Source organism: Arachis hypogaea, chromosome 20 (assembly GCF_003086295.3).
Source record: "Arachis hypogaea cultivar Tifrunner chromosome 20, arahy.Tifrunner.gnm2.J5K5, whole genome shotgun sequence".
Lineage (NCBI taxonomy): Eukaryota > Viridiplantae > Streptophyta > Magnoliopsida > Fabales > Fabaceae > Arachis > Arachis hypogaea.
This window is the reverse complement of record NC_092055.1, coordinates 132,754,840-132,826,928: the sequence shown is the minus strand read 5'-3', so window position 1 is coordinate 132,826,928 and position 72,089 is coordinate 132,754,840. Positions and strand designations below refer to the sequence as shown.

The window sequence follows — 72,089 nt, the reverse complement described above, 5'->3', positions numbered from 1 at the left end:
AATAATAATAATAATAATAATAATAATAATAATAATAATAATAATAATAATAATAATAATAATAATAATAATAATAATAATACTGTTTATTCATTGGTGTTTTTTTTTTAAGTTAACTTTAGTTTTTTCTAGATAACATTAGTTGAAAAAACTTTTTTAAATATGAATATTATAAAGAATCGATTTCGTAATCGTATGAGAGATGAATTTTTAAATGATTATTTAACGACATATATAAAAAGAAAGACATTTGATTGTATTGACAATGAAAAAATTATTTAATTTTTTTTTAAATATAAAACTAAAAAAAATAAAATTTTAATTTATATATTATTATTATTTAAAATATTATTTTAGTATTTTAATTTATTGATTAGATAATTTAAAAACTAATTATATTTTATAATAACAAAGTATAATTATAAAAATTATTATCATATTATGTATATTTTGCCTCCACTCGCAAAATTTTCTAGTTCCGTCACTGGTTGCTGATATAGAAGAATAGTAAAAATATACTTACTCCCACTGAACTAATATAAGTCATCAACCACATTTATCTCAAAAGGCCATATAAGATAATAATAATTTGATGAAATATAAGTTACTATTAACAGAAACTCTCTTTTTTTATATAATTCCAAAAAAAATCTATTTAAAAATAGACTAATATTGACATATATAACTTTAAAATAAAATAATATATTCACACAACTTACATATCATATGAATAAAATTCATATAATGGTGGGTCTATCACAAATATCCAGCACAACATTACTATTTAATCTTTAGACAGAAATATTAATTTGTAAGCGGTATTTTAATACAGTAATCAAACATTGATAATAAATATTATCAAACAATAAGTCTATATTTGGACATAAACTTATTGTTCACATAGAGCCAAATAAGTATCACATGTTTTGATGGTTTCAGTGGCTAAGAGAAGGGAGGTTGAATCTTAGCCCCCTTTTTGCTTAGTAACACTTGCTGGCCTTAGAGATAACTTCAGGAGACTTTTTTATTTTTGTCTCGTCCCTAGCCACGAGACTTTAATTTTTATCTCGTCACTTGGCACGAGACTTTTCTTTTTGTCTCGTCACTTGGCACGAGATATTTTTTCAGTTTGAGTTCCTGTGCAATAGAAACAGAATTGGAGTAGAGAAGAGAGAAAATTACACCCAGATATATCTTGGTTCAGCTGCTAAGTGCAGTGCAACCTACATCCAGTCTCCATCACAACCATGATGGAATTTTACTATAATCTTCTTGATTACAGACTGTAAAGTGCTAACTCAACTTACAAGGGGATTCCCACAGAATCATGAAACACAACATAGATAAACAAAGAAACTCTAAGGACATCTATGGCTTTTTCTTTTAATTTTGCACTCTCTGCCTTTTTTCGCTCTATGACTTTTTCATACAAACCTCACTGTTTGTCTTTTTTCATGAGACTCAAGACATGACAAAATTAAACAGAAAAATACTAAACAGAATACATTGAAGGAGAAGAAAATCTGTAAGCTTAGGTAGCTCTGAGAATCCTGTGCCTTGCACTCTCACTGCTTACTTCTAACTCCTTGCTCCAAACCGTGACTGTTCACTCTTTTTATAGAAGAGAGAAGCCTCCACACTTGAAGCCAAAACCCAAGCCAACTTCTTCTTCCTTCAAGAAATAGATCCGGTTCGGCCATACAGAGAGAGAAGAGATAACCATGCAATAACCAACATGCAATTACCTCTAGTCCTTCCTTGGTCATCACTCTTCATCAATCCGAGCTCTCCATCCTTGGCTTGCTTTCCAAGATGGATTTCTGGCCCTTGATGCTTCATGATGATGATGACTTCATCTGCTTCAATCTCTGCCTCTACCATCACTTCGCCACTCTATCTACTTCCTGTGGTGGTTGAGCAGAATCAAAGACAAGTCACGCCTCCAGGAGTCTCTTCCTTCTTGGCCGAATCTTCTTCCTTCTTTTTGAGCATGAAGAGCTCGAGATTACCTCACCAAATCTAACCATATTTGGTGAAAATCTCAGCCACAGCACACTTTTATTTTGTTATGTTTTCTTGCCATCATTGTGATGGTCTTGTAGAGTGTTCTTCCTTCACTTCGGTAGCTCCATTTTGCTTTCATGGTTTCTTGGACAATAACCGAAGCAGAGAAAGAAATGAGAGAGAAGAAAGTATGAAGAAAAGCAATCAAGTGTATATGAGTAAATTAATTAAAGTGAACTGCTTTTACTTCCCTTAGGTGGAGTAGCGTGTAGCAATACTAATCCTCATCATGTCAACTTGTCAAATTCTCTCTCATAGTTCTCATACAATAAATGGCAATTGAATGAATTTTGGAATCCATCACATGTTTGAATTCTTGGATCTGATGGAAGCAATTTTGCTTTCTTTCTTCTTTGGTTTCAGATCATGCATGAGGAACTTTCATCAAATATAAAATTGGGCTTGGTTGCAACAACATTTAATCTGGCCCAATAATAACATTTGCTTTCCTAATAAAACTTTTTCGGATCATGCATTGAGCAAATAGGAAAGCATGTTTAACTTGGACTTGTAACCATAATGGATTACTTTGACCCAAGTAACATAATGATTAATTCAGCCATATTCATCATATATTTTTGTATCAAACCAAAGGCTGAATATTTTTTATGTAATTGGGCTTGCATCAGAATTTTATTTTCGGCCCAATATTAAAAACCTGCAACAAAATTATTAATCAATATATATTAAATGAGAATCAAATTAATAATTTTGTAATTAATTTCTTTTAATAATGTTTATTCATCACAAATATTAATTTAGAGTTTTCCAAACTCATCAATCTCCCCCTTGATGACAAACATTATTAAAAAAATTGAACAGGAAAGAAATTTATAGATTGAGTAAAAAATACTCCCTTTGAATTTGAATTTCTCCCCCTTTCAAATTGTCACATGGCTCCCCCTTAATATATGCCATTTTTACCAAGGGAAGCACTAACCTGCAACAGTTTAATCAAGCTTCAAGTAACAATGTTATTTAGTATTTTTATTACATGATGCTAAATGCTTGATTTATGAGCAGATTTGAATGATATACAAAACTCATTTGTTATCAATAATTTGATTGTCTGCTCAAACTTTTTACACATATCAATCAACAAGAAAGTTTATTCAAATATTTTTCCTAGACAAGATATCAGAGCAAAATTATTATGGTAAGAAAAATATTTGAAGCACACATGGTCAAAACATGGCAGTTTTAATATTTTTCATAGTTTAAAGGAACTGCCAAAAATATCAAGCATATTAACCAGGATGAAACAGAGTAATATAGTCATGCACATTCATCAAGGTGAATTAACAACCAGTCATCCATGTAATCAAAACAAATGCATTGCTAAATCATTATAAAACAATAGCAGCAAACACAATGAAGCAAATGCAGTTTCAATATTATCAACATGCTATCATCAAGCATCAAAATATAACAAGGGTGATCATGAATTTTCAACAGAAAATTTCATCCCCTGTTTTCTCCCCTGTTTTTTCATATTTCAATTTTTAGCTTTTCTCCTCCTTTTGTCATCAAAGGGGTACCTGCAAGAAATGGTTATCATGGAAAACAGAGTATGCAAAATATATCCGAAAACATAAACAACTAGTGTCATCAGAATATCACATAGTTATGCTACTGTTAGTCTCCAACCTAACAAAACAAAGTAACTAATTGAGCCAAAGTGTGCCAATATCAAACAGTAAACAGAAACTTAATCATCAGAGAGATTAAAGTCCGATCCCTCAGCCCTTGCTTCACTACCAGCTTCATCATCAAGGCTCTCCAGCATTAGACCGACCCTTTCTTGGCATTTCTTCCAGGCTGACTCATTTTCATATGCAAGTTTGCGAGGAGACTTGTGAAATTGAACCATGAGATCAGACATGTTAGAGAATTCTGTGAGAATGTCTCTTAGAGAATCGGTCGCCTTTGAGGATTCTGGCCGGCTCTCAAAGTCATCATCAGAAGCCATTGATTTCTTTCCCTTTTTAGTAGCGCCGCCTCCTTTAATCATAGAAACCTTGTTCTCTACATCCTCATTTGTTAAATCTACCTTAAAGTACTCAAAAATGCATGTGAGGAACATTCCATAAGGTAAATAGCCTTTTTTGTACTCTTTACAGACTCCCACATATGTCTAAGCATGAGGTAACTAAATGAAATGGAAGATGATGTAACAAGAGCAAATATTATGAGACAGTCAGATACAGTTACCCTGTTATGAGAACCATTTTGTGGGGTGAGGATATGGGTAATGATGCGGTGCAGCAGGGAGTTGGTTGGACCCAAAGCCTTGTGAGTAGGAACAGTTCCATCTAGTCCAGACAGATTTTCACAGATTTGATGAAGAACTTGCTTGTATGTAACCCCAACATGTGAGTCCCATTTGTCACTCATGTAAACCTTTGGCCCTTCATCAATGTAGCCAAGGGCAGAAGCAATGGTTTCAGTATTCAGAGTAATGTGCATCCTTTTCACGTAGGAGTGAAGGCTGCCATCAATATATCTCAGATTGGCATAAAAATGTCTCACCAATCCTGGATAAACCATTTTATGGATAAGGAGCAAGGGTGACCATTTGATACCATCAAACAAGGGTTGTAGGTTGATTCTTTTAGAGGCCAGAGACTCGAGATTAACCAGATATGAGGGGCACAGATGCCGCTTTTCCAAAACCTCTTTGTGGAATTCATAGAAAGCACATGTTGAAAACCTTGAAGGATCAAAATGGGAGTGTGGTTTGTGATATTTATTCTTGAACTCCATTGAACCAAGGTTCGTGGGTTCTCTGGTTTCATGAAGCACGAAACCTTTGGCCTTTTGAGAGCTCTTTCCGGATGCATGGGGAGTGGATCTCTTCGGTGGTGAAGGTGGTGGAGACGGAATAAGTGATGTGTGAGACTCTTCTTCTTCTTCCACGGGACCTTTTCCTTTCTTCTTTCTTGAAGAGGCTTTCGTGGCAATGACCTTCCTTCTCATGGTGTCGGTTTGCTTTGAGGGAGGTGAGGGTGATGATGATGATGTAGAGTGAATATGAATGTGAGTATGAGATTGTGGAGTGGACGATTTTTGAGAGAATAGGATCCTTTCACTTTTCCTGGGGGCAGTTTTCTTTTTCATGGTTGGGAGAGTGGAGAAGTTTGAATATGAAAGGGTGAGGAAGGCCGAAAGATGTGAGGGAGAAAGGAGGTTAGTGGTGCAATAAATGTGGAGTGGAGAGATATAGTGGAGGGAGTTATTAACCATTAATGGCACGGTTATGAACCAGAGAAGTTTTTCAAAAACTGAAAAAGGGAGTTTCCTTGAATCAAGGGATTAGTTGGAAGGAAATATTTGATTTGACAACATGCTTCTTCCAACAAGATTTGATAAGACAACTAAGGAATTTTGTGATTTTATTTTTAAAAAAATGAGGAACTAACAAAACTATCATGGTGGGGTCAAAAGATATTTGGTGGGGCCCATGAAACTTAAATTCTGCGTTGCCTCCCCCTTAATTATAGCTCTTCCATCATGCCCTCTTTTTTATCTCGTCCAAACCTACGAGACAAAACTGAACAGAGTCAAATATTCACAAGTTATCAATAGAGCTTAAATCAAACATTCCCAAACTTTTTCTCAATGAACAGAATCTGTCTTCACAGAGGGATTTTGTAAAAATATCAGCAATTTGGTCTTCAGATTTTACAAATTGAATATCAATAGTACCCTTTTGCACATGTTCTCTAATAAAATGATATTTTATCTCAATGTGCTTAGTTCTTGAGTGCAGAATAGGATTTTTTGATATGTTTATAGCACTCATATTATCACAAAATAAGGGTATACTATTGATTTTTAATTTGTAATCTTCTAATTGTGTTTTTAACCAAATTAATTGAGAGCAACAAGCAGATGCGGAAATGTATTCTGCTTCAGCTGTGGATAAAGCCACTGTGGCTTGCTTCTTGCTTGACCACATGTTGAGTGAGCTTCCAAAGAAGCAACACATGCCGGAAGTGCTTCGTCTATCCACTCTATCTCCCGCATAATCTGCATCACAAAATCCTACTACACAAAAATTATCAGATTTAGGATACCATAACCCATAATTACAAGTTCCCTTAATGTATCTAATGATGCGTTTAACAGCCGTAAGATGGGATTCTTTCGGGTGAGATTGAAATCTTTAGCAAACACCCACACTTTAAACAATATCCGGTCTAGAGGAGGTAAGGTACATGAGTGAACCTATCATTCCTCTATACCTTGTTTCATCCACATCTTGGCCATCATCATCCTTTTCAAGTTTTGCATTAGGATGCATTGGTATACCCATTGATTTGGAATTTTCTAGGCCAAACTTTTTGATAAGTTCTTTTACATACTTTCCTTGGTGAATAAAAGTACCACTAGGAGTTTGTTTGATTTGGAGGCCAAGAAAGAAGGTTAGTTCTCCCATTAAACTCATTTCAAACTCACTAGTCATAAGTTTTCCAAACTCTTCACACAAGGATACATTGGCCGATCCAAATACAATGTCATCAACATAAACTTGAACAAGGAGTATATCATCATTAGATGCTTTAATAAACAAAGTAGTGTCGGTGGTACCCCTTTGAAAATGATTTTCCAACAAGAAGGCACTAAGCCTTTTATACCAAGCTCTTGGAGCTTGTCTAAGACCATAAAGAGCCTTAGTTAATTTGAAAACATGATTTGGAAACTTTTTATCCTCAAAACCAGGGGGTTGTGCCACATACACTTCTCTATCAATAAAGCCATTAAGGAAATCACATTTAACATCCATTTGAAACATTTTGAAACCCTTATGGGCAGCATAGGCAAGAAGCAACCTAATTGCTTCCATTCTAGCTACCGGAGCAAAATACTCATCAAAATCTATTCCCTCTTCTTGATCGTAACCTTGGGCCACTAATCTAGCCTTGTTACGAACAACTTGTCCATCCTCACCAAGTTTATTTTTAAACACCCACTTAGTACCCGTAACTTTCTTACCATCCGGATGAGGTACTAGTGTCCAAACCTCATTCTTGTCGAATTGAGCAAGCTATTCTTGCATTACCTTGACCCAAGATGGATCTTCAAGAGCTTGTTTGACATTGTTGGGGCTCCACTTGAGACAAGAAGGCAAAGTTGCTTGGTTCGGATTGCCTTTTAGTGGAGGATCTTGTTGTTACTCCTTGAGAGGGATCACCAATTATGAAGTCATGAGGATAACCCCTCATAGACTTCCATTCTCTAGGCTTCCAAAGTGGTGTTGAGCTTTGATGAGTTTCTGGTGGTATCACTGTTTCAGTTTCTCGTGTCTGCTCAGGAGATAAAACGGAAATATCTCCTTCAATCTGACGAGACAAAACTAAACTAGCAGATTCTTCGTTTTGAACAGATTTGGGATTTTCTTTATTTGTTCGAGCCTCTTCACCATTTGAATCATTATCTATCACAGCACTGGGAATTAAGTTAGAATCACAAAAAGTATCATGTATGGATTCCTCTATAGTTCTATGTTCATTGAGATAAACTCTATAGGCCTTGCTTGTGGTGGAATATCCAACAAACATTCCTTCATAAGATTTTGGATCAAATTTTCCAAGGTTTTCTTTATTATTAAGTACAAAGTATTTGCATCCAAAAACATGAAAGTACTTGAGATTTGGCGGGGTTCCTTTCCATAGCTCATAAGGGGTTTTCTTCAACCCTTTTCTAATGATTGTCCTATTCAAAATGTAACAAGCCGTATTCACAGCTTCAGCCCATAAAAATTTAGGAATCTCATTCTCACAAAGCATAGCCCTAGTCATCTCTTGAAGGCTCCTATTCTTTCTTTCAACCACCCCATTTTGTTGGGGGGTTCTAGGGCATGAAAAGTTATGAGAAATTTCTAAGTCATCACAGAATTTTTCAAAGTCTTGATTTTCAAATTCTCTTCCGTGATCACTTCTCAAATGAGCAATTTTTAAATCTTTTTCATTTTGAATTTTCTTGTAAAGAGTTGAGAAAGCATGAAATGCATCATTTTTATGATCAAGGAAAAGTACCCAACCAAATCTAGAGTAATCATCTACTACCACAAGACCATAGTGTTTACCTCCTAAACTTTGAGTTCTTGTTGGTCCAAAAAGATCAATATGTAACATCTCTAATGACCTTTTGGTTGAGATTCCATCTTTAGGTTTAAAAGAGGATTTTACTTGTTTGCCCAATTGGCAAGCATCACAAGTAAGATCCTTATCAAATTTGATGTTTGGAATTCCTCTAACCAGATTTTTCTTAACTAGCTTAGAAATTTGGTACATGCTTGCATGACCCAACTTTCTATGCCATAGCCATTTTTCAGATTCAAGGGATGTAAAGCATGTTACATTTTGTTCTTTTAGGTCCTCAAGAGTCAATCCATACACATTATAGCATCTTTTAGCTTCAAATAAAATATCCCCAGTTTTCTCACAAACAACTAAACAAACAAACTTCCTAAAAATAACCTCAAAGCCTAAATCACACAGTTGACTAACACTAAGTAAATTATGTTTCAAGTCATTCACAGGAAGAACATCATTTATACAAGAAGAAAAGTTTTTACCAACTTTCCCAACAGCCACTATTTTTCCTTTCGCATCATCACCAAAGGTGACAAGTCCTCCATCATATTCATCAAGCTTTATGAAGAAGGTTGTCTTTCCGGTCATATGCCTAGAGCATCCGCTGTCCATATACCACATGTTTTCTTTTCGTTTGGATGCTAGGCACACCTACAAAATAAGCTCAAGTGACCTTAGGTATCCAAATTTTCTTGGATCCTTTCACGTTAAACCATCTCTTATGCCCTAAGCCATTATAATCAAAGACAACTTTACAAACTTTATCACCAATCATTCTTTCACCAAAAAAATATTGAATCGAAAAGTGTCCATTTCGATTGCATAGTCTACAAAATCTTTGAGTTGCTGTTTTGTTAAAGTAGGTGGGATCTTGAAATCTTGTATCATTAGAAGATGAAGCAATGTTTTCAAAATGATCTTTTTCTGCAGATTTATAAAACCCCAACCCAGCTTTATCGTAAAGAGGTTTTTGACTAGCCAAGATTTGATTAAGATTTTCAGAACTTTGAGTGAACTTGGCCAAGTCTTCCTTAAGTCTTTTAATCTCTTTAAGCAACTCTTCATTTCTTTTAAAACAATCTACATATGCAAGAACGGAATGATTACTTTCACAGCTCTTAATTTGGGCTCTTAACTGCTTATTTTCTTCAACAAGATCACAAGCAGTTTCGGCCTCTCTCACTTTCTCTTTAAGAAAACTGTTTTCAGCTTTAAGAATAGTGATTTGTTGTTCAAGATCTTGATTTTTCAACAGAAAGCATCTTATTTTTTCAGAAAGGTGGTCTATCATAAGATGAAGATCTTCAGTGTTAGGGTTGTGAAAGACTACCTGATCTATGTGATCTGCCATGAGACATGGTTGTGACTTGGTCTCGGTTTCTTCATCATCATCATCTGAGTCATTTTCCAAGTCTTCCCATGAAGCCATCAGTCCCTTCTTCTTTCCTCTTTTCGGCTTCTCCTCCTTCTTTAACTTGGGACAATCAAATTTGAAATGTCCCATTTCCTTGCAGTTGTAACAGGTTACTTTGCTAAGGTCTTTCTTCACTTTTCTTGAGTTGCTGCCTTTGCCTTTGAGCTTCATCATTTTCCTGAATTTTTTGGCAAATAACACAAATTCATGTTCAGAGAAGTTATCACTGGATTCATCATCCAGAGGGTTAGTCATAAAAGAAAAAGCAATTCCTTTCTTTTTTGAATCTTTTTTCAAATAGGTGTTTTCAAAAGCAAGAAGATTTCCTCTCAAATCATCACAAGTCATGGAGTCTAAGCTACTGCTCTCAGAAATAATTAAAGCTTTTGTTTCCCACTCTTTTGTGAGACATCTCAGCACTCTCCTCACAAGCACAGAATCAGGATATGTAATTTTCAGAGCATCTAAGCCAACAATGATGATGTTGAATCGTTCAAACAGCTCATCCATAGACTCTCCTTCCTTCATTGCAAACATTTCATACTCTCTGTTCAACATATCTGTCCGAGTCTTCTTTACAATGGTGGTTCCATCATGAGTGATTTACAATTTATCCCAGATTTCCTTTGCCGTTGTGCATCGTGATACCCGTCGGTACTCCTCGAAGCTGATAGCACAGTTGAGCAGGTTTATTGCCTTGGCATTTAACTCCACCTTCTTCCTATCTTCCTCGGTCCAGCTTGCTTCTGGTTTGAGAGAGACTATTCCTTCAGCACTTGTGTTAGTTGGAAATTTAGGGCCTTCCAAGATGATTTTCCAAAGTCTGTAGTCTACTGCCTACACAAATATCTTCATTCTCTCTTTCCAATAGGTATAGTTTTTCCCATTGAAAAGAGACGGTCTGTTGCTTGACTGCCCTTCTGTAAGATTGTAGGACACCAGATTAGAGCCACTGCTTTCTACCATTTGGATCTTTTCTCCAAGCTGCAAAGCTTGATCTCTTTGAGACTAAGCTCTGATACCAATTGATGGTTTCAGTGGCTAAGAGAAGGGGGGTTGAATCTTAGCCCCCTTTTTGCTTAGTAACACTTGCTGGCCTTAGAGATAACTTCAGGAGACTTTTTTATTTTTGTCTCGTCCCTAGCCACGAGACTTTTATTTTTATTTCGTCACTTGGCACGAGACTTTTCTTTTTGTCTCGTCACTTGGCATGAGATATTTTTTCAGTTTGAGTTCCTGTGCAATAGAAACAAAATTGGAGTAGAGAAGAGAGAAAATTACACCCAGATATATCCTGGTTCAGCTGCTAAGTGCAGTGCAGCCTACATCCAGTCTCCATCAAAACCATGATGAAATTTCACTATAATCTTCTTGATTACAGACTGTAAAGTGCTAACCCAACTTACAAGGGGATTCCCACAGAATCATGAAATACAACATAGATGAACAAAGGAACTCTAAGGACATCTATGGCTTTTTCTTTTAATTTTTCACTCTCTGCCTTTTTCTGCTCTATGGCTTTTTCATACAAACCTCACTGTTTGCATTTTTCCATGAGACTCAAGACATGACAAAATTAAACAGAAAAATACTAAACAGAATACATTAAAGGAGAAGAAAATCTGTAAGCTTAGGTAGCTCTGAGAATCCTGTGCCTTGCACTCTCACTGCTTACTTCTAACTCCTTGCTCCAAACCGTGGCTGTTCACTCTTTTTATAGAAGAGAGAAGCCTCCACACTTGAAGCCAAAACCCAAGCCAACTTCTTCTTCCTTCAAGAAACAGATCCGGTTCGGCCATACAGAGAGAGAAGAGATAACTATGCAATAACCAACATGCAATTACCTCTAGTCCTTCCTTGGTCATCACTCTTCATCAATCCGAGCTCTCCATCCTTGGCTTGCTCTCCAAGATGGATTTCTGGCCCTTGATGCTTCATGATGATGATGACTTCATCTGCTTCAATCTCTGCCTCTACCATCACTTCGCCACTCTATCTACTTCCTGTGGTGGTTGAGCAGAATCAAAGACAAGTCACGCCTCCAGGAGTCTCTTCCTTCTTGGCCGAATCTTCTTCCTTCTTTTTGAGCATGAAGAGCTCGAGATTACCTCACCAAATCTAACTATATTTGGTGAAAATCTCATCCACAACACACTTTTATTTTGTTATGTTTTCTTGCCATCATTGTGATGGTCTTGTAGAGTGTTCTTCCTTCACTTCGGTAGCTCCATTTTGCTTTCATAGTTTCTTGGACAATAACCGAAGCAGAGAAAGAAATGAGAGAAAAGAAAGTATGAAGAAAAGCAATCAAATGTATCTGAGTAAATTAATTAAAGTGAATTACTTTTACTTCCCTTAGGTGGAGTAGCGTGTAGCAATGCTAATCCCCATCATGTCAACTTGTCAAATTCTCTCTCATAGTTCCCATGCAATAAATGGAAATTGAATGAATTTTGGAATCCATCACATGTTTGAATTCTTGGATCTGATGGAAGCAATTTTGCTTTCTTTCTTCTTTAGTTTCGGATCATGCATGAGGAACTTTCATCAAATATAAAATTGGGGTTGGTTGCAACAATATTTAATCTGGCCCAATAATAACATTTGCTTTCCTGATAAAACTTTTTCGGATCATGCATTGAGCAAATAGGAAAGCATGTTTAACTTGGACTTGTAACCATAATGGATTACTTTGACCCAAGTAACATAATGATTAATTCAGCCATATTCATCATATATTTTTGTATCAAACCAAAGGCTGAATATTTTTTATGTAATTGGGCTTGCATCAGAATTTTTATTTTCGGCCCAATATTAAAAACCTGCAACAAAATTATTAATCAATATATATTAAATGAGAATCAAATTAATAATTTTGTAATTAATTTCTTTTAATAATGTTTATTCATCACAAATATTAATTTAGAGTTTTCCAAACTCATCATGTTTATTACCACAAATACGCATATAATTTGGCCAAGTACAGAACTTCCTTGGAACTGATCCGTACTCGTATAAACTACGTACACATAAATTTAACTTATTTAGTGCGACTTACCAAATATTCTCAACAAATATCTTTGGATCGACTCATTGTTCACATAAAAACTTAAAAAATGTACCTATTTATTACTGTATATATTTTCTACTAATTGACCAAACACTAACCTTTTTTTTTAGTCGATTAATAGTTGCATAATTAAATAAAAAATCTTAGTTTTATTTCTTGAATTGAGCTAACCCGAGAAGTTCCTTTAATTTATTTTCATTCCTTCTAAAAAATTAATAATTATAGACCACCAAACTGAATATTGAGAATATAAACATGAGTGATACAACTGAATTTTGAATCTATGTTTTGAATTAATTTGACTTTTGTTTTTCCAAAAATGAAAAAACTGATTGAATTATATTGGATATGGGTTGGATGTAAAACGTATCTAGTTCAATTTTTTTTATTTCTTACGGTATCTCTCAACCCGACAAGTCAAGAACTAATTTGTCGTGATCTGAACTTTATTTAAAAATTTACTACTAGCCAATAGGTTGCTGCATGCACAAGGCGGAATTCAAACTCCCAACACTTAGTTAAGCAGACTAGTGAACTAACAACTACTAAATAGGATTATATTTATTTTTACATTTATAACATATTTACAATCTTTTTAAGTTTTAATGAAAGAAAGAAATGGAGGTAGCGGTGTGGTAATGGTGACGATAATAAAAAAGAAAGATGAGAAAAAAAAAGAGACGGAAGAGAATAAGTAGCAGCATCAGGATGGGATGAGGAGTAAGAAAAAGAAGAAAAATGCTTGATGTGAAAAACGGATATAATAACTTAGTTGAAATTGGATAAGTATTTTGCTTGGTTGTAGAGTTTTACTCTTTTAATATATATAATATATAATAAAACTCTACAACCAAGCAAAATAGCTAACCGAGTACTGCACGTGTTTTTCTTTTTCTTCTTCTTCTCATTTTATTCTTTCGTTATTATCATCGTGGTCGTCACCACTGTAACACCCTACCATCTCTATTTTCATGACTCGTTTAGGAATAACCAATTCGTGGGGCGGTTGCAATATCACAGGAGGTACTACGCCGAATTCGAGTATTTGGAGTTATGAAGGTGTGGCTGGGGCACATATTGTGTTTTCGGGCTTGTGTTTTTTGGCTGCTATCTGGCATTGGGTCTATTGGGATCTAGAAATCTTTTGTGATGAACGTAAAGGCAAACTCTCTTTGGATTTGCCAAAATAAGCGTAAAACTCTGTGTGGTAGGGTGTTACAACCACCACCTCCTCCTCTTCCTCCCCATTCTTCTTCTCCTTCTTCTTTTTTCATTTGATTTTTTTTTGTTCCTTTTCTTCTTCTTCCTCCATCACCATCATCAACATTTTCATCATCGTTATCGCTATTGCTATCCTTATCGTTATCGTCGTCTTCTTCTTCTACGTAAATAACACTGTTCATTTTTCTTTGAATGTTTACACTTGTTCTACTTAATTTTGCTACGTTATCTACTCATTTTTTCACTTATTTTTTTTTCTATCAAAATTTGTAAATCTGCAACTCAAGTCTTCATGAAATAAATTTTTAGTTCCATCACAGCATTTAGTTGAAAAATTCGGTATTAGAGTGAAGACATTTCGATGTTATTCTTTATAAATTTGTGTTGTTTTATATATCTGATATGTCATTTTCTTCTTATACATAAATGTCACTGTTCATTCTCTTTTGAATTTTTGCACTTGTTATACTTAAGTTCGCTGCATTATCTATAGATTTTTTCACTTATTCTCTTTTCTATAAAAATTTGTGAATCTGCAACTCAAGTCTTCATAAAATAATTTCTTAGTTCTATCACATTATTTAGTTGAAAATTTTGATACTAGAGTGAAAATATTTCTATGCTATTTTTTAGATTTTTATATGTTATTTTATATATGAGATAAACATTCAATCCATTGAATGTGTAATATCTTTTAAAAAAGATTTAATATTTTTTGTGTCGTGTTACTGAATTTCTGGTGTTAATTTTAAGTAATTTCGGTGCTATCTTGTTTCATTTAATAGACTCAATGTGATATTTTAGTATGCAATTTATTTTTGGGAGCCACTTAGATAAAGACGCTTAAAACGTCTTTTTTTAAAGATGTTTTTAAATTTTAAGTAATTAAAATTCAATACATATAATTAATTAAACTACGTTATTTTTAGGATAAGTATTGTTTTGGTCCCTAACGTTGAAGGTCAAAATCAAAACCGTCCCCAACGTAATTTTTTATTTAGAATCATCCTTAACGTTTTTTTCGTATTAAAATCGTCCTTTTTAATAAAATTTTTTATTTTATTACTAAATTACTCCTATCTTTAAAAAATTATAAAATTAAAAAAAAAAAAAGACTCGAGGGAGAGGGGAGAAAGGAAAGGGGAAAGGGCGCGCGGGGGGAGGGAGGGGAGGAAAAGGGGAAAGGGAGGGGGAAGGGGGAAGGGGAAGGGAGGAGCGCCAGGGAGGGGAGGAGGTTGCTGCCATAGTCGCCGCCAGAACCGCGAACAGAGGAATACGTCGCCGCCGTTCATGCATGCTTTTGCCACCGTGGAGTGCGTCACCGGGAAGGGGAGCCCGACCCGAGGAGGGCGGCGCGCAAAGGAGAGAGAAAGGGATCTGAGGCTGAGCTAGGTTCCTACCACCGCCGATCTGCCCAGCCGCCGTCGCTCCGTCGCCCACGAGCTGCCGGTGGTTCTGCTTCGGCTTCTGTATCTGCTTCTTCTTTTGCTTTGGCTTCTGCATCTGCATCTACATTTGCATCCGCTTCTTCTTCTGCATTTGTATTTTCTTTTGCATCTGTATCTGCATCTACTTCTTCTGCTTTGGCTTCTACATCTGCATCTGCATCTGCTTCTTCTTCTGCATCTGCTTTGATTCTGCTTTTGATTCTGCTTCTGATTCTGATTTTGTGTGTTGATTTTGTTGTTGAATTTGATATTGTTGATTCTGAATTTGATTTTGTTGAATTGGGTACTCGTTGAATTTGATGTTGTTTCTGCTTCTGAATTTGATTCTGATTTTGATTATTAGTATTTGATGGGAGTAAGGGAGGTGGTGGTGGTGGAGTAAGGGAGGTGCTGATAGTGATAAAGGGTATTTTTGTTCGTAAAAAGTTAAAAGGACGATTTTAATACGGAAAAAAAATGTTAAGGATGATTCAAAATAAAAAATTACATTGGGAACGGTTTTGATTTTGACCCTCAACGTTAGGGACCAAAACAATACTTTTGACCAAAAAATCGATAAACTATACCTTGAACCGGTCTAAATTAATATTTTTTATAAAAAATAATTACAATATTTCTATTATAAAAAATGACTAATATATATATATATATATATATATATATATATATATATATATATATATATTAAGAACTCTAAATTCTAACCTTTTTCTTTTCTTTATGTCGTTATAGAGTTAGAATTTAAGATTTTTAAAATAAAAAAATATATAATAAAAATATTTTAGTCATTTTTTATAATAAGGTTATTGTAGTCATTTTTTATAAAAAAAAAAAATATTAATTTAAATCGGTTCAAGGTTTGGTTTATCGATTTTTTTACCAAATCAATTTGTCTGATCTAATTTTAACAAAAATAATATAGTTTAATCAATTATATGTATTAAATTTTAGTTAATAACAAACATCTTTACAAAAAGACGTTTTAAGCATATTTATCGGAGTGTCTCCCTTTATTTTTACATTATGTATCATTGTATTTAAATTTCGGTGTCACTTTAAATAAATTCCGGTGCTATTTTTATTTTTGGCAAGAATTCAATCTAATTAGTGTGAACCTATATTCATTCAACTAAATATAATTACAATACATTATAGATATGTTCATTCAAATCTAGTATGAGAAGCAATACTCTTAAAAAAGAGTAAGAACAACAAAAAAGAAAGAAGAATAATAAGAAGTAAAAAAATACGGTATTATGAAAAAAAATTGTGTTTTCAGTGTCAAAATTAAAAATTTTGTATTATTATTAAGAATTTTTTATACTATTTTTTTAATAAATTTTATACAATTTAAACTTCTATGTCTTCTTTCTCATCTTTTATTTCTTCTTTTTTTCATTTTTTATTTTATTTTTTATATAATTATTTTTGTTTATTTTTTAAAGAAGAATAAAATTAAGGAAAAAAAAACTATAATAACACATGAGGATGAAGAAATAAAAATAAAATGTAGTACTAATAGAAGAAAAAGGAGAAAATAAAAATAATGCACGAAAAAAGTAAAAACATGAAGGAAAAAAGTGTAATTTTATGCTTACGTTGTGTGAGTAATTTTGTTAGATTTAGACTAATTTAATTAAATTTAATTATTAAAAAAAATAAATTATAACAAGACTAAAAAATTTAGATGTGTGATAGGACGCTATGATATATATCAGTGATATAATAAAAGAAAAGGTTTAGTTTTATACCTCTTTTAATTTGGATAAAACGGTAAGAGTAACACGTACATTAATCAAAATAAAATTGACTAAATATAGTTGATGAAAAGGAATAGAAAAAACATGGTTTAGATAAGCTCTTTGGACTACATATTACTTCTTTTTAATATAAATAAAAGTTTAGATGTTCAGCTAGTGTTAAATGCAGTAACAATAACAGAAAAAAACATTAAACTCACAATCTTTTACGATATACTCTGAGTCTTTATTATTATTATTTTGTATTTATGGAGCTCAACTTAAATATGCTCACAATAATAAAATGATACTAAAATACAAGGCCTACCATTAACTTGTATTCTTATTGAAATTGTTATTAAACAATTGATTGTGAACACAACCCATACAGCACTCCCAAAGCGTACAAGTGTTTCTGTCTTTCTGATAATAGGTAACCCCGTACAGTTATTTATTTATTTCTAAACCAAAAATGAAATGGAACTTCGAAATTATTTGTAATTTATAATTGGTAAATAAAATGGACACCAAGCTTAAGAAGCCACTTTCTACACGCACATGAGATTGTTTTGAAATTCATAAATAATATATACACTAATAATCAGTCACCAAATCAATCATCATATATTTATATTTTTTTTATGTATATATAACATAATTGTTTAAAATTATAACATCATTTTAATCTTATAGCAACAAATAATTACGACCGGAATATTTATCATTAAATTCGGTAACTAATTCCTTGTTAGTTTGTAGGCATCTTGACAACATTTAGTTAAAGGAGGACAAACCTCTTCCCTTCAGCCACACTCTAGCGTTTTTATAGCAACAAAGATGAAACAAATTCAGAACTCTCTGACTTCGGTTGGCAAAAGAGGCTAAAATAAGTTCATCCTCTAGTTGCCATGTAATTATCGCTCCCCTTGTTTTTAACTACAAAAGAACAAAAAACATAGTAAGGCCAAAAACAAATGTGCCTACATAAGAATGCATACCCTACTCACACACACACACACCCCAAGTGAAGTTGCAATTGAGAAGGAAAAGGTAAAGGCTCAGAAAATAACAAAAGAAATGGAAATGATGACAAAGAAAGAAGAGAACATGAAGAGGAGTTGGATGTCAATGCCACAAAGTGAGTTCCAAGTAGCAGCAAGGGGTAACAAGAGGAGAAGGAGAGAGCTTACTGCAGTTGCACTAACAAATGAAGAAAACCAAAGTAAGGAACAAACATTGCAGCCACACCAACAGCAACAGAAGGTTGATCAAAATTCCACTACCAACACTACAAAGAGAAGTTCAAGATTCAGGGGTGTCAGCAGGTCCTAAATACTGAACTTATCCCCTGTTCTATATGCTAATATTTAGTTCCAACTTCCAAGTCATGTTAAGGACCAACTTGACTTGTTCTTTTTCCTCCCTCTCTTTGGCTAATCCATTTTGTACCTATGAATTAAAACAGACATAGATGGACAGGTCGATACGAGGCTCACTTATGGGACAAGCTCTCTTGGAACATAACACAAAGGAAGAAAGGGAAGCAAGGTATTGGCAGCTTCTTATTTTTTTTTTCCGGTTTATTGTCAATTGTTTTGTTAGTTAGGAAAGAATTTGTTTATTCTTCTGACATAATTTTTCCTTTCACAATCCTCAAACATTGTCTTTGGAACTTGGATTGGGATTGACTATTTTGACTACAGTTTACCTTGGTAAGTAGCTTAGTACACAAGCCAAGATTTTACTTTGGTAACTGTTATTCAATAATGAAAAGGCAAATAATCTTCCATATTATCACAGGGGCATATGATGAAGAAGAATCTGCTGCTAGAGCATATGATTTAGCTGCACTTAAGTACTGGGGAACATCAACTTTCACCAATTTTCCGGTATGGTGATAGATATTCCCTATTAAGTGATAGACTATTTTAGCTTAAGCTTAAATGCAAATTATTTATGACCTAATGATCCTCATACTTCTTCCTACAGATATCAGATTATGAGAAAGAGATTGAGATAATGCAAACTATGACAAAAGAAGAGTACTTGGCTACTCTAAGGAGGTAAGATAGATAGAATTCACAAGATCGGTTTAGAAGAATTACCAAGATCACTTCACTCATATTTTCACTCTCTTTTTAACTTGCAGAAAGAGCAGTGGCTTTTCAAGAGGTGTATCAAAGTATAGGGGTGTTGCAAGGTGATACTCCAAATGAAAATATGAACATCATGAGTTCTGGATTGCAATAGATGAATGTGAATCACTAATACTTGGTTAGTATATTGCAGGCACCACCACAATGGTAGATGGGAAGCACGGATCGGAAGAGTTTTTGGAAACAAATATCTCTACCTAGGCACATACAGTAAGTTAAACTGCTAGACCCCATAAGAGCTCTACAAAACTAGACTGAAACTCTTCGTGCACACACACACAAGCAGTAGTTAACCCAACTTAACTTGGATTAGTTGAAATTTAGTGGATTTTAGATACTGATAATTGTGTTAAAACAAAATTGCATATCTATTGACTTTCATTCACAACTTCTCTAGACATGTCGTTGACCAAAATCTATGAATCTTCCACTGTCCTGCAACAGGCACCCAAGAAGAAGCTGCTCGTGCTTATGACATAGCAGCCATCGAGTATAGAGGGATCCATGCTGTAACCAACTTTGATTTGAGTTCTTACATACGGTGGTTAAAGCCTTCAGGGGGGAACATCTCAGAATTAAAACAGGAATCAGAGGTAACGCCAGAGTCTCAGACAGTGGTATCTCAAACTCATTCACCAATAGAGGGGTCTAAATCCTTGGCCGTTCATACATTTAGTCCAGATTATCTCGATTTACCTCAAAATCATGAAATCTTTGAAAACAAAACATTCCAATTCTCCAGCAATAAGTCATCTTCTCCAACCGCACTCAGCCTCCTCCTCCGATCATCGATATTTAGAGAATTGGTTGAAAAGAATTTGAACATGTGTGGAGATGAAACTGATGGGGAAGACAAAAAGGATCAACGCCCACAGATAACTAGTGATGATGAGTTGGGTGGGATCTTTTACGATGGAATTAGCAATCTCCCTTATCTGTGATCTCACCAAAGAAAGAAATGAAAGAAAATGAGAGACATCCAATCCATTTCTTTGAACATGGAGAGATTCCAAAAGAAGAGTCATCCCTTGAAGGCAGAGTGCACAACTGCTAGAGACTAAAGGTTACTACTACAAATCAGAAGCATATCTGAGTTGCGATTGAATTTGAATTTCTGCAAATGTGTAAATGTGAATTATTTACAGATTTGGACTAGACAATAATGTTAACCATAGTTGTTAAAATAAGCAGCTTGATTGCCCCAGACTATGCACATGGAAGCCATAGTTGACACGGTCTAGCTTGACCACAAAGCACCTGGTGCTCATCCAAATAGCTTAGTCATATTATTTAGAGCAAATAAGTTAAGAATTCATGTATTAAATATATGAAACTTGTAACACATACAATGCTAATTATTTTGTTTTAAAATTTATTGCTGTGGTACTTTGCTAATCATTCTACATTCACAGGCATATTTACAAGAAGATAGTTTGTTGTAACTCCTACTGTCAAATGTTTGAACAACCAGCCACTTTTTATAATAAAAAAGGGGAAGGGGGGAGATAGAGTATGTTGTTTATAATGAGGAATAAAATCATATTCAAAGTTTCAAATGTTCAAAAGTGGGAAAAAAAGTTGCTTCTTATTCTTAAGCAACTGCAAGTCAAACTTGACCTTAACTAATGCATAAATAACGAGATAAGTTCCTGTTTAGTTAATGAAAAACAACTGCCTAAACCTGCAGGCTGCAGTAGCTGAACATGGATGGTGTGTCCAAGGGGTTGATTAGATAATGAAAAACCATGACATAGACAATCATATGCTTACTTTGTCTCTGTTGGTCACTTTTCATTCAACTTTCTTTTGACAACTAAATATTAGGTATATCCCTAAGGTTACAGTTTTTTTTATTTCACATAAAAAATTGAAGGAGTTGCTAAGTTGTTTGGGCGATCTTCATTGGTCCAAAATGACAGGTTCAACAGGAAAGGCAGAAGGGCACACTAACCAGGATTCTTTAGAAACTAGAGATCAATTCTCTATAATGGTTTTAATTGCAACTACCCATTCAATAGATAACAGAGAAAAAGGCCACTATTTCTAACCTACATCATTAAAACAATGGTAACATCCTACAGTATTTTATATGATATAAAGTAATGATGAGCTAATGTCATAATTCTAGAAAGGTAAACCCAAAAAAACAAACTGATCACAGAGAATGAGCAGACTGATGAAAACACCAGTTTATCCGGAGTAAAAAAATTCAAGCAAAATCTAAGAGTGAAAAGTAACTGGCATCCCTAAAATTGGGAGAATAAATTGAGAAAACAAATTGCAAGATATATAACCTTTTGTATGGATCGGAAGAGTTCAAGTTACTTTGGACATTATATATATATCCTATGACTTGGGACTTACTCTCTGCACTTTAAAAATTGAAGTGGTTAATAAGTCATTGGGAAAGCAAGGCAGAAGGCACCCCCGGATACAATTTGTTCTTATCTAAAATTCAACTCAGTATAAGGGTTATAAGGATTTTAATGGATGTTACATGGAATACTTCTTCATGCTTTATTAATAACATAAGCAAATGCCAGCCCTCTTTGACTATCTTCTAGATATTTTTCTTTATACTTTTCAATCCCAATTTTAGTATTGCTCTTAAGCACTGCAGATTCAATTCTAGGATTTCTAACCTACATCAGTAAAACAGTCATAACATCCTACAATCGAATAACTTTGGTTATATTGATGTGCCATATAGTAATGATGAGATAATACTACAATGCTGAAAAGGTAAGATATACCCCAGAAAACAGACGGATAACAGAGAATGAACAAAGTGATGAAAACACAGGTTGATCTGAAGTCAATACTTTAAGCAAAATCTAAATGCTAAATCCATCAGCATACCTCTTCTACAATGATACATCTGTTGGGTTTTGTTAAAATCTTACAGACTTTCTGTCCTCATGTGATGGCATCAAAATTTAAAATTGCTTTCTTTTGTTTCTGAAAAGCTTATCTCGTTTCGCATAAACATAAGAGAGGAAAAGGAAAGCCACTGCCGAGAATGAAACTGAAGCCCAGGGAAATGAAGGGTCCTTAAAGCACACAAGGGATGCCTCAATCTCCTGAGAAGCATGATAAACAATTGAGTGAATGGCATACAGATCATGATCGGAAGACCTCGAGTAGTACAAAGCCATCTCGAAATCCAAATGCGACAGCGCAGACACAGCCTTGTTCAGCTTGTGCTTGAAAAGGTTCCACCTCTGAACAAACTCAACATGTTGCTTCCCCTTGAGCAGATTCCTGTCTCCCCCATGTGTTTCAATGGACTGAAGGACATCTATAGCGCTTGATATGCTGTAATTCATTGTCGTCAACAGAATATTCCTCCGCGCTGCATCTTTCTGCACAAAGGACAGAGACGACAGCTCAGAGAATGGCCCAAACGGTGTCTGCCCTATGCTCCAAGTATAATCCACCAGGGTACTGTTGTGCCTTGGGCTCCAAGAAAGATGTGTTGGTGAAACTCCCCACATGCTCTGCAGGATCGATCCAACCAGCGGCCTCACGAGCTCTCTCGTTTGTGTAAACACATGCCGACCATTACAGCTATAATCACTCACAGTCTGCGTATTCCTGGTCCGAACCGCAATTACCATATCCTTAAAAGCAACACTCTGATGATACCTATCCAACAACAGAAGCGAATTGTAGTCCAAATCAAACACATACACCGGCACAATCCTACCAAAATCCTCCTCCGGCATGCCGGCAGACTTCCTAATCTCGTCAGCTGAATCAGATAGAATCTGATGCAGCCTCTTAGAGTCCAAGTACTCACTCACAATCAATGTATAATTATCAAACAAGAACCTAGAAGTATACGAATTCATCGACCGCGAAATTGCAAACGAACAAACAGCACACTCAGTGTACTTAACCTCATACGACTTAAAGGTCAATGACTGAGAACCCAACAAAAGCCCATTCTCACCAACCTCATCCTTGAAAACCTTCTCAATCGCGCTCCATTCCAATCCACGAGGGTCCTTCTCCCCTGAATAAATATGCACAAACTGCACAACCAGCGAATTCTCGAAGGGAACCGGAATCCTCAGCGAAGGCACCATAAAAACCTGATATGCACTCCACACCAACGAGGCAAGGTCGGCGGCAAATGCCTTCTGGGACTTGGGGCGGCCATGGGCGGCAGCGAGCGGGTGAAACTCGCCACGGGGGATGACACCGTCGCCGGATATTGCAGGGCCGTAATCGAAGGGGCCGGCACCTAAGTCGATCCAGACATAACGCTCCTTAGCAGTCCAAACGCTGCCGAGGCATTTAGTGACAGCCGGGGACGAGTCACCGGAGCCTTCGTTGAAGCTATAAGCATAGGGTTTGGGGCGAGACAAATTGATGAGGTAGATGTAGACGCCTTGGACGGGCTTGAGGGAGTGGTAATCGCGCTTGATGATTTCATCGATGGGGGAGTAAGGGATTGGGGTGAGGGAGGAGCGGAGAGGGGAGGGGGTGGAGTTAATGAGGGAGGAGAGGGCTTGGGAGAGGGATTGGGAGAGAGAGGAGGGAGAGTGGGAGAGGTGGAGGTGGAGAGAGTGGGAGAGGGAGAGAGGGTGGGGTTGGGAGGGGAAGGGGGAGATGAGGTGGAAGTGGTGGGAGGGGGAGGAGGCGGCGGAGAGGAAGGAGGAGAGGAGGGAGGGGGTGTCGGAGGGGAAGTCGCCGACCAGGCGGAGGGAGAGGGAGAGAGGGAGGGGGAGAGACAGGAGGGAGGAGATTAGGGTTGGGATGTGGGGGTTTGGGTGAGAGTGGGAGAGGGATGATTTGATCGTGGATGGGAGGATGAGGAAGGTGTCGTTCGTGGCTTCTCGGTCGATGCGGTATTGCTGGGATAGGAATGAGTCTAGCCCTATGATTGGGGCGCCGCCGCTGCTCGTGGTGGTTGTTAGGAGGACGACGAGGAAGAGGAGAGTGGACATTGTGACTTATGAGTGATGATGCGGCGGCGGAGTGGGCTTATGGGTCTCAGCTCCGAACCATTTGGCAAGTTGTAGTGCCTGAGTGAACTCATCAGTCAACTATGCTTGAAATGAAAATCCATTGGTAGGGACTGAAAATCAACTACCGTTAAATTTTTACTTTTTTTTTTTTAACGAAATAACAATTAAATTAGTTCTACATTTTTTAAATGAAAATCCATAATTTGACGGTGCACTTAGCTGGCAAAGGAATTTTGAAACAAAACATGTTTTTTAAATTTTTTTAATAATTACTAAATAATTTTTATCTAATTTTAATTACAAATTAATTTTATATATTTTATTAAATCATAAAAATTATTTTTTATTTTATAAATTATTATTTTATCATTAATCTATTATGTTTATTAACAATTAAAAACAAAAATAATAACGAATTAGATCTTTCATTGATCGTAATAAATTTTTTGACAATCCCAATCGATTAAAAGATTATATTTGATCCGTGACGTTCGTTCAGGACTGTGAAATCGTGTTTCTTTGAAAATCAATCGATTGGATTATCAAAACAATCGATTGAATTTCAGGTTTTCCATAACTCAATCGAACAGGTTGTTATCACAAAACAATCGATTGAAAATTGTAAGGACATGGTTTTCGCAAAAATTAATCGATTGGTCATATTACCCAATCGATTGAACGATGACTAAAATGTGGGTTTTTAATAATTCAATCGATTGCTTATACTACCCAATCGATTGAATGCTTCAAAACAACCTGAAGTCTCACAATTCAATCGATTGGTTGTGCTACCCAATTGATTGAAGTGTGTACCACGCTTATTTCAATTTTGTTATCGTTTTTATAAATTATTATCTTATTATTCATCTATCTTATCTTTAAAATTCTATCTTCAATTTTTAAGGTTTTATTTTGATTTAAATACTCTAATCTTTTTTTTTTTTTAAATGAATGTGAAAAAGTAGCACTCCGGTCTCTATAACCATTCTATGTATGAAAAGAGGAGATTAATACTAGCCTCAATTTTTTTCCATTAATATCAAGTTCCAACTAGTTATCAAAGCACTGCAATACTCCACAGTTTAGGAACAAAATGTGTATCAGCATAGCTATTAATCTCCTCTTTTCATACATAGAACGGTTATAGAGACCAGAGTACTACTCTTTCACATTCATTTGAAGAAAAGATAAGATTAGAGTATCTAAATCAAAATAAAACCTTAAAAATTGAAGATAGAATTTTAAAGATAAGATAGATGAATAATAAGATAATAATTTATAAAAACGATAACAAAATTGAAATAGGCGTAGTACACACTTCAATCGATTGGGTAGCACAACCAATCGATTGAATTCGGCAAATTCATATTGTTTTGATGAATTCAATTAATTGGGTAACAAAATTGTGAGATCTCAAGTTGTTTTGAAGCATTCAATCGATTGGGTAGTATAAACAATCGATTGAATTATAAAAACTCACATTTTAGTCATCGTTCAATCGATTGGGCAATATGACCAATCGATTGATTTTTGCGAAAACCATGCTGCCTTACAATTTTTAATCGATTGTTTTGCGATAATAACCTGTAGTCCAATCGATTAAGTTATGGAAAACTTGAAATTCAATCGATTGTTTTGATAATCCAATCGATTGATTTTTAAAGAAACACGATTTCACAGTCCTGGACGAACATCACGGATCAAATATAATCTTTTAATCGATTGGAATAGCCAAAAAGTTTATTACGATTAATGGAAGATCTAATTCGTTATTGTTTTATTTTTTATTGTTAATAAACATAATAGATTAATGATAAAATAATAATTTATAAAATAAAAAATTGTTTTTATGATTAAATAAAATATATGGGGTTAATTTATAATTAAAATTAGATAAAAACTATTTAGCAATTATTAAAAGAACTTAAAAAATATATTTTGTTCTGGAACCATTTAATGGTCTAAACGTTCTGAGACCATCAAATCCAGTGCCCACTTAGCTAAAGAATATAACTCAACACATGAGGATAGATGGAACTTGGTCTTCTAATTCGGATATCCTTTAGCAGGAGGCATTGAACTTCTATAAAAAAAACTCTTTTGCGTAACTAACCCGATGGAGGTGGACTGTTTGGGAGATTTTTTTAGTACTACTCTTAACAAAAAAAAAGCTTGTGAGAACCTTACTAAATTAATGTCGATGTTGGAAGTCAAATTAGCAATGGACAGCATGAGTCTTTTCAAAACCCTTGGACGACAGATTCTAAGCATTCTTTTTTAGAGAATATTGGAATATAGTGGGTCAAGATGTGTAAGGTCTAGTTCATAGGGTGTTTCAAGGTGACACGATTAATTCAATTATGCTTGAAATCCTTATTGTGCTTATTCCTAAGGTTGAAACCCCTAGCTGAATGAAGGATTTTTAATCAATCTTTGTAACGTCATTTATAAGATAGTAACTAAGGTGCTAGTAAGTCGTTTGAGACCTTACTTATCTAATATTATTAGTCCGAATTAGAGAGGCTTCATTCCTGGGAGAGGAGCTCCGGACAACATCATTGTGGCGCAAAAAGTGCTCCATTTCTTGAAGAAAACGTAGTCGATAAAGGGCGCTATTGCTTTTAAGATCGATCTAGAAAAGGCATATGATCGGATAGACTGAAAGTTTTTAAACTACACCTTTAGTAGTTTCGGTTTTTCTACCTCTGCTAGGAGTCTCATTGTGAACTGTATTCAAGCGTCATCTCTTTCGATCTTGTGGAATGGAAGTAGGTTAGATGGATTCTAACCCAAGATAGGGTTGCATCAGGGAGATCCGATATCGCCGTATCTGTTTGTCCTCTGTATAGAGATGCTAGCTAGCTTTATTTCTAATCAAGTGGAGTTGAGGGCTTGGGACCCGGTTGCTATTTCTCGAGGAGGCCTGCAAATCTCGCATCTCATGTTCGCCGATGATCTTCTTTTTTTGTAAAGCAAGCAAGACTCTCAAGTTCATCAGGTCATGCATTTTTTGAACTTGTTCTGTAAGGCATTGAGCATGAAGCTAAACTTAGATAAGTCCAAAGCTGTGTTCTAAGAGCGTGTCTAATAATCATAAAGATGTATAGGCAAGTGTGTCATTGATACGCGAGCATCTTTCCTATCTTTTCCTAGTGAATTTGCATTTAAATTATTGAGTTTAATCAAGAATTAATTATCTTTTAGCCACTATGGATGCTACTTTGAGTCTTGTGCAACTCTATTTATTTTAGGTAGCATTCAGTTGGATTTGATGGAATTTCTGCAGAAGAAGAGATGAAGGCGAATGATGCTGTCAACCCTGACCTCTCTACACTCAAACCTGAATAACTCGAGGTACAAAGGTCCAATGGACGTGATTCTAGTGGCGTTGGAAAGTTAACTTCCAGAGCTTTTCAACGATATATAATAGTCCATACTTCTTCTCTGAACTCGCTGCCAAGGCTGCGCCTAACTTGAGATTTCTAAGTTAGGCGCAAGACACAACAACAATTTGCGAGATTGGTCCTGCCCACTTCAAGTTAGGCGCACTAAAGCCCAAGTTAGGTGCAGCTTCACTCAACTAAACTCCAATTCATGCTGCCAAGCCCAAGTTAGATGTGGATCCTAGTGAAGCCAAGTGGTCTCCATCCATCAATTGAAGATTTGCTGATTGCTATAATTAATTCTAATTTAAATTCAAATATTATTTTTAGGAAAAGATATTATTTTTAGTTTTAGATATTTTGATTTTAAATTTATTAGGATTAGTTATAAAAGTGAGAAACTTTCCTTCCCTAGGGGATTCAGATCTATCAACTCAGTACATTTTACCTGAATCCTTATTTTCTCTTTTCCATGAGCAACTAAACCTCCATTGTTAAGGTTAGGAGCTCTATCTATTGTATAGATTGATTTTATTGTTTCTCTATTTTAATTCATGTCTTGATTTATATTTAAGAATTGTTTTCGTCTTTAATTTATGAATTTGGGTGGAACGGAAGTATGACCCTCTTTCTATTTGAGTTCTTGTATAACTTGGAAAAGCTCTTTACTTGAACAACAGCTTGAAAACAAATTCTCCTAAATTTTAATTATCTGGATTAACGGGATACGTGACATATAATCCTTTTATTTTTGGATAATTAGAGTTTTTGTGGCATATAAACTGGAATGTGATCATCACCCTTTAATTGGAATTAATTGACTAAGGAATTGGCTGTTGATGAATTTTAGAGAAGACTAGGAAGGTCTAAGGAATTAGGGTCTAGTCACATGTAGTTTGCCATGAATTAAATCTTGCATGATTAAAATAGTTAATAAGAAAAGTCAATGCGAAAAATAGATAACTCTGAAGCCTTAACTATTTCTTCATATTTTATTCCTTACCTATTCACCTGTCTGTCTTCAAACTCTTCTTTATTTTTTAATGCTTTTGAACTTCCAAACACTATTTTCTGTTTGTCTAACTAATCCTATCAAACACTATTGTTGCTTAATCCATCAATCCTCGTGGGATCGACCCTTACTCACGTAAGGTATTACTTGGTACGACCCGGTGCACTTGCCAGATACTTTGTGGTTATAAATTCCGCACCAAGTTTTTGGCACTATTGCCGGAAATTGACTGTGATTAACAACTATTAGTTATTTGATTGTTTAGATTAGGCGTTTTAATTTTAATATTATTTAAATATTGTTTTATTATTTTTCAAAAAAAAAATTTAAATTTTCCTTTTTTTTTTATTTTTCCTTAGCAAACCCCTTGCCCCCGTTTTATTATTATTATTTTTTTTACTTCCGTTTAAAATTTTTTTTATAAATCTCGTTGATTTTTTATTTTATTTTATTTCTCTTTTTATTTTCATTTTTTTCTTCGTTTTACTTTGTTTATTTTTTTATTTTATTTTTATTTTTTTAACTTTTTATATTCTATTAGTTTTATTTTATTTTTATCTTTAAAAATAATAATAATAATAAAATAAAATAACACTAACTTTTTTTTTAATTTCTGATATTAAGTTTGGTGTTTTCTAGTTAGTTTTATTTTAATTTTTCTTATTTTAATTTTTAGAATTCTGTTCTTTCTTCTTTACTTTCCTGTTTACCACATGGTGCGTTTAATCCTTTTTGGTGTTTTGTGCTAAGGAAAAATAATGGAGCGAGATCATATGGGTTACTACTCACACCCAAGTAGTAATTCATATGATTGTAGATGGAGGAACTACCCAAATTTTGGTTGACAAAGTCAAAACCAAAGAAACTTCAATGCTCTATGTTCCAACTATCAAGAACCTCCATCTCCATATTCATATCAAGAACCACCACCTCTCTATCCGTATCGTGAACCATCATCCTTCTACCCATACCAAGAACCGCCACCTCTCTATCCATATCAAGAACCATCATCTCCTTCTTATTCATATCAAGAGCCACCTCCTTCTTATTCATCTCAAATACCATCAGATCTTGAGCTTCTCATGAAAGAATTCTTACATGATATAAAGACAAGTGTCAAAAATGTAGAGAAGCATGTGCAGTTGATTATCAAACCACAGGAAGAGGAGCAAGCAAATTCCTTCCCAAGAGATATAATACAAGATCCTATAGAAGAAAGTGAGGAGATCAACCAAAAGAGTTCATACTCCAGTGAACTAGAGAACTTTCCATCCTCACACATGGAAGAAGAGGAAGATGCAAAAACAAAGGAGGAAGATGCACCCACAAAGGAGGAAGATGCACAACCTCTCATGTCCTTGGTAAGCAATGAAGAAGAGATTGAATTAGAAGACAGCTACCAAGAGGAAGAGGTTGAAATTGAGGAAGCCTACAAAGAAGTGGAAGAATTCAAAGAAGAACACAAGGGAGTGGAGCTTGCAAGACCTCTCCCAAAGCCATCATCATCCAATACAACATTCAAGTAGGTAAAATTCCTATCCTTAACCTTTACGTTCCCACTTGAATATGGGCTACTGGAGACAGATGGTCAACTTAGAGCTCTTTGTGACATTAAGAGTAAGAGGAAGATAGTTAGTGGTGAGAGTTGTCAAGCAAGGTTCAATATGATTGCATGCTCCAAAGTGAAGTGCAAGGATTGGTGTAGAGCTCAATTGAATGGGTCTAGAAGGTTGTTTGGATGTCTCTATGAGAATTCAGATTGCTTGCCACCCGGTGGGAACAATGGTGATCCACAAGAAGACGAGTGTAAAAGCAAGGTTTAGGACCCTGGAATTCATTCTCACAATCAACACTATTGGGGCCTTGTCACTTGCTTCAACTTGCTCGAAGGCGTTATGCGCCTAGTTTGGAATCCCGGTGGCCATTGGAATTACAAACATTGGTGGAGATTTCCGGATCAGTACAAGCACAAACCACCATGACAAGGAGCTCACCACATGTCCAACTTAAGAACTTTAACTAAAAGTGCTAGGTGGGAGACAACCCACCGTGGTATGATCATTCCTTTTCATTCTTAGCTTTATTTTGTTTTATTTTTATTAGTGGTAGTTTTCTTACTTATTTGATTTAACTAAAAGTTCTCCTAGATCATGCAGCTATTTTATCACAGGAACCGAACACCTCAGCGCTTGATTTCAAATCATTCACCCCCCCAAAATCCTAATTCTCTCTTGTTCTTTTATCCTTATATACTTCTTTCCTCTTACTATTTGTTTTTATTTTCAGTTCTTCCTTGCTTGAGGACAAGCAAACCTTTAAGTTTGGTGTTGACGCTTCGCTTAAGGGTTTTCTGTTTATTTTTATGGCACTAAAGGAGGTGAATCATCTTCACAAAGGAGCACAACCTGAAGAATAAAACGACCGCTCGGATAACTAAGGTGGTTGAGTTCCTTTTATTTTCTTTATTCCTTCCCGTTTTTATTATGTTATGTTCCGGTTTTCTGCTACTTCATTTTGTTTATTGCATGATCCTTTATTAGTAGATTCATAGGTTCTAGTTTAATTTTTTATTAAGTGCTTTAAATTCTGAAAGATGTCTCATGTATTGCCCACTGAGCTTGAAATCAAAAAGAAAGAAAAACAGATGTAGTGCATAAGAATTTGAGTTTAATTTTTAGAGTAGTCTCATTTATTCAAATGTGGTGGTATTTTCTGTGACTCTGAATGCATGACATGAACAGTGCATATTTTTGATAGTGAAGTTTATGAATGTTAAAATTGTTGGCTCTTAAAAGAATGATGAAAAAAAAGAGAAATGTTATTGATAATCTGAAGAATCATAAAATTGATTCTTGAAGCAAGAAAAAGCAGTGAAAAACACGAAGCTTGCGGAAAAAAAATATATAAATAAAAAAAATTAAAAAATAAAAAGCAAGCAGAAAAAGCCAAGAACCCTTTAAAGGCAAAGGGTAAAAAGGATCCAAGGCTTTGAGCATTAATGGATATGAGGGCCCAAAGGAATAAAATCCTGGCCTAAGCGGCTAAATCAAGCTGTCCCTAACCATGTGCTTGTGGCGTGAAGGTGTCAAGTGAAAAGCTTGAGACTGAGCGGTTAAAGTCGTGATCCAAAGCAAAAAGAGTGTGCTTAAGAACTCTGGGCACCTCTAACTGGGGACTCTAGCAAAGCTGAGTCACAATCTGAAAAGGTTCACCCAGTTATGTGTCTGTGACATTTATGTATCTGGTGGTAATACTGAAAAACAAAATGCTTAGGGTCACGGCCAAGACTCATAGCTGTGTTCAAGAATCAACATACTGAACTAGGAGAATCAATAACACTATCTGAATTCTGAGTTCCTATGGATGCCAATCATTCTGAACTTCAAAGGATAAAGTGAGATGCCAAAATTATTCAGGATTACAGTTGTAAACCCCACTACAAGAAGAGACACGAGCTTAATCGAACTCTCATTCTCAAGCAAATTCACATCCTAAGCTTACATTATTTTTGGTTGCTTGAGGACAAGCAACAATTCAAGTTTGGTGTTGTGATGCGCGAGCATCTTTCCTATCTTTTCCTAGTGAATTTGCATTTAAATTGTTGAGTTTAATCAAGAATTAATTATCTTTTAGCCACTATAGATGATACTTTGAGTCTTGTGCAATTCTATTTATTTTAGGTAGCATTCAGTTGGATTTGATGGAGTTTCTACAGAAGAAGAGATGAAGGCAAATGATGCTGTCAACCCTAACCTCTCTGCACTCAAACCTGAATAACTTGAGCTACAGAGGTCCAATGGACGTGATTCTAGTGGCGTTGGAAAGCTAACTTCCAGAGCTTTCTAACAATATATAATAGTTCATACTTCTTCTCTGAACTCGCTGCCAAGGCTGTGCCTAACTTGAGATTTCTCAAGTTAGGCGCAAGACACAACAACAATTCGCGAGATTGGTCTTGCCCACTTCAAGTTAGGCGCACTAAAGCCCAAGTTAGGTGCAACTTCACTCAACTAAACTCCAATTCATGCTGCTAATCCCAAGTTAGGCGTGGATCCAAGTGAAGCTAAGTGGTCCCCATCCATCAATTGAAGATTTGCTGATTGCTATAATTAATTCTAATTTAAATTCAAATATTATTTTTAGGAAAAGATATTATTTTTAGTTTTAGATATTTTGATTTTAAATTTATTAGGATTAGTTATAAAAGGGAGAAACTTTCCTTCCCTAGGGGATTCAGATCCATCAGATTGGAACTCAGTACATTTTACCTGAATCCTTATTTTCTCTTTTCCATGAGCAACTAAACCTCCATTGTTAAGGTTAGGAGCTCTATCTATTGTATAGATTGATTTTATTGTTTCTCTATTTTAATTAATATCTTGATTTATATTTAAGAATTGTTTTCGTCTTTAATTTATGAATTTGGGTGGAACGGAAATATGACCCTCTTTCTATTTGAGTTCTTGTATAACTTGGAAAAACTCTTTACTTGAACAACAGCTTGAAAACAAATTCTCCTAAATTTTAATTATCTGGATTAACGGGATACGTGATATATAATCCTTTTATTTTTGGGTAATTAGAGTTTTTGTGGCATATAAACTGGAATTTGATCATCACCCTTTAATTGGAATTAATTGACTAAGGAATTGGCTGTTGATGAATTTTAGAGAAGACTAGGAAGGTCTAAGGAATTAGGGTCTAGTCACATGTAGTTTGCCATGAATTAAATCTTGCATAATTAAAATAGTTAATAAGAAAAGTCAATGCGAAAAATAGATAACTCTGAAGCCTTAACTATTTCTTCATATTTTATTCCTTACCTATTCACCTGCCTGTCTTCAAACTCTTCTTTATTTTTTAATGCTTTTGAACTTCCAAACACTATTTTCTGTTTGTCTAACTAATCCTATCAAACACTATTGTTGCTTAATCCATCAATCCTCGTGGGATCGATCCTTACTCACGTAAGGTATTACTTGGTACGACCCGGTGCACTTGCCGGATACTTTGTGGTTATAAATTCCGCACCAGTCATCTATTAGATTTAGTAATAATTTGGGCAAGTACTTGGGGGTTAACCTCAATCATCTGAAGGCATCTAGAGCGGCTTGCTTAGAGGTGGTGGAGAAAATTAAGAGCAGATTGTCTAGCTGGAATGGTTGGCTTCTTAATAGGGCCGGTAGATTATGTCTTATGAAATCTGTGGCAGCTTCTCTACCTATATACCAGATGCAGGTCTTCTTCCCCAACAAGGTGTGTTCTAAGATTGATTCTGTTATGTGCAATTTCTGTTATTGAATTGGGATACTATGATTATGCCTAAGAGGTATGGTGGGCTTGTTGTTTGCGACGCTCAGTGTGTTAATACTGCCCTTCTTGGCAAACTGGTTTGGCAGCTCTTTCATGGAAGGGACAGATTATGGGTGCGCATAATGCTAGCTAAATATGTTCAAGAAAGCCTGGGTTTGGATCTTAAGTGTCCTATGCAAGTTTCGAGTATATGGCGCAACATCACAAAGATAGCTAGTAGGCTAAAAAACGGCTATATTTGGTGCATTGGTTCTTTAACTCAATCCTTCTGGTATCAACCTTAGAGGCCTTCGGGGAGGATCCGAATCTGTTTATTTCTAATCTCCTGCAGATCTTTGATACTGTGAAAACTAATGAGGTCCATCCTGATGTTTACAAGCTACTTCTATTTTCATTTGCTATACGGGATTGAGCTAAATAGTGACTTGACACTCAACCCAATGAGAGCTTGGACACTTGGGATAAGGTGGTCAATAGGTTTCTGACCAAATTCTTTCTACCTCAAAGGCTGACTAAGCTGAGGACAGATATCCAAACTTCCAGGTAGAGAGAGGGTGAGTCTCTCTATAAAGCCTGGGAGAGATATAAGTTGATGCTCAAGAAGTGTCCTCCTGATATGTTCTCAAATTGGTTTCAACTGCAGATATTTTATGATGGAGTCTCTGAGACCACTAGAATGTCTCTGGATAACTCTGCAGGAGGGTCACTCCACATGAAAAAGACCCCTGAAGAAGCGATGAGAATAGGTAAGAAAAGTAGAGGGTGACAAGCAGTTATAAGAATGAGGAAAGAAGAAAATGAAAATGATGATATGAAGAGGGATGACAACTGCTACTAAGAAATAAGAAGCGCGAAAGGTTAGGGGTATAATGGACCTTTCTACAAGCTTTCAAATCATATTTAAAAGCGCATTTAATGCGTCCAGCACAACAACCGAAGCGGCACCCTCAAACAAAGGGCTGGGGGCAACCCCCACGGCTGAGGAAGGTGCTAGAAGAGTAAAAATCATGCCGGCAAAGACACGTGGGGAGAATATCGCCTCTCACGAGGACACGGGCAGAGCGAATGCACCAGTCGCGAGTCTCGCAACTTGATGCATTTAGGGCACCGTTCTTGCTCAGGCCGACAGATGGGGGTCCACCAAATAGACCCACTCCCCGTCCGTACGACATGACGTCCTGCACGTGCCTTGATCTCTCGAATAGATCCTGACAGTTGGTGGAAGCTTCTGAGGGGTTGGGCGCTGACGAAAGAGGGCCCACCCATATAATCTGGGATAAAAGGAGAGGGACCTACCCCTCTCCTTAGCTATGTAACCCTAATTAGCCGCCTCATCGTACGGACTCTTACTTTAGCATCAGAATATCCTTGCAGGTGACCCATTCGCCGACCAACCGACGACTCACAGTCTCGATATCTCACTTCGACTCTCTCATTTAGGTTCTGATTCTCACCTCCAACGATATCTCTTCAATCGGTCTAATGGACTACCAAACATATTAGAAAATAAAATGTATTAGAGATTATATTACATAATGTATTAGAAAATATTAGGATTTTCTTTTTAAATACATATTGTTTAGTAAAATTACTGGTCAAATATTATATTTATTATTTAATTAATATCTTTTATATTGTATAATACTGTTTTTATTTTGATATAAATATTATATAATAATTATTAAATTTAATATTTAATTGTAAATTTGATTACTTTGCAATGTATAATTTTTAAAATTATTATTAGATATTAATTTTGATTCACTATTAATTTATATACAAGTAATAGTAGTCTTTTTTGTTCTCTAATTATTTAACATTGCAACTTTAATAATTATAAAAATATAAATTAATTTCCAATAATTTTTATATTTGTTCAATTCAATCTCTGTAACTAATTGACAATAGATCACATATTAATGTATCAGGTAACGTATTACGATTTATTTTCTTTTTAATGTGTCTACGTGAATTTGTCTTTTTTTTATTAGGAATTGAATTGAACAAATATAAAAATAGTTAAAAATTAATTTATATTTTTATAATTGTTAAAGAATACAATGCCCATCAAATAAACAATCAAGGATCGAAAAAGGGTTTTTATGTTGTGATAAGAACAAATGTGTGGATGCCCATTTATGACTTAGGCGGTTAATTGAAGGAATCATCTTTCTAAAGATGAATTCATATTAATTGAGAGTTGAAAATAAAGTCTCCTTATGTGTATAAATAGGAGGTTAAGCCTCCGTGAATAATACATCAATAACAAATACTATTCTCTCTCTCTTTATTCTACAACAAATAATATTTCTTCTATACATTACTAATATTTCTTCCTTTCTTTTACGTTGCTACATATATTTAAATATATGAATCATCTTTATTATATTGAGTAATTATATTGGTAGCTAGATATAATATTAATACTAAGGCTATCTATTTATGTTTCTTTATTTTATATCTATTTCCTCTTTCTTATTTATTTATTGGGTAAAGTATATTTTTTGTCCCTGAAATTTAGCAAAAAATTTAAAAATACCCTTAAGTTTTATTTTGTTTCAATTTTGTCCTAGAAGTTTTTGATTTGCATCAAATATACCCTTAACGGCTAAATTTTAAAAAAAATTAAGACCAATCTAACAATAATGCATGAAAAATATGCTTGATTTGCTTGTATTGAGGGTTATTCTTATGAAATTGTTGTTGAATTGGTCTTAAATTTTTTGAAAAATTAGCCGTTCGGGGTATATTTGAAGCAAATCGAAAACTTTTAGGACAAAATTGAAACAAAATAAAACTTAGGGGTATTTTTGAAACTTTTGTCAAACTTTAGGGACAAAAAATATACTTTACCCTTATTTATTTATTCTACAACACGTTATCAGCACGAGACTCTGATAAAATATTTAGGAAGACTCAGGTAACAAATTTTCATTATGTCGAAGCTCTCTCATCTTAAATTTAATGCTCTTGATATATTTGGAAACAATTATTTATCATAGATACTAGATGATAAAATCCATCTTGATTCAATAGATCTTGGAGATACCATTAAGGCTGAAAATAATGTATCCTAGAAGGATAAAGCCAAAGCCATGATTTTCCTTCAGCGTCATCTTGACGTATGATTGAAAAATGAATATCTCACATTAAAAGATCCTGTAGATCTGTGAAAAGACCTTGAAGAAAGGTACAATCATCAAAAGACGGTGGTACTTCCTCAAGCCCGATATGTTAGAGAAAACTTTCTCGACTTTCTATGCCTTGAATGTGCTCCTGCAGTAGCAGTATCGAGAAAAATGATTTAAAAAAAATATTTTGAACTAATTTCTTGCCTTCTTGTTGCTGAACGCAACAATGAGTTGCTCTTAAGAAATCATGAAGTGTGCCCAGCTGGCGCCGTCCCGTTTTCTGAAGCAAATGCGGTAAATCATAACTCCAGAAGAGGTAAATGGCAAGATTTTGGTAATAAAAAAAACTATGGAAGGAAGAAAAATTATATTCATAAGAAAGGATCTCACCAGAAGTGGGATAAAGAAAGAAACAATGGGCAAAGTAAATCAATTGAGGATAAATACTTCCGTTGTGGTGGAAAGGGCCATTAGTCATATACCTGTCGTACCCCAATGCACCTAGTTGATCTTTATCAAGCATCCTTGAAAAAGGATGATAAAGAAAAGGAAACAAATTTTGTTTCAAATGATGAAAATTCCACCACTCATTATGATGTATCTAATTTCTTTAAGGATTCTGAAGGAAATATTGGTTATTTGATCAATGATGGAATAGTTTAATATGTGAGTTTGTTAAGTATTCATAAATTTTTGTTAAGTTTTATTTTTATGCATCTGAATTTCAAATATGATATTTATGAATTTCAAAACTATTGCATGTGTATTTCTACTCATTTTATTATAATTATTTGTCTTTAAAGAAAATGGCAAGGATATATAATGAGGATGTATGCCTTGCGGATAGTGCAACTTCGCACACTATTCTTAAAAGTAATATATATTTTACCCATCTTGTGCCAAAAGAAGAATATGTTAATACTATTATTGGCTCAGGCAATGTGATTGAAGGCTCCGGAAGAGCTATAATTTTGTTTCCTGGAGGAACAAAATTCATAATAAATAATGCACTATTATCTACCAAGTCTCTGAGAAACTTGTTGAGCTTTAAAGATATTCGCTGAAATGGATATCATATTGAGACTATGAATGAGGGAAATCATGAGTACTTATGTATCACAACTCATGATTCAAATAAAAAGGTTATATTAGAAAAGTTACCCTCACTTTCATCTGGGTTATATTATATCAAGATTAATGCAATTGAATCACATGCCACTGTAAATCAGAAGTTTACTAACCCAAATGAATTCATAAATTGGCACGACCGATTGGGTCATCCGCGAACAACCATGATGCCGAGAATTATTGAAAACTCCCATGGACATTCACTAAAGAACCAGAAGATTCTTAAATCTAGTGAATTTTGTTGTGCTGCCTGTTCTCAAGGGAAGTTAATTTTAAAGCTATCACCAGTAAAGATTGGATTTGAGTCCCCTGAATTCTTAGAAAGGATTCAAGGTGATATACGTGGACCTATTCATCCACCATGTGAATCTTTTAGATATTTTATGGTCCTGATAGATGCATTTTCGAGATGGTCACATGTGTGCTTATTGTCTTCTCGCAACCTGGCGTTTGCGAGATTACTAGCTCAAATTATTCAATTAAAAGCACAATTTTCAGAAAATTCAATCAAAGTAATTCGTCTTGATAATGCTAGTGAATTTACTTCCCAAACTTTTGATGCTTATTGTATGGCTAATGAAATAAGTGTTGAACATCCAGTAGCTTATGTTCACACACAAAATGGGTTAGCAGAATCACTTATTAAACGCCTCCAATTAATTGCTAGACCCTTACTTATGAGAACGAATCTCTCAACCTCGATTTGGGGGCATGTTATTTTACATGCCGCAGCACTTATTCGTTTGAGGCCAACGAGTTACCATCAGTTCTCTGCTATGCAATTAGCTTTTGGCCAGCAGCCAAATGTTTCCCATTTAAGAATATTCGGGTGTGCGATATATATTTCCATTGCACCACCTAATCACACCAAAATGGGACCCCAAAGAAAATTGAGGATATATGTTAGATATAATTCTCCCTTTATAATAAGGTATCTTGAGATATAAACTGGGGATGTATTTAAATCCCGATTTGCGGATTATCATTTTGATGAATTAAAATTTTCAAAATTAGGGGGAGAGAATAAGCTTCCTGAAAAGAAACTCAATTGGAATGCATCATCATTTAGATCGTCGATCAGGACAATGTGAACTAGAAGTTCAAAAGATTATACATTTGTAAAGAATGGCAAATGAATTGCCTGAAAGAGGATAACCAAATCTTATATACTAGCGAAAAATGCCCCAATTCGAATTGATGTCCCAGTTGGACAAATTGCCACCGAAGCAAATACACGCCAGAAGCGTGGTAGGCCTGTCGGTTCCAAAGAAAAAAAATTCTCGAAAGAGAAAAGAGGTAAATACTATTCCTGTTGAAAAAGACATAGTAAAGACACCTGCAGTTGTCCAAAATTCTGATATAGTTTTAACGCCAGAAGACGTTCAGGTACCTGAAAATTGTGAAAATGACGAGATCTCGATAAATTATGTCTTTACAGGAGAAAAATGGGATCGAAATAAGACAATTGTCAATGAAATATTTGCATATAATGTGGCATTGAATATAATGCATGAAAATAAGGATCTTGAGTCAAGATCAATCGAAGAATGTCGACAAAGAAATGATTGGCCAAAATGGGAAGAAGCCATGAAGGCTGAATTAGACTCACTTGCAAAACGTGAAGTCTTTGGACATGTAGTCCGTACACCTGAAGATGTAAAACCTATTGAATACAGGTGGGTATTTGTGAGAAAATGAAATGAGAAAAATAAAGTTGTGCGCTACAAAGCCTGACTTGTGGCACAAGGTTTTTTACAAAAGCCCGGTATAGATTATGCAGAAATGTATTCCCCTGTAGTGGATGCGATAACATTGCGTTATTTGGTCAGTTTATCTGCATATCATAAACTGCATATGCATTTAATGGATGTAGTAACAGCCTACTTATACGGCTCATTAGATCGGGATATCTATATGAAAGTCCCTGAAGGACTAAAGATATCTAAACCATCCAATGAATATTCACAGGGGTTATACTCAGTTAAATTGCAAAGATCTTTATATGGTCTAAAGCAATCTGGACGAATGTGGTATAATCGTCTTACTGAGTATCTGGCCAAAAATGGATTCAAGAATGATGATATCTGCCCGTATGTTTTCATAAAGAAATCTGCATCTGGATTCATTATAATTGCTGTGTACGTTGATGATTTAAATATCATTGGAACTCCTGAAGAGATTCCAACAATTATAAAATTCTAAAAGAAGAGTTTGAGATGAAAGATCTTGGAAGGACTAAATTTTGTCTCGTCATGCAGATCGAGCATATAAAAAGTGGGATCTTTATTCATCAAACAACATAGACAGAGAAAATCTTGAAGAGATTTTATATGGATAAGTCACATCCCTTAAGTACCTCAATGATCGTAAGATCTTTGGATGTGGAAAAGGATTAATTCTGTCCTAAAAGAAAAAATGAAGATATACTTGGTCCCGAAGTACCATATCTCAGTGCCATTAGAGCGCTAATGTATCTTGCTAATAATACACGACTCGATATATCATTTGCTGTGAACTTACTAGCAAGGTATAATTCCTCTCCAACCAGAAGACATTGGAGTGGAATCAAACAAATCTTTTGATATCTTCATGGAACGATTGATATAGGATTATTTTATCCCTATGAATCCAAGTCACAACTAGTTGGCTATGCAGATGCTGGATACTTGTCTGATCCACATAAAGGGAGGTCTCAAACAGGTTACATGTTCACATATGGTAGTACAGCTATATCATGGAGGTCCACGAAACAGACGATTGCTACAACATCCTCTAATCATACCGAAATACTAGCGATTCATGAAACAAGTCGCGAGTGTTTTTTGCTCAGAAATTTGATCCAATATATTCTGTCATCATGTGGACTGATTGATCATAAGATAGCTCCAACTGTCCTGTTTGAAGATAATACAGCATGCATTGCTCAACTTAAAGACGGATACATCAAAGGTGATAGAATAAAGCATATTTCTCCCAAGTTCTTCTTCACTCATTATCTTCAAAATCAATGGACAATTGATGTCCAACAGATCCGCTCAAGTGATAATCTGGCAAATTTATTTACAAAGTCACTTCCAAAATCCTCCTTTGAAAGATTAGTACATGAGATTGGGATGAGCCGATTTCGAGACATTAAATGATGTCGACAAGAGGGGGAGACTGTACTCTTTTTTCATTGGTCAGGTTTTTTCCCATTGGATTTTTCTTGACAAGGTTTTTAACGAGGCAGTTCCCATCACAAAGGATAATGTATTCTTTTTCCTTCACTAAAGTTTTTTCCCATTAGGTTTTTCTTTAGTAAGGTTTTAACGAGACATAATTCTAAATGGTCATCCAAGGGGAGTATTGTGATAAGAACAAATGTGTGGATGCCCATTTATGACTTAGGCGGTTAATTAAAAGAATCATCTTTCCAAAGATGAATTCATATTAATTGAGAGTTGAAAATGAAGTCCCTTATGTATATAAATAGGAGATTAAGCCTCCGTGAATAATACATCAATAACAAATATTATTCTCTCTCTCTCTTTATTCTACAACAAATAATACTTTTTCTATACATTACTAATATTTCTTCATCTCTTTTACGTTGCTACATATATTTAAATATATGAATCATTTTTATTATATTAAATAATTATATGATAGATATAATATTAATATTAAAACTATCTATTTATATTTCTTTATTTTATATCTATTTCCTCTTCCTTATTTATTTATTTATTTATTCTACAACATTTTACTCATTACATAATAATCATCAAATGGCGGTTAAAAAATATGACTCGGTCCGGTCTATCTAAAATACGGACCTGACCGGCTCATGTGGTCCATTAAATAGTACCGTTCGCGCTTGCGCTACCTTTGATGAAATAAATACGAGAGACATTTTCATTGCCAACGTCCTCACCCTCACTCTTACCCTCGAACATCGACAACAGCAGCATCAGTTTTTGTAAGGGCCATGGCGGATGGTCATCAATTCAACAACATCACCCTCGGTGGCCGCGGAGGCACTGTAAGCTCTCTCCATCAATCTCCATAATCTTCTAATTTCTTTCGGTTCTTTCTTTTCTTTTTTATTCATGTTTTTTCCCTTTCTGGAACCACGATTTTGTTCTTGCTTTTTTGTTTTCTAAACCCTGGTTTTGAATTTCGCTGCAACCAGCATTGAAATTTTCCACGAAATGTTTGATTTCTTCGCCTTATCTGTATCACTCACTGCTGCCCTTGTTTGGCGGCTTTCTTTTGCTACTGGAATTTTACTTTCTTTTTTTTTTTTTTTGGGATTTTTTTTTTAATTTTTTTTGTGTGGAATTTGATGTGACGATGTGAAAAAGCGAAACGGGAACCTGAAACCAGCTGGTTTAGCGAGCAAATCTTAGGGTTTTATTCTGTGTTACTTACTTTTGTTTTTCGTCTTTTGTGCTTAGGGTTTAGTTTAAGAAAGAACATTACGTTGTGAATAGGTTAAAGTTTTTTGGTTTTTAGTGACTACTATAGGGAACTTTTTGAGAGTTAGGGGAAAGTAGCGAAGTAGAAAGTAGAGAATGGAACGAAATCATTTTGTGAGTTTGAACCACGAGTGATTGATAAGAATTCGAAGAAGATAAAAAAATTGTCTGAACTCGATTGATGAACACTAGGGCGTAAAGGGTGGTACAAATATCATTTCTCTTCAATTCATACATATAGGGTAACGTTGAATCTGCTCCCTTAATCATGGTTGCATTACCTATTTACCTGTTCCATGGCAAGCTTTGTTTGATCAATTTTTTGTTGCTAACTTTTTCAAACAATACAATTAGTTACATTAGTTCTTATAAGAAGAGAAGAGTAAAGCTTATGTGAATAAGTGAATAATTGCGGAGAAACCAGAAATTATTATGTATAATACTTCTTTTCGTGTGATTGGGGTTGCAGAATCCAGGGCAGATGAAGATATATTCAGGAGGTATTATATGGAAGAGACAGGGGGGTGGTAAATTGATTGAAGTCGATAAAGCTGACATAATGGGAGTGACATGGATGAAGGTTCCAAGGACTAATCAACTAGGTGTTCAGATCAAGGACGGTTTGTTTTACAAGTTCACTGGTTTCCGTGACCAGGTTTCTCTCCATCCCTTTTGAATGTGCATTTACATACTTTTGTGATCAAGAGAATCATTCAGTTATTAAAAGATCTTTGTTATGGAGTTAATTTGTACAATTCTGGCAGGATGTTTCAAATTTGACCAATTTTTTCCAAAATACATGTGGGATAGCAGTAGAGGAGAAGCAGCTTTCTGTAAGTGGGCGCAACTGGGGAGAAGTTGATCTAAATGGTTAGTGATATATACATGAATTAATGTGTTGTAATCTTTTCCCTCTTGATCGTTCTGTGTGTCTCAAGCATTCTGCTTTGCCATCCATACTTGCTAAACCTAATACTTTCAGAAAATTGTGTGTTTGGAGATTACCATGAGTTCATGAACTAGTTCCTTCTTTTTTCTTTTTCCTTGGTTCTTAATTTGATGGTTTTTTCTTATTTTTTATTTTTAAGTTTGAATTCTCTTACAAATTTAAGTATCAATATCTGAGATTACCCCACTAGGTGCAATTTAGGTGTAAAATTAGATATCACTTTATTTTATACTTTGATCTTGTGAAAATCTGAAGAAAAAATCATTTGAGGAGTGGGGTTTTCATAGAGGAACTTTTATTCTTGGTTTTTCCCTTTGCAATCGAATGTGTCCTTTCAGTTTATGCTGCATCCTTTTTGATATACTTGGGTTCACTATTTTTGTGCTGTGTGAATATTCCTGAACTTTTGTTCTGTTTCAGGAAATATGCTGGCTTTCATGGTTGGTTCAAAACAAGCTTTTGAAGTGTCTTTAGCTGATGTCTCTCAGACACAGCTTCAGGGGAAAAATGATGTGATCTTGGAGTTTCATGTGGATGACACAACTGGAGCCAATGAGGTACATACACATAAGAAAAGGGAAATTTTTGGCATCCTTACAAAGAAACAAAAATCTAGAATGAAATGCTAAAATAAAATGTGTAACAACTCATGTTGATGCCTTTGTATCAGGATAAATAAACACATTAAATTGACATTGAAAAGAGCACCAAAAGGACGTGAAAAGAGTTATTCTTGACTCTAATAAAGTTTATAGTTGAAAAGGACTCCATAAAAATTCTTTCATTCTTTTGTAATCGAGTCCACCAAAGATTAGCAAAAACTAAGGATTGGCACAATATATTTACTTCTTTACAAGAGCCAAACCCTGTGAACTTGGTGAGAGAAACCATTGGGCAAACTCACCACACTAAAGATTTCAGAAAGCTTGTTCTAGATAGACTAGGCCATAGGACAATGCAGTGTTCATAGAGTCAAGAATAACACAGCTAATTTGTAAAGAATATTCGTAATCTAAGCTTAGTCTGGACTATTATTATTATTATTATTATTGTTGTTGTTGTTGTTGTTGTCTAATATTATGTATGTTATGGTCTCAGAAAGATTCATTGATGGAGATAAGTTTCCACATCCCAAATTCTAACACGCAGTTTGTTGGTGATGAAAATCGACCTCCTGCTCAGGTGATTTTTCATCATTTGATGACATCTGTTGTGGTTATAACTTCTACTTAGCTGACATTTGCACACTCTTGTTGGTGTAAGGTTTTCCATGACAAAATCATGTCCATGGCTGATGTTGGTGCTGGAGGTGAAGATGCTGTTGTCACATTTGAGGGTATTGCGATCCTCACACCTAGGTAATGTCTTCACATGTACATATAGATTTAAACACACATGAATGGTTCAAACACTTTTTGCTTCTTATTGTTGTTACCCTGTTTCTATTGATTCGATGTCTCAATTCAGGAAAAGAATTAGTTGGTCTTTTTTTAACCAAAAGTTCTACTTTTTTGTAGGGGAAGATATAGTGTTGAGCTACATCTTTCATTCTTGCGGCTTCAGGGACAGGCTAATGATTTCAAAATCCAGTATAGCAGTGTAGTTCGCCTATTTTTACTTCCCAAGGTTTATTCCTTGATCATTTGCATTCTTGTATTTACAAATAACACTTTGATGCAGCTAGCTAGCCATCTCTTTAGTTGATGTCCCTTTCATCCTGACTTGTTATAGTATACTGACAATTCTCATGTTTCTTATTTGTATGTACCCCTAGTCTAATCAGCCACATACGTTCGTTATTATTAGTCTGGACCCACCTATTCGGAAAGGACAAACTCTGTACCCTCATATTGTAATGCAGGTATCATTGTTAAAATGGTGTACCAGTTGAGTGGATACATATATTCCTTGCTTCTGGATCTAACAGTCTTTTTGTTTTGGTTTGATCTATATAGTTTGAAACTGATTATGTTGTTCAAAGTGAGTTGGCTATGAGTGAAGATCTTTATAACAGCAAGTACAAGGACAAGTTGGAGTTATCCTATAAGGTATTTGGCTAGACTGTTATTAATAGATGCTTAACCGCACAGTACTTCACTGTATGGGAAAATAAGAGAGAACATTTTGGATATCTTAAATGATGCAAGAATTCATGGAACTGGTTGCTATGCCTATTACATGTGATAGAATAATTGATGATTATTTCCTATTTAATAATCAGGGGCTCATGCATGAAGTGTTCACAACAATATTGCGTGGTTTGTCTGGTGCCAAGGTTACCAAACCAGGAAAATTTAGAAGTTGCCACGATGGTTATGCAGTGAAATCATCTTTAAAAGCTGAAGATGGAATTCTTTATCCCCTTGAGAAGAGTTTCTTCTTTCTTCCTAAACCTCCAACTCTTATTCTTCATGAAGAGGTAAAATCCAGTATGCTCACAGATGAACATATATAGTTTACTATTTGACATGCAAATGAGAATATATATTGGAGGTTAATTGTTCTGTCTTTTCTATTAGATCGACTATGTTGAATTTCAGCGGCATGGTGCTGGTGGTTCAAATATGCATTATTTTGACCTTCTGGTCAGACTAAAGTCTGATCAAGAGCATCTTTTTCGTAATATTCAAAGAAATGAGTACCACAATTTGTATGGTTTTATCAGGTAAATGTCAGTTACATGCCACATTGTTACATATGTGCACAAGTAACTACTTATTTTATTAACTTTTCATGTTTTTCCTTCAAATGCAGTTCAAAGGGATTGAAAATTATGAACTTAGGAGATGCCCAACCAGGATCTGTTGGTATGGCTAAGGTTCTTGAGAATGATGATGATGATGCTGTTGATCCACATCTCGAGCGCATCAGAAATGAAGCCGGTGATGAAAGTGACGAGGAGGTGCCTAAATTTTTCATTTCACTCTGTGTCCTATCCTTAACTTCTCATAGCATATATTTAAATGGTGTTTTTCTTGTAGTTTAGGAGACATCATTTTATTATCATCGACTTATTATTATTTATATATTAGATTAATAGCTATCATGTATTTAAAGTGTAAATTACAAATTTTGATTATTAACCCAAGAAAACTATTTGAAATTATCAAAAGACTTTTAGCATCGAAGGGCTGAGCATAGACATGGTCTATGGCAAGGCGCAATTGCATCACTTGATCCGCATAGCTGACCTCATCTAGTGGGATAAACTGTTGTTATTGTTGTGGATTATTACTTATAATGTTTACTTGTATAATTGTAGGTTTTTTAAACATTTTTGTGATGCATTATCCTCTACATTATAAAACATTTTTAAATGTATAATTTTTTACACTACATGTGTCTATTTTTTAATATAGCAGCTATCTTGTTATATGCAAGACCGAATCATGCTAAATAGTGTTCAGGGCCAGATATCACTATGCAGTACTAAATTCCATGTGATAAATAATCTGCAGGATGAAGATTTTGTTGCTGACAAGGATGATGAAGGCTCTCCAACTGATGATTCTGGAGGAGATGATTCTGATGCTAGTATAAGTGGTGATGAGAAAGAGGCAAGTGATTCACTTTATTTGCCTTTGCTGTCTTGTGGTATAATCTGGTGACAATGGTTACTTCCCTCTACTAATCTTTAACATATCTAACACTTCAATGGTGGTTGATTTTCAGAAGCCTGCCAAAAAGGAATCAAAGAAGGAGCTGCCTTCTAAGGCATCTACTTCGAAAAAGAGATCAAAAGATGCTGATGAAGATGGAAAAAAGAAAAAGCAGAAAAAGAAAAAGGACCCAAATGCACCCAAGAGGGCAATGTCTGGTTTCATGTTCTTTTCTCAAATGGAAAGAGAGGTATGATTTTGTACATATCTGGGTAGGCCCATTTGGATTTAGGCTGACTGGGGGATGTAGGTGAGAGTATTTCAGTTTCCCCTTACGGATACCTACCCTTCATGATTTTGGGTTCCAGTTGGTAGTTCAAGTTACTTATGTTGCTCTAGCAGATCGTTTAAGGAGGAAGTCGAGCATTGATGCATCCAGAAACCTTTTGCAGCAAGACACAAATAATGTTGCTTCACATAAATTTTTATCTTGATGTGGGGTGTCAAATTAATAAGATCATGTGAATGCAATATATATATTTATAACATGAGTAATATGATTCCCATTGAGTGGTGGCATGACATGAACCACAACGGTCATAACTTCTATATGTGCCTGGAGTAAAGTTTCTCCAGTATGATTCTTATAAGGCCAGATTCTAGATAACCTGAAATCTTTTGGCAAGCCTATATTAGTGCAAGAGAAACCTTAGAGCATCCTGCCACATTGTTTCTGGACTCATTCTCTTATTACAGTATTGGGAAATATGATCTTTAGCTCCTCATAGCATTTTTGGTTGAGTTGAAAAATACTGTCTTACACGGAAATTCATGCATATAATTAAGTAAATTGGGAGAGACCGAGGAGCCCAACTTTCCTTGTCAGCGTGTCAGGTGCATTTGGTTGTTAGGATCTAGCATTAATTGTAAGAAATTAGATACTGTAGCTGAGATTGCTGAGCTGTTATGTGGGGATTTATAAGTTGATTTTTCACATTTTCTTAACTTTTTTTTTTCCCTTTTTAATCGCAGAATCTAAAGAAAAGTAATCCCGGAATTTCATTTACGGATGTGGGAAGAGTACTTGGAGAAAAATGGAAAAAGATGTCAGGTATGGCTGATTGCTAATTTAATTGTTCAGTGTCAGATATGATCCAAGCTTACCTTATGACCAAGCTTTATTTAATTATTTTCCTGTTAAATGCACAGCGGAGGAGAAGGAACCATATGAGGCAAAAGCTCGTGCTGATAAAAAACGTTACAAGGATGAGATTAGTGGCTACAAGAATCCGCAACAACCTGTGAATATCGATTCAGGAAATGAGACAGACAGTGCTTGAGCTACTTGATTTTGAAGGTAATTTTGTGAGCTTCTAACGGTATATTAACCTGTGAAGTTAACCGGGATGAGCTGGAGATTAGCATGCCATGCGTTACAGAGTACAAACATCCGCTTGTTTGGATGGTTAAGATACTTAACTATGTAGTGGCAGAAAATTATAATCATGCCTTCATTTGGAATTTATCTTTGTTCTTAAAATGTTCAATTAGCAGTTTAATTCTTAAGAGATATACATGATATTATTAGCATATTGTAGGAGCAATTTGTAGTTTATATTATCATTATAATTGTTCCTATTAATGTTGGTATCATTTTCTACCCCTTTAGAAACTTAAATTGCATAACATACAAATAAAGATATACCGTGCAAAAACAATCTGCGAATGTTAATCCTTTCCGAGAAAAATAGAGCCTCTTCAATTTGTTGCCTAGTAACAAGTTAAATATGATATCTAGATCAAATATCAAGAAATATAGGATCTAGATTCGGTTTTCATCCGATTGGATTCAAGTATATTTGTAGTATGGAAGTGTTCATATAGGATATAAGATCGGATTAGAATCTAGTGAATATTTGAGATAAATATTTCACCCGATCCATGTACTTTCCTTATCGGTGACTATGAAAAGTTTATTACGAGGTAGTTCTGTAATTCCCATCTTTTTAACAAATGATTAGTTTAACGGGAATAATCAAATAACATGGTTTGCTTTAAGGGTGTGCATGACCCGGCCGACTTTGAATATTTTAGGGATTAATTTGGTGTGATTTTATTGGATCTAGAACTGAGTATGGGTCGGGTCCGAGTCATAATTCGGGTCATTTGAATTCGGTTCGGTGGCCTGTTCATCATATATAATTAATATTTTGTGTTATTAGTGATGGATGATAGTTATTCTTATATGAAATTTAAGTATTGTAAACTTTAATATTTTGTGTTAGTCATTATAAGACTATAAGTTAATATTTTATGTTTAAAATACATAAGACTTTAGACTAATGCATAATATTGTGTTATTTGTATTGATTTAAATATTTGGTGTTATTAGACAATATTAATATTGATTGTGGTTATGTTTTAATTTTAGAGAAAGGTTAGTTCTTGTTATATTTTTCTAAGTGAATTTTATTATGTCAAATAATGGTTGGAATATTGGAAATTTGGATATTTTCACATGCTAACTTACAAGAAGGTAATGTTGACGGTCCGATTTTCATCCGGTTTTTACCTGGTATAATCGTGACCCGAAAGTGTAAGTTTCATCGGGTCTAGAGTCGGGTTCGGGTCTAACAAATAGGTCTGGTATATATTTCGAGTCAAGTTTGGGTTACATCAAATCCGGTTTTACCCGGCCCATTAACACCCTTAATTTGCTTGTTTATCGTTTTTTAATATGCTGATTAAAATAAAGTAATAAAAATGCGCTATCTATTCGAGTAATTGGAGTGGTAATTATCCCTTTTGACACATGGCGATGTCGGATTTTCCAATAAATCTAGTGTGTATATATATGAAAATTAATATATACAATAAATAATATAAAATATATATAAAAGTTAATAAAATAATTCAGTTTAAAAAATTATAGGATAGATATAAGCGGGACGAATAGCCATGTTAAAATTAGGGATAAGTATGATTTTGGTCCTAATGTAGAGGCTGAAAATTTATTTTGTCCTCGGTTTTTTTCGCTATAAAATGGTCCCCAAAGTTTCAGTTTATTTTAAAATCGTCCTTTTTACCAATTTTATTTTTTTATTACCAAATTATTCTTCATTAAAAAAATAATAAAATAAAATAAATATAAAATAAATAAATAAAAAAAGAAAGAAAGGGACAGACAGAATCGAGGGAGGAAAGAAAGGAGGGGGGTGGTGGCGCATGAGAAGGGGGGAGGGGGAGGGGGAGGGGGGAGGGAAGGGAAGAAGGGGGAAGGGAAGCCGCCGTCCCGCCGCTGCTCTTCTCCCCTTCGCGCTAACCCCAGAGCAACCGCGATCCTCTCCCCTCTTTCTCTCCTTCCCTGTCTCGGACGATCTCCTTGAACCAGAGCTCACCGCCGGCGAGCCTCTTCTGCTTCACCATGGCGCAGCAACGTGGAGCCTCTCCTGCTTCACCACCACGCAGCAACGTGGAGCCTCCTCTGCTTCACCACCACCACCGCCAGCGAGCTTCCTTGCTTCTCCTCTCTCAGTCCTTGTCGCAGAAGGAATCAGAGCCACCACTGCACGTTACTCTCCCTCCAGCCCCTTCCCGTCATGCCCAGACCGCCGGCGCTCCACCACTACCTCCCCTATCCCCTCTTTTCTGTTTTCTATTTTCATAATCCAGGTTATCATTTTGATTTCAATTTCTGTTTTTGGTTAGTGTTAGTTCCTTGATTTGATTCTGGGTTAGTTTAGCTGGATTTTAATTTTTTGTTAGTTGATTTTAGGTTATTGAATTGCTGAAAGTTGCTACTGAATTGTTGTTGTTGTTGAATTGTTGTTGTTGCTGAATTGCTGCTTAATTGTATACAAGATCCATGGTTGTTGTTGTTCTTCTGCATCTGGTTGTTGTTTCATTATTTTTTGCTTCTGCTGTTCTTCCGCTTCTGGTTGAGCTTGTTGTTATCCATTGTTGTGCTTTTGTTTATGCGTTTATGCATCTGCTGCTAGTTAATGTTGAGAAAGAAGATGGGTGTTGAGGAAGAAGAGGGGAGGGAGGGGTATTTTCATCCGAAGGATGATTTTAAAATAAACTGAAACTTTGGGGACCATTTTGTAGCAAAAGAAGACTGGGGACAAAATCGATTTTCGGCCTCTACATTAGGGACCAAAATCATACTTATCCCTTAAAATTTCTACTAGCAATTAGTAATGAAATGGGTTTTGTATAAAATAAAGTAGGACTAAACGAGATTGAGTAGTGCAAAAATTCATCTTTAACTACCCGTGTCATTCTTATGTTGAGTATGTATAATAAATTTATAAATTTGGATAAATTTTATTTTTATTATAATTTAGTAAAGATAATATAATATGTGAAAATGGTACTTAGCGGTGTTAAGAACACTTGAGTTAGAGAGAGAAGAGCGGAGAGAAGAAATAAAATTGATATTACTTGATCTTACAATGAGAGATCACAACAAGATTAAGCTTACACTCTTTCTTTACATAGCAAACTTCATAACAGACTTCCTTACACTTGCATGCATAGGATATAATTAGCTAGTAACAAACTTCCTAACTAATTTGTACAAGAAACTCTATTCTATTTGAGGTTGGACTGATGATACAGTGAGACTGTATCAGGTAATATCCATCCTCAAAGTGGGAGTGTAGATATTCAAGAGTCCCAACTTGGCATGGAGACCAGCAAAAGTGGCGGGAGACAAAAGCTTGGTTAAAAGATCAGCCACTTCGAAATAGGCACGAGGTGGATGAGCCCTTCCAGGAACTTGTCTCGAACCACGTGACAATTCACTTCGATGTGTTTGGTGTGCTTGTGAAAGACTGGGTTATAAGCTATGTGAATTGCGAATTGACTGTCGCAAAATATGCTAACGTTCTTGGAGAGTGGCATACCCAATGTTCTTGAAGATATAGCTGAGCCAGATTGCTTCATTGGTTGCAACCGCACGAGCGTGATACTTAGCTTCGGAGGAGCTGCATGAGACAATTGTCTATTTCTTGCTTTTTCAGGAGATCAAGGCGGGGACAAGATAAAAATAATAGGCAGAGATAGAACGCCGCGTATCTAGGCAGGCAGACCAATCAAAGTCAGAGAAGCCAGTTATGGACAAGTCATTAATTATAGGGAAGAATAGGCCTTGGATAGGGGCATTTTTCAGGTACCGCCACACTCTCTTTGCAGCATCAAAGTGACCTGTGGTGGGATGGTCAAGGTATTGACTCAATCTTCCAATGACATAGCTGATGTTAGGCCTTGTGTGAGTGACATAGAGTAATTTGCCAACTAACTTCTTATATTGAGAAGTATCGTGTAATAGTGAACCAGAATCTTTGCTTAATTTTGCACTGTAATCCATAGGAGTAGACACTGGCTTGCAGTCCTCCATTTGATATTCATGCACTATATTAATCACATATTTTTTGTTAGTATAGAGCGATCCCCTTGTCTGATCAGGAAACCTCTAATCCGAGGAAGAATTTTAAGTCACCTATGTCCTTAATTCGGAACCTTTGAAATGTCATTACCGGCAAGAACCAAATCGCCTACATACACCAAAACAACTGTGAATCCACAAGACGTGTGCTTGGTGAATAAACCGTAATCTGACCTGCACTGTTTATAGCTAAGTTCTATCAGTATTGACTTCAATTTGTTGCTCCACTGTCTGCTCGCCTGTTTTAGGCCATACAACGACTTTTCAAGTTTGCAGACCTAACATCTCTCTACAACCAGACCAGGAGGTGCCGCCATGTAAACTTCTTCATCCAGATCAGCATGAAGGAAGGCAGTATTAACATCAATCTACTTCAGGTACCAATTCTTGGTAGCTGCAAGGTCAAGGAGCTCTCTCAAACTAGTTAGCTTAAGCACTGGACTAAAACTGTCCCTGTAGTCTATCCCTGGGACCTATGTATAACCTTTTTCCATAAGGCCCGCTTTGTGATGCTCCACAGTGCCATTGGGGTTATGTTTCACTTTGAAAACTCACTTGCACCCTATGGCCTTCTTGCAGGATGGAAGAGAAGAAATCCTCCAAGTTTTGCTTTCCTTTAAAGAGTTTTGTTCAGATTTGATGGTCTCTTTCCAACAATATTGAGTCATTGCTTCCTCATAGTGCTTAGGTTCAGTGCTTAGAGATAATGCAATCGAAAATGCTATATGATTGTTTGAAAGTTTATCGTATGATAGAAATTGTGATAGGGGATACCTGATTCAGGTGCCACTTGGTGAGCTGGCTTGAGTAGTAAAACTCTGCACTGATCATCCTGAAGATATGATAGAGGTCGCCTCATTTTGGTGGGTTTTCTTAGGATAGGTGCAGGTGTGGAATTATGTATGTGCGCATCATGCTGTGAGTTAGCATGTGTGTATGACGATGAGACTGCATTAGGTACAACATCATTAGGGGGACCATGATGTTGTGCATAATCATTTGGAAGGTCAGCGTTTGAAGAATTAGTGAGTGAAAAATCAGATGTGTAAAAAAAATGTGAAGCTAGTGAGGCAAAAGTGCAAGAATCATATATGAATGGATCATGTTTAATGGTGTTGGTTTTAACATGGGGATAATGTGTCAGGTGCAAATTTTAAAAAAGGAAAATGTGTTTCATAGAACTCCACATTTTTTGAGAGAAAAATTTGTTTGTTTTCCATATCCACAAGTACAAATTCCTTAACACTCTTCCTGAATCCTAATAAAATAGATTTTCTTGATCTAGGATCAAGTTGTTGGTGGGTCTCCAACCTCAAGTAGTATCCACACAAGTTAAAACAAAAAACAAAAAAAGTGGCATATAGCCACGGGAAAGGAAGAGAGAGAGTTAGTGTCTCTCATTTTTTAAAAGGAAGAAATGAAACAGTGAGAGGAGGGTTTCAGCGTCGAAGGAGAAGAAGAAAATTTGGGAGAAAAGGGCAAGTCATTTTTTATCCAATTGAACTGGTAAACTTGCTTCATTTCTTATGAAATTTTATTATGTTATTCCTTATGTAGAGATAAACATTAGGATATAACTTGCTAGTTGTATTACCTTCTCTTTTGTCTGATTTGAGATACCCACTGTGGAGGGTTTATGTTGATTTCATCAGTTTTGATGATGTATTTTGTTGATTGTTGAGATACCCTAGTGTCACTAGAAATACTGATTGCATACCCATTATTTTGATAGTGGAAGATTTTACTGGACTAGGTCCCGTGGGTTTTTTGTCCCTCTTTTGGCGGGTTTTTTTCACGTTAAAATTCTGGTGTCTGATTATTTAATTTCTGCCACTATATTTGCTGCTTGGAGTATCTTTGGTATTGCCTATTTAATCGTATTAGTTGTGGAAAAATTATTTTTGGTATTTCTGCTATTAGACAGGTTCTTGTTTGAACATTTGTTGAGTTTTCCCAACAAAGTGATATTTAGAGCTTTGGTTGTTTATCTCTGTGCTGATTAAATGGAGGAAAATACTCATGGACCAAATATGGTCAAATTGAATTCCCAAAATTACTCGATTTGGAAGACTCTCATGGAAGATATGTTGTATATCAAGGACTTGTATGATCCTGTGGAGGGGGATAAATCCAAAGGTACCAAATTCGATGATGAATGGAAGGAGTTGAATCGGAAGGTAGTTGCTTTGATTAGGCAATGGCTTGATCTTAGCGTGTATCCACATGTTGACACCGAAACAAATGCCGAGAAGATGTGGAATAAATTGAAGGAGTTATATGAGAGGAAGAATGTGCAAAACAAAGCATTCTTGATTAGGAAGCTTGTCAATGTGAAGTATATTGAAGGTAAATTAATGCCGGAGCACTTGAGCATTTTTCAGGTGACGGTGAACCAACCGAAAAATAATGAAATCACTTTGAATGATGAATTGTAAGTCTTGTTGTTGTTGAGCTCTTTGCCTGATAGTTGGGAAGTTCTGGTTGTGATACTGACTAACTCAGCTCCAAATGGAAAGTTAACGTTAGCCATGGTTAAAGAGAGCATGTTAAATGAAGAAGCCAGAAGAAAAGAGCGAAGTTTGACTAATGCCTCATCCCAGTCAAAAGCACTTGTTTTAGAGTCATGGGAGAGAAGTCAAAGTAGAAAACCTCACAGTTCCGACAAGTCATAGAGTCGAAGCAAGTCAAGAAGCAAGTACAAGCCAAGAAAGGAGTTCATTTGTCACCATTGTGGCAAGTCGGGGCATATCAAGAGGTATTGTAGATTCTTGAAAAGAGAACAATCAAGGAAAAGAAACGAAGACAAAGGTAAAGATAGTGATAAAGAGACTGCTGCTATTGTTTATGAAGATGGTGCCTCATGTCATGTCACTCCGAGGCGTGAATTTTTCACTTTCTATACTGTTAAAAATTTTGGCAAGATCAAATTAGGAGATAAAGGAGTGTGATATATCACTGGTATGGGTGATATGTGGCTTGAACCCAACATGGGATGCAAGTTGCAGTTGAAGAACGTTAGGCATGCGCCAGATATGCAGTTCAATCTTATTTCAGTGAAGGCATTGGATCAAGAGGGGTATTGCACTTCCTTTGGTAGTGAAAAATGTAAGATTACCAAAGGAGCTCTCATTGTTGCTAAAGAAGACAACAGTCTCACTACTCTCTACCAGTTGCAAGCAAAGTTGTGCAAAGAAGAGGTGAATGTAGCTGATGATTCATCTTCTGATTGGTGGCATATACGTCTTAGTGACCAAGTATCTTAGCCAAGAAGCACTCACTTTCAGTGAAAGGTACAACTTTAAATACTTATACTTATTGTTTTGTTGAAAAGCATGCTAGAGTATCATTTTATAGTTCTGGACCTCATAGGAGATCACATGTTCTATATTTAGTCCACACTGATGTTTGCACTATGGATGCTAAGACACTAGGTGGTGCATCATATTTTGTTACTTTTATTGATGATTATTCTCGAAAAGTGTGGATTTTTGTTTTGAAATCTAAAGACCAGGTGCTCGGTATCTTCAAACACTTTCATGCAAGTGTTGAAAGAGAAACAGGACAGAAATTGAAATGTGTTCGAGCAGATAATGGTGGTGAATACAGGGACCGTTTGAAGAGTATTGTAAAGGACATGTGGTCAAACTTGAGAAGACAGTTCCTAAGACTCCTCAACATAATGGAGTTGCAGAGAGAATGAATCTATCGCACTATCAATGATAGATTCAAGTATATGCTCTCTCATGCAAAGTTGCCTAAATCCTTTTGGGGTGAAACAATGAGGACTGCAGTAGATCTGATCAACCTTTCTCCTTCAGTTCCACTAAATAGTGATGTTCCAGAGAAAGTTTGGAGAGGGAAAGATGTCTCCTATTGTCACTTGTGAGTGTTTGGCTGTAGAACTTTTGTTCACATTCCAAGAGATGAAAGGTCCAAATTGGATGGAAAGTCAAAACAGTGTATCTTTATGGGTTATGGTCACGAAAACTTTGATTACAGATTATGGGATCCGGTGAGCAAGAAGATAATTAGAAGTCGAAATGTGATTTTTCTTAAAGACCAAGCTATTGAAGACCTTGAGAAGACAGATAAGCCGACAATAACTGTTAGACGTTCTGCTAATGATGAACCTGATCTTTCCACTAGACCTCCTGTTGACGGGAGAGATGTACAAGTTGATAATGATGGTGATGATTTGCATGATGAACCTACACTTCAACCTGAGGTTCCAGATGTTGAAGTTCCACCTGAATCACCAATTGAGCCTGAATTGAGAAGATCTACTAGAGAGCGTCATCCTTCTCAGAAATACTCTCCTCATGAGTATGTGATGAACACTGAGACTGGAGAGCCAGACAGCTACCAGGAAGCTATGTCTGATGAGTATAAGGAAGATTGGTTAAGGCCATTCAAGAAGAAATGAAATTCTTGCATGAGAATCATACGTTTGAATTGGTGATGCTACCGAAGGGTAAGAGAGCATTCAAGAATAAATGGGTGTTCAAATTGAAGGCGGATGAAAATGTCTCATGGCCAAGGTACAAAGCTCGATTGGTTGTGAAAGGCTTTGAGCAAAAGAAAGGTATTGATTTTGAGGAGATTTTCTCTCCAGTTCTGAAGATGTACTTTATTCGAGTTGTGCTTGGATTGGCAGCTAGCTTGAATTTAGAGGTTGAGCAGCTTGATGTGAAAACTGCATTCCTTTATGGTGACATAGATAAAAAAAATTTATATGGTGCAATCAGAGGGTTTCAAGGTTAAAGGAAAGGAGCACCTTGTATGCAAGTTGAAGAAGAAATTATATGGGATGAAGCAAGCGCCAAGATAGTGGTACACGAAGTTTGATTCCTTCATGGAAGGTCATGGGTATAGTAAGACTTCTTCTGATCATTGTGTGTATGTTAAGAAATTCTCTGATGGTCATTTTATAATTCTCTTGCTTTATGTTGATGACATGTTAATTGTTGGTCATGACACTAAGAAGATTGAAAGTCTTAAGAAAGACTTAAACATATTCTTTGCTATGAAGGATTTGGGTCCTGCAAAAAAAAAAAAAACTTGGCATGAGTATCACTCGTGACAGGAAGAATGGGAAACTGTGGTTGTCGCAGCAAAAGTACATTGAGAAGGTTTTAGAGAGGTTTAGCATGAGTAATTCCAAACCTGTTAGTACTCCACTTGCTAGTCATTTCAAGCTAAGTTCGCATCAATGTCCTACAAGTGAGAAAGAGAAAGCAGAAATGAAGATTTCATATGCATCTGCAGTTAGCAGTTTGATGTATGCTATGATTTGCACCAAGCCGGATATTGCTCATGTTGTTGGAGTTGTTAGTCGGTTTCTCTCTAATCTTAGCAAAGAACACTGGCAAGCAGTGAAGTAGATTCTCAGATACCTTAATGGTACTTCCAGAGTTTTTTGATGCTTTGAAAGTGGCCAACCTGTATTGGATGGTTACACAAATGCGGATATAGTTGGGGATCTTGATTCAAGAAAGTCTACTTCTGGTTATATGATGACTTTTGCAGGGGGAACTGTGTCGTGGCAATCTCTACTTCAGAAACGTGTTGCTTTGTCTACTACAGAGGCAGAATACATTGTTGTTGTTGAAACTTCTAAGGAACTCTTGTGGATGAAGAAATTTCTACGACATTAATCAAGAGAAGTTTGTGTTATTTTGTGATAGTCAGAGTGCCATCCATCTCAGCAAGAATCCAACGTTTCATTCCAGATCGAAGCACATAGAGGTAAGGTATCATTGGATACATCAAGCACTTGATATGAAGTCATATGCACTTGAGAAGATCCATACTGATGATAATGGTTCAGATATGATGACTAAGAGTTTACCTGTAGTGAAGTTTGATTCCTACGAAGAGAAGACAGGCTTGGTGGAGCAGTCTATCCCCACTTGAGTTGGTGAAGGGGAGATTTGTTGGTGGATCCCCAACCTCAAGTGGGGCCCACACAAGTTAAAAAAAAACAAAAGAAGTGGCATATAGCCACAAGAAAGGAAGAAATGAAACAGTGAGAGAAGGGTTTCAGCATCGAAGGAGATAAGAAGAAAATTTGGGGAAAAAGGGCAAGCCATTATTTTTGATCCAATTTGACCATTAAACTTGCTCAATTTCTTATGAAATTTTAGTATGTTATTCCTGGTGTAGAGATGAACATTAGGATATAATTTTCTAGTTGTATTGCCTTCTCTTTTGTCTGATTTGAGATACCCACTTTGTGGAGGGTTTATGTTGATTCCATCAGTTTTGATGATGTATTTTATTGATTGTTGAGATACCCTAGTGTCACTAGGAAGACTAATTGTGTGTCAATTATTTTGATAGTGGAAGATTTTACAGGACTAGGTCCCGTGAATTTTTTGTCCCTCCTTTGAGGGTTTTTCCACGTTAAAATTCTGGTGTCTGATTATTTAATTTCTGCCATTATATTTACTGCTTGGAGTATCTTTGGTATTGCCTATTTAATCGCACAGGTTGTGGAAAAATTAATTTTGCTGCTTCCGCTGTTAGACAGTTTCTTGTTTGAACCTTTGTTTAGTTTTTCCAACACAAGTTTTATTCTGGTTGTAGTGAGAGTGCTTACATAAACCAAACAGTCGAAAGTCTTCAGAAATGTGAGATCAGGTAAGATGTTACAGAGGATCTGATATGGGGAGCGATTTTGCAGGTGAGTACTGGGTGTTCTGTTGATTAAGTAAATAACATGCAAAATGATAAAGTTTTAAAACACTTTGGAATACCAGATTGAAAAAGTAGACTTCTAGCAACAATCAAAATGTGTTGATAACACTCTCATTTTGTTGAGAGTTCTCAACACAAAAAATTTGATACTCTGATACACAATCTCTTGTTCATCATAAATGAATTACATCAGAAACTCTAAACCATTGTCAGTCCTAATAGTCTTCACTTGACATTTGAATTGAGTTTTAGCAAAATTTTTGACAATATAACTAGCTTCAACTTTTGTTTTCATGAGATGAGTCAAAGTGAACCTGGATTTATCATCTACTATAGTAACAAAATATTTGTGGCCTGAGATTGAAGGAATTGTCAAGGGATTCCAAATATCAATGTGAAGCAAGTTAAAAATATTTTTTGATATGTGATTACTTCTTGTAAAAGACAGCTTTCTTTGTCTTGCCAAATGGCATATATCACAAGGTTTAATAGTAGTTTTGCAATCAATAAAAAGAAAAAATCTTTTATTACATTTAGACCTAATTTGGACAAATAATTTAATTAAATTTCTTTTGAAAAAATAGCTTAAAAAATAAATGATTATACTAAAAGTAGCTTATAAATAAATTATTATTTTGTATTTGAATTTTTAGTTTTAAAAGTGATTATTTTAAAAGAAATATAATAAAAAAAATTTATTATGAGAGAAGTCATTTTTTAACTTCTCTATATATAAGCTTTTAAATAATTTATTAAAAAATTATAATTTGATTTTAAAAATTGCACCAAACATTAATACTATTATTTTTCATAAGTCAAAAACTAAAAAAAAATTACTTTTGAACATTCTCAAACGGGTCTTTAATCTTTCAATGGGCAAGTGCCCGAATCTAAAATGCCACAAGTTTGTGTGCTTATTTCTTGTTCTGGAATTGTTTGTGTTGGATGATGTAGCTAATAAACTGGTAATAGGTGCAGAATTTCTTTTCTCAGCCTCATTAGTCAGTGTGTAGAGTCCATTAGTCACCTCAGCTGTGCCAATCACTTTCCCTGAGTTGGTATCCTATATCTTTCAAACTTTATCAGTAAAATCCATATGACAATGCAGATGTAATGTGGCTTTGGAAACAGAAATAAGTTTGAAATTGAAGGATGGTATGTACAATGCATCGAGGAGGTATAGATCATTGGAGAAAATGATAGTTCCAACAATGGATCCAGCATTGCTTACTCCAGATCTTGTTTCAATTGATGTCCAAGATTCCAGAGGATCAAGCTTCCTTCTTCAATATCTCGCTCGATCAGCACGTTCAATATCTTAGGTCCACGCTCACAGCACCATGTGAAAATGGTACTCAGAGGTGTTAAGAACGCCCTGAGTGAGTTAGAGAGAAGAGCGGAGAGAAGAAATGAAATTAATATTACTTGATCTTACAATGATAGATCACAAGAAGATTAAGCTTACACTCTTACCTTATATAGCAAACTTCATAACAGACTTCCCTGCACTTGCATGCATAGGATATAATTAGCTAGTAACAAACTTCCTAACTAATTTGTACAAGAAACTCTACTGGGTGTACTCTTGGTATAGTGAGACTGCATCAGATAACATAATCAACTCTTGCCAATTAATATCTTGTTTGGATATTCATTGTGGGACGACAAAACTTCTCATGTTTAAATCTAGACTTACAGCATTAACACACATTGCAGAAAAGGTGTCCATTGGAGTACTTAGTCAAAGTACTGTAGTTTCTCTTCCTAGCTAGATTATGTTATTGCCAGCACCCATAGTGGAAGAATTATATTTGGAAGTTCTATTGCAGATTACTTACTGTGTCAACTTTCTTGAGGAGAAACCATCCTCAATATTCTAGGGCAACCACCTGAATTTGCTTGGGGTCGTAACACTTGTGGGGTTGAGGAGAGATAAGAGTTTCAGTGCTAGACAGACACACTATCGATCGAGGAGTGGATACTAACAAGTTGCCTAAATGCGTAGGACCAAATTATCCCAACATTATTGCTGTTACTAGGAGGAGTTTTGTTGGGTTTGCTTTCTCGGTTATTTTTTGACGACCTTTTTTATTAGAGGAAGTACAGGGAGCCAATAGAGTATCTTTACAATGTGTACAACGATGGTTTAAGGAGGGAGCCAATAGAGTATCTTTACAATGTGTACAACGATGGTTTAAGGATGTTTGATTCATTAGGATATCAGATATTTATTATTTCTGGTATCTGAATGGTTATTTTGAATAGTATGGATGTATTGTGTTTGAGAAATTAGTAATATTTTATCCTAAATGTTCATTTTTTAACTCATATTGGCCAAATAAATAGCTCATTGTACACATTGTACAAATACTCCATTGTTTATGTATATTAGGCTTTGATTTTCTGATTCAATTTTCAAAAGAGCTGGGTGTTCGTCCCTGCTGATGGTGATGCCGTAGGAAGGAAAGCTTTACTCTTTGGTTATTGAAGAGAGAAGGATGATAAGGAAGACAGATGGCGGGTGTTGGCTTTAGATAAAGCTGTCAAGGGGATGAGTAGTGGAAGAAATTAAGTGGGAGTGGAACTAATTAATAACGAGAATTACTTTCTCTTTCACAAAATAAGTGTTGTCTCTTCTCATGCTTTTATGCTTGTAGTGGTGGTAACTGGTAAGCCACAAACTGAATATATTTTTCCTGCTGGCTTTTCTGGAAATACACTAGTAATTACCAAAAGTCTTCTTTATTTTTTTTTCTTTTTTCTCGTTAGAATAGCAAAATTAAAATCACTCGGGAAAAACCCTTCTAATCACAACATTGAACAAGTCAACATAACAAACGTGTGGTCAAATTAACTGAAGAAAATCAAGAAATACTGAAAATTTGCAATGCCAAATTAAGATCTAAGCTAAAACAATATGATAACAAAACCCTAATAAAATGCACAAACATTTGGTTGTCCTTGCTATTCAGCTCCCAATAACCATCAGAGTCATTGTCAAATTTAGACGATAAAACCAACCAAAGAAAACTAAATTATAGCCGGTGGTTGGCCACTTTATCCGCTATAGCTCTATATCTAAATTTAGAATTAACAACATTGTTATTTAAACATGCCAACTTCTCATTAATAAGTTCTATGCCTTCTATGCTATGGCCATGTTCCCTAGGCATTAAACTGGTATAGGCAAACGGCAAGGTCATATTCATATTGGGCTTAATTGCTCAAAAATCAATAGACCTTGGCCAGGAAACCTTGCCAATATTATATATATATACATACATATGTCCACCTAAAAAAAAATATATATACATACATATATATATTATAAATATATAACTATATATATTTAATTATATTAAAAAAAAGGACAAAAATGGCGGGAAGTGCAACTAACAAGGTTACATTTGTTTTCTTGGCTACTTTGGCCATTGTTGTTCGATGCATTGAAGCTGGTGGGAATGTGGTGTTTGATGATCATCTCAGAGAACAAGAGAGGATTGCTTATGAACTTGCCCTCAAAACTTACGTCCCAGACCCTTTGGAAGTTACATTCGAACTCAACCATCATGTTAACTTGTAATTATTCAATTCTAACTCTCATCGTATATGTGTGTTTTTGTTTTTGTTTTTTTTTTTAATATACAAGTATTATTAACTCTAGCTTGTTAGAATGCATAATTTCTTGTAGAAGTGGTTGATCTTTTCTTTTGTCGTACACATCTAATATTCTAAAAATATATGAATATATAGGAATATATATAGCAGTTAATTTAGTGATTAAATTTTAATATATATGAAATATTTTTATATAAACAATGAATTTAAGTTCTTTACTCGATTAAATATCTAATTATTTTTTTAGTAGTATTAGATAAACAACTTTTTTTTTCACCAACCCCCCCCTTTTCTTCTTTTTCTATTCTTCTGCCACAATTTTTTTTATTTATTTGTCCTCATCTTCCTCCATATTCTTTTTTTGTTTTTTCTTTTCTTTCTTTCTTCTTCTTTCTCTTTTGTAGATTTAAAATTTTTTATATTTTTTCAAAACAAAAATTTATGTTAGTTTTAGAAACTTTTTGTATTGGTTTAAGATTAAAAAGAATAAATTTAATTTTGACGCAGTGTAAAACATTTTACACAGTCGTGCAATTATATTCGTTTTTTTAGATAATTATTCACATGATAAATATGAAAGATAATTATTTTAATTAATGTGACGTTACGTAATTGAATGTACATGTAAAATTATTTTACACTGATAGTACATTAAAATTAAATTTAAAGAAGAGAGATAAAAATAATAATTCTTTGAGAGGTAATTAGAAAAACACTTATTTATATAATATTTTTCTTATTTTTATCATCCTAAAAAAAACAACTACATTTTAATAAATGAATCAAATTGATGATCTTGACTTATATTATATCACAATCCTCTTATTTTGGGTAAAATTGAATGAAGTGCATTGTAAACAACGGATCAAGTTTCTTCTTCTTCCTTTTTTTTTTTGGCAATTAAACATTACTTCAATTAGAAAACTGAAATTAAAGTGTGTATTTGGCGTCTTTTAGATTCATGAACAAAACTGAATCAAGAAGGAATCTGATGAAGATAAAGAGAAGGAACAGACGTTTTATCTGTGAAGCCACCAACCCCATAGACGGTTGCTGGAGGTGCGATCCCAATTGGGCCAGAAACCGCTTCAGGCTGGCGGATTGCGCAAAGGGATTCGGAAGAAGAGCCAAGGGAGGCTTAGGCGGCCCAATCTACGTTGTCACTGACGAATCCGACGACGACATGATAAACCCTAGACCCGGAACCCTAAGATACGGAGTCCTCCTGAGGGGACCAGTGTGGATCATATTTGCAAGAAGCATGTTGATCAACTTGAAGCAAGAGTTGATCGTGACCTCCGACAAGACCATCGACGGGCGCGGCGCCAACATTCAGATCAGGGGCGGCGCCGGGCTAACGTTGCAGTTCGTGAACAATGTTATCATTCATGGGATTCGCATCAAGGGAGTGAGGTCCAGATCTGGTGGTATGATAAGGTCAAGTGCAGATCATATTGGTCTAAGGATGAGGAGTGATGGTGATGGCATCACCATCTTTGGGTCAAGCAACGTTTGGATCGATCATATCTCCATGTCTGACTGCGAAGATGGCCTCATCGATGTTGTTGCCGGTTCCACTGGCATCACCATCTCAAATTGCCATATGACCAAACACAACGATGTAAGTACTACTAAAACTAAGTGCAAGTAGATATTATCATACTTTAATTAATTGAGTTGAGTGACAAATAAACTCTTAAAAATTTATATTTTGAATAAGAATTATGCCATTTATACATTAAAATTAGTTATTAAAGTTAATTATTAGTATAAAATATATATTAGAATATAAATATACATTAAAAATAAATTAAATTACATATATATTTATATACAAATACATTGATGATTGATTTTAATGGCTAATTTTAATATATAAATAGCATTTTTATTTGAACAAATTAATTTTTTTTAAATACTAATAAAATTTTTTAATATAATAAATATAAACAAATTAGTTCAAATTAAAATTTTTTATCTTAATCATAGACACTAATTTAAAGATAATGTTCTAAATTTACTATCCTAAAATAATTTAAAATAAAAGATAATTTCAAAATGCTGACCAATGCATTGAAAAAATTACTTCTCTAATTAAACTCTAAATAATTTAGCCAAACTGTCTAGACATATTCACCTGACTAATTACCTTAAAACTAATTATTTAGTTTACTCAAGTATTTAGCATTTTTGTATGAATCATTTACACTAAAATTTAACCTTCAATCTACTATCCTATAGGCACAACAGTAAAAACAAGTCAATAATTAGTTAACAAAAATTTTGCACATTAAAAGAATATATATGCAAAATCTAAAACCTTACATTCAAAATTCATATTAACTGATTATTTATTGATGTTGATTGATTTGCTAGATTTATATATTATTCGCGGTGTAAGGATAATTGTGTGAATACAAATATTTCTTGTTATATAATTATTACCTCTCAAAAATGCATGAAATACTCTTTTCAACATTTAACGATATGCTGTAGGAATAAAAAAAAAGCTAAAAGACCAATAAAATAATATTGTCATTAATTAGTCATTAATATTTAAAAATATAGAATAAAATATATTATTTAATTACTAAATTAAAAAAATTAAACTAAAAAAATTGAATTAATAACTAAATAATGGTCAAAAATAATAAATTTGGATAGCTTATAGCATTTTTCATAAAAAAAACCCCTATTTTTTAGTACACATGCATGTGTTAGTTAAATCCATTATTTGCTATTATTAATGCAATAGAAGTATATTAATTAATTTTACATACTAGCATGCATGTGTGGTATGAAATGAAGTAATTTTTATCAACAGTGTAATATTTTTAGTACAATAATTTAGTATTATGTTTTTAACTAATGTTTTAAAATATTATTAATTAACTATTAACAAAAACAATAAATTGTGCTGAGTCTTGTTTATTAATTAATTTTACATACTAGCAATCTAGCATATGTGCTATGAAATGAAGTAATATGTATGGGTGCATGGTGTTATTTGCAGGTGATGTTGTTTGGAGCTGATGACAGATACACAAGGGACAAGATAATGCAAGTGACGGTGGTATTCAACCACTTCGGACAAGGATTGATTCAAAGGATGCCGAGGTGCAGATTCGGATTCTTCCATGTTCTTAACAACGACTACACCCACTGGATCATGTACGCCATTGGAGGAAGCTCAAACCCAACAATTCTAAGCCAGGGCAACCGCTTCATCGCTCCGAACAACATGGCGGCCAAGGAGGTCACCCACCGCGACTACGCCAGGCCCGAGGAGTGGGCCAACTGGCAGTGGCGCTCGGAGAATGACCTCTTCATGAACAACGCCAGGTTTGTTGAGTCTGGAGCTCCAATTACCAATCTACCCTTCAGGGGGTTCCTCATGACCCCTCGACATGGTTCTCATGCTAACAGACTCACTAGTTATGCTGGTGCTCTTACTTGCGTTGTTGGCAGGCCTTGCTAGATACCATTACTGCACATAATTTTCCTGTTATCATCCCTTGTTTTTTATGTGCATATCATTCAAACTAAAACATGCAACCATGTACACATAACACATGTTTTGATAATTGATTATTAATGTGATATTCCCCTGATTTAGATGAATCGCTGTACCATATGTGCAAGGACAAATTCTTAAATATTTTACGGTAAATACGCGTTTTCTCTTTTAACGGATAGATTAATCACACAAAATATATATATAAATATACAAAAATATTATTTATATACTAAAATCAGTAAGTAAAATTAACTATTATATATTTATATATAAATATATGTATTATTTAGTTATTTTTAATAGTATATTTTATATTTTAATATGTATTTTATACTAGTAGTTAATTTTAATGAATAATTTTACTATACATTTAATATTATAGTTATTAGAATCAAATCGATGATCAAACTCAGACTACTGATTCACTGATTCGCTAATTGAGTGGTTGAACTGTTTAAATTATAATTAATAAATCGGTTCTGCTACGTTACCAACAGCGTTTCTGTCAACTTCTGCCAACTCTTATTTATAACTGTGTTTAATGGAAGTGTCTTCGTGGATGTGTCTAATAAAAATATATTTTTTATGGCTGTGTTTAATAGAAGTGTCTTTATAGATATATTTTTTGGATGTGTCTATTTATATATGTGTTTAAAATATAATAATTAATTATTATTAGCAATAAGTTGACAGATAATATGTTGATACCCTATACTTTTCCTTAATAAATTAAATTTTTAAAGTATAATTTAATTTATATATGTTATATATTTAAAAAATATATATATAATAAAAAACAATTTGGCCTACTGGCAGCCAAGCTTCTGCACATAAAGAGGATTAAGTTCGAATTTAAAGAGAAAATTTCTTTTATTAATTGTTGACTTGCGATTCTAATCGGTTTGTACCGATTTTAATTGGTTTTGTTCAGTTCTAATCGATTTTATTCTTTAAACGATCAGAATGTTAGACTGAATTAGTTTAGGATCTAATTTATCGATTTTTTAGTCAAATCGATCGATTCGATTTAATTTTTAGAGATTGATAATATATATCGTCTAAAATTGATCACACTTGAAATTAGCCGATCAAATCAGTCTCTACGTTTTACTGTAAGAGACGCATTCTTTAAATGTGGTACCTTTTATGTCAGCGTATCATCTTTAGATGTTGTATCTTTTATGTCAGCGTGTCATCTTTAGATGTGCGAATCGGTCAAGCGTCTTCTTTAAATAATGTGCATGTCGGTTCAATATTTTCGCATTGAGTTTGTTATCCGGTTCAACACTTTTGAGTTAATAACACAAAAATTACCCGTTGTTATCATGCCAAAAATTAAAGTGATAATTGGATAATATGTTTCAAAAAAAATAATAATTTAGTAATTAGTTATTGAAACAGTGACATAACAGTTAAAAAACCACAATAACTAATTCTATTGTCACATTAGTTCTGGAAAGAGATAAATAACTGAAAATAAATAAATATAAAGTGTGCTCTTCCTCAATGTGTGGGTTGGATCAAATCCAATAAAAATCTATACTCGAAAAGAAATGAGGTTATTAATTACATAAATCTTCCATTTTCTCTTTTTTATTTTCGCCAATTATCGATTATGATACATTGACATGGATAGAGACTAATAACTGTAACCTAAAACCCCTCTAAAGAGTTCCATCATCCAAATTCAAAATGAAAATCGAAACATAAAGAGAGTAAACAATAATGAAAAAAGGGACAGAGCATAGACACAGAAACAATAGAAAGAGAGGATTTAAGGCCACATAGAAAAGAAGTATCCCAATTGATGATGCTGCCAACAAAAACGTCCATATAATTGCAACTCTTATGCAATTGTTGCACCTGCAGCAAATGCTCATTTTTTTTTCTTTCTGAGAAAGTAGTAAAGAAGAATTCTTCTGATGCCTATTGAGGTAACAATAATCCAATCTTTGTGAACTCAATTTATCGCAGACGTGATTGAATTTATTAGTAGTGCAATTGGAATGAAAAATTTGGGCTCTTTATTGGAGATGATGCTGAAATTAAATTGGAGAAACATTTATTTTCCTGTTTAGATTTCATCATTTATTTTTTATTGTATTAAATATATAATAAATTAAATGAATTGTCCCTATTTAATGTTTGACTAACATTTTCCAAGGTTTTATCTAAAAATTAATGAGAGGACAATTTTTTGTCTGAATCTATTAGGTAGCGTTTGGTGGAGAGACAGAGAGGGAAAGACTGAGACTGAGAGACAGAGACTAAGAGACAGGGATTGAAATAAATCTCAGTATTCTGTTTGGTGCAAAATGGGAGACAGGAATTGAAACAAGAATGAAACTCTAATTTAATTTGCACAAATGATAAAATTGGAATTAATTAATTGAAATGAAAGTATTTTAGGCATAAAATATTATTAAAGGTTCAGTCTCTATCTCTAAAAATTTCAGTCCCCTGTGTCCCTACTTTTTGGAGGTACTGAAATACGAAAATTTTAGAGACAGAGACAGAAATTTTAGTACCAGTTTCTGAACTAACAAACACGATACTGAGTCTCAGTCTCTCAGTCTCTGTCTCAGTACCTCAAAACAAACGTTACCTATGAAAAATGCTAGAAGACTAATAAAATTTATTATTTTTTGTCGCAATTAATCATTAATGTTTAAAGTGTAGGCTAAAAATATGTTGTTGGATTATTAGATTAAAAAAATTGAATTGATAGTTAAAACTGATGACCAAAAGCAATAAAATTTGCTAATTTTTAAGTATTTTTCTATATTAATTATTCAAAGATTCTACTAATAAATAGAGTTAGAAGTGAATCGAGACGAATTAAATTAGGTCAAATTTAAGCTCAAACCACAAAAAATTGAGCTCAAACGCAGTCCGACTTATCAATAATCGAACATATTTATAAAATTAAAGGTTCAAACTCACCTCACCAAAAATTCATGAGCGAACTTAAATAACATAAATAAAATCTATAATTTCATATAATTAAATTATATATAAAAAGATGACTATAAAATACTATTTCAAATTATTAATATATAGATAAATTATTTTTTTAATAAAAAATTATTTAACTAGAATAATTGTCATTTCTAGCTCATCATTTATTTAATCTACGATATATTACAATTTAGATATGATAAAAATAAAAAATAATGTACCTTCATATATCTAACAAATATAAATGTCATTAATTATATGTGTAAAATTATATATCATGATATAAAATAAAAATATAAAATATATAATATACGCATTAATACAAATAATTACAATAATATATATATATATATATATATATATATATATATATATATATAATTAATTTATTTACAAATCAAGGAATTAAGTTTATTCAATCTCATCAAATTTATTTTATTTAATATATAAATAAAATTCAAGCTCAAGTTCGACCAACAAACTCGTAATCATTTAACAAATTGTTAACGGATTGAACTTGAACTAATTCATCAGCCACGTTCACTCACTTTAAGTCCACCTAACTGAATTAAAAAACCAAAAGCGAAAGAATCTTATAGATAAAGTAAATTAATGTATTTTCGAACAATAAATTCACTTCTTAAATTTATCCTTAGAATAAGATAGTATATTCTTCCCGTTTCAAATATTTGTTAAATTTGAAAACATATATAGATATACCAGCGTTTTAGAATTGGTAGATATTTTAAGTTGGATATATTTTAATTTGCTATAAAAAAGAAAATACATAAAAATTAAAAGATGCGCTTTAATGGTTTGAGATTTTGCTATTATATATACCAAAAGTGGTCTCTTGAGTAAAATATCATCACTACTAGTTAACTTTTAACATTAATTTAGCCCAAAATGTATATGGCCTCTCTTTAGTTTTTCGGAGGTCCCTTGAGATGAAAGGTTGAGTAGGATGAGAATTGGATTCTGTATGTGAGATCTGTAGAGTGTAAGGCTGGTCGGCTATATCGGTTGATCGGCAGATAGAGTGACTTATAAAAATACTCTAATTTTAAAGAAGTGTCCGTACGAAAAGACGGCTAATTAGAATAAAAATGTGATGTACCTTGGAAAGGGATAGGTCCCTCCCTTTTATTCTTCATCTTCGGGTGGGCCCTTTCATTTGGTCTCATTCATTTGGAAGTTTCCGCTAACTGTCTAGATTACTGTTAGGGGAATGACATCACGCGAGGAACACTGTCGGTTAATCGGGTGGTGGACCTGTCAGGTCGTGGGTCACCAGGTAGACCCCCGATTTCTGTTGGGCTGCGCTGGAACAGTACCCCCAATGCGGCAAGTCGTGAGGATTGCAGTTAGCGTATTAACCTAACCTGTGCCTTCACATGTAGTTGTCTCCATCTGGTCGCGACTCGCGAGCTCGTCAGCGAGGTTCACACTTCCAGCGCTTTCGTCGCACACGTGAACTGCCCCCAACCGCTGCTTGGAGAAGTCGCTTTGATACTCGTGCCAAGAGCATTTAATGCTCTTTATGTGATTTGAAAGCTAGCGAAAAGGTCCATTTTACCCCTAATCTTTTGCGCTTTTTTCACGACGGTTACCATCTCCTACTCATATCTTCTTTTCACTTTTCACTCACCTTTTCACAACTGCCACTCCCATTACTGCCATTTTTTCTTTTTCTTCTTATGTGACTTGCTGCTTCTGCCTTTGGACCGTTCATGATTTTTATGCCACTGTCGCGAGGGATTCTTCATTTCTTACTTATTGCATTCTTCTTTATCACAAATACTGGTAAGTGATCACTCTTTTGTGTTTATTTTATTTTTCACCATTGCTTCCTTAGTTTTATGCTATTATTGCCTCTTTAATCAGAACTGGCTTTTACTAGGTAGCTTTTAGGGGAATACCGTAGGTGTCTTTTTCATGGTTTTAGGCCTAAAATGGTTTAGTGTAGGATAATAATAGTTTAGTGTAAGATAACTTAGTTTTAGACTAGGACCTGCCTCCGACCTCACGATTTAGCTTAAATGGTGCTCTCACTGTAGGTATCGCGATACAATCTCCCGTGAACCGTTACGCATGGTGTACAATCGATGTCACTAGTACCTCCTCTAGGGTGACTGCGGAAGAGCTGCAAGAGTGGTGCACGAAATCGTAAATCACACTTTTCACAACTCGTACTACTAACCAGCAAGTGTACTGGGTCGTCCAAATAATACCTTACGTGAGTAAGGGTCGATCCCACGGAGATTGTCAACTTGAAGCAAGCTATGGTTATTTTGTAACTCTTAGTCAGGAAATTAGTAATAAAAATGATTGGGTTTATGAAGAGTAAACAACATAAAATAAATAATACTTGTTATGCAGTAATGGAGAACAGGTTGAGGTTTTGGAGATGCTCTGTCTTCTGAATCTCGGCTTTCCTACTGTCTTCTTCTTCACGCACGCAAGGTTCCTTCCATGGCAAGCTATATGTTGGTGGATCACCGTTGTCAATGGCTACCATCCGTCCTCTTAGTGAAAATGGTCCAAATGCGCTGTCACCGCACGGCTATCATCTTTCGGTTCTCACTCATGTTGGAATAGGATCCATTGATCCTTTTGCGTCTGTCACTACGCCCAACACTCGCGAGTTTGAAGCTCGTCACAGTCATCCCATCCCGGATCCTACTCGGAATACCACA

The 72,089-nt window shown here is 34.8% G+C and overlaps 4 protein-coding genes across 5 annotated transcripts; 3 read left to right on the top strand and 1 right to left on the bottom strand.

Moving 5' to 3' along the window:
• Nucleotides 1–17,657: 17,657 nt before the first annotated feature.
• LOC112782622 (uncharacterized) lies at nt 17,658–24,296 on the bottom strand. Of its 2 annotated transcripts, none has more exons than XM_025825101.2 (2): nt 22,070–24,296; nt 17,658–17,990 (listed from the first exon to the last, which is right to left on the bottom strand). In XM_025825101.2, the coding sequence occupies exon 1, from the start codon at nt 24,160–24,162 to the stop codon at nt 22,147–22,149; it is 2,016 nt and encodes a 671-aa protein (XP_025680886.1). In that variant the 5' UTR covers nt 24,163–24,296; the 3' UTR covers nt 17,658–17,990; nt 22,070–22,146. The 2 variants fall into 2 exon arrangements, with proteins under 2 accessions (XP_025680886.1, XP_072086962.1); XM_072230861.1 differs by lacking the exon at nt 17,658–17,990 and adding an exon at nt 19,497–20,145.
• Nucleotides 17,933–20,668, top strand: LOC112786405 (AP2-like ethylene-responsive transcription factor BBM2). The gene is made up of 8 exons (XM_072230862.1): nt 17,933–18,379; nt 18,520–18,602; nt 18,758–18,766; nt 18,855–18,943; nt 19,044–19,117; nt 19,204–19,254; nt 19,344–19,420; nt 19,655–20,668. Exons 1-8 carry the CDS (start codon nt 18,045–18,047, stop codon nt 20,149–20,151), a joined length of 1,215 nt encoding a protein of 404 aa, XP_072086963.1. The 5' UTR covers nt 17,933–18,044; the 3' UTR covers nt 20,152–20,668.
• A 17,713-nt stretch (nt 24,297–42,009) lies between the features above and the next one.
• On the top strand, nt 42,010–48,797 carry LOC112782612 (FACT complex subunit SSRP1). The gene is made up of 16 exons (XM_025825091.3): nt 42,010–42,171; nt 43,077–43,262; nt 43,372–43,477; nt 43,977–44,113; nt 44,655–44,738; nt 44,820–44,914; nt 45,074–45,182; nt 45,331–45,417; nt 45,512–45,604; nt 45,778–45,975; nt 46,076–46,221; nt 46,311–46,458; nt 47,015–47,113; nt 47,229–47,405; nt 48,188–48,266; nt 48,365–48,797. Exons 1-16 carry the CDS (start codon nt 42,118–42,120, stop codon nt 48,493–48,495), a joined length of 1,929 nt encoding a protein of 642 aa, XP_025680876.1. The 5' UTR covers nt 42,010–42,117; the 3' UTR covers nt 48,496–48,797.
• Nucleotides 48,798–62,452: 13,655 nt separating this feature from the next.
• LOC112782611 (pectate lyase) lies at nt 62,453–66,539 on the top strand. The gene is made up of 3 exons (XM_025825090.3): nt 62,453–62,879; nt 63,876–64,539; nt 65,932–66,539. Exons 1-3 carry the CDS (start codon nt 62,677–62,679, stop codon nt 66,394–66,396), a joined length of 1,332 nt encoding a protein of 443 aa, XP_025680875.1. The 5' UTR covers nt 62,453–62,676; the 3' UTR covers nt 66,397–66,539.
• Nucleotides 66,540–72,089: the final 5,550 nt, after the last annotated feature.

What these genes read in the sequence shown, in the direction of transcription:
- LOC112782622 (XM_025825101.2), bottom strand. Translation starts at nt 24,162, where the DNA reads ATGTCCACTCTCCTCTTCCTCGTCGTCCTCCTAACAACCACCACGAGC.
- LOC112782612 (XM_025825091.3), top strand. Translation starts at nt 42,118, where the DNA reads ATGGCGGATGGTCATCAATTCAACAACATCACCCTCGGTGGCCGCGGA. An exon ending in AGTTGGAGTTATCCTATAAG is followed by an intron (nt 45,605 to 45,777) that starts GTATTTGGCTAG and finishes TTTAATAATCAG; the next exon opens with GGGCTCATGCATGAAGTGTT. An exon ending in GTGATGAAAGTGACGAGGAG is followed by an intron (nt 46,459 to 47,014) that starts GTGCCTAAATTT and finishes AATAATCTGCAG; the next exon opens with GATGAAGATTTTGTTGCTGA.
- LOC112786405 (XM_072230862.1), top strand. Translation starts at nt 18,045, where the DNA reads ATGCATACCCTACTCACACACACACACACCCCAAGTGAAGTTGCAATT. An exon ending in AAGTATAGGGGTGTTGCAAG is followed by an intron (nt 19,255 to 19,343) that starts GTGATACTCCAA and finishes AGTATATTGCAG; the next exon opens with GCACCACCACAATGGTAGAT. An exon ending in TCTCTACCTAGGCACATACA is followed by an intron (nt 19,421 to 19,654) that starts GTAAGTTAAACT and finishes GTCCTGCAACAG; the next exon opens with GCACCCAAGAAGAAGCTGCT.
- LOC112782611 (XM_025825090.3), top strand. Translation starts at nt 62,677, where the DNA reads ATGGCGGGAAGTGCAACTAACAAGGTTACATTTGTTTTCTTGGCTACT. An exon ending in CTCAACCATCATGTTAACTT is followed by an intron (nt 62,880 to 63,875) that starts GTAATTATTCAA and finishes GGCGTCTTTTAG; the next exon opens with ATTCATGAACAAAACTGAAT. An exon ending in ATATGACCAAACACAACGAT is followed by an intron (nt 64,540 to 65,931) that starts GTAAGTACTACT and finishes TGTTATTTGCAG; the next exon opens with GTGATGTTGTTTGGAGCTGA.